The 72,089-nt window shown below is 35.5% G+C and overlaps 2 protein-coding genes and 2 long non-coding RNA genes across 4 annotated transcripts in view; 1 reads left to right on the plus strand and 3 right to left on the minus strand.

Moving 5' to 3' along the window:
• The first annotated feature begins 30,460 nt into the window (after positions 1-30,460).
• Positions 30,461-36,353, plus strand: LOC114277179 (uncharacterized). Its single transcript, XR_003634521.2, has 2 exons — positions 30,461-30,670; positions 34,637-36,353. It is a non-coding gene; the product is annotated as an uncharacterized LOC114277179 (long non-coding RNA).
• Positions 35,745-38,854, minus strand: LOC114277178 (transcription factor GTE7). The gene is made up of 3 exons (XM_028219042.2): positions 36,889-38,854; positions 36,579-36,786; positions 35,745-36,466 (listed from the first exon to the last, which is right to left on the minus strand). Exons 1-3 carry the CDS (start codon positions 38,500-38,502, stop codon positions 36,381-36,383), a joined length of 1,908 nt encoding a protein of 635 aa, XP_028074843.2. The 5' UTR covers positions 38,503-38,854; the 3' UTR covers positions 35,745-36,380.
• Positions 38,855-51,605: 12,751 nt separating this feature from the next.
• On the minus strand, positions 51,606-58,758 carry LOC114277180 (uncharacterized). Its single transcript, XR_003634522.2, has 3 exons — positions 58,558-58,758; positions 58,080-58,164; positions 51,606-51,872 (listed from the first exon to the last, which is right to left on the minus strand). It is a non-coding gene; the product is annotated as an uncharacterized LOC114277180 (long non-coding RNA).
• A 6,309-nt stretch (positions 58,759-65,067) lies between these two features.
• Positions 65,068-72,089, minus strand: part of LOC114277181 (Glycosyl hydrolase family protein) — a 9,723-nt gene continuing 2,701 nt past the window's right edge. Inside the window, exons 5-6 of the mRNA XM_028219043.2 lie at positions 71,347-71,766; positions 65,068-65,920 (exon numbers count right to left, since the gene is read on the minus strand). Coding sequence (XP_028074844.2) covers positions 65,328-65,920; positions 71,347-71,766 — 1,013 coding nt within the window. The 3' untranslated portion in view covers positions 65,068-65,327. The remainder of the gene's footprint in view (positions 65,921-71,346; positions 71,767-72,089) is intronic.

Here is a 72,089-nt window from a genome sequence, read left to right on the forward strand (position 1 = left end):
CGAACCCTAAAGCTACCGGGAAAGAGCCCATGAGGCAGGGCTGAGTGTTCGCCCTAGTACCGGGAGACATGCAGAATACCGAGACCTTTGTGTCAGGTATTCTCTTTATTTGTACTCAAAATGCTTATGTACTGATTGATTCAGGGTCTACGTATTTATATGTGTCGCATGCTTTTTCGCGAAAACTGAATAGACCATTAGAACCCATGAATTATCTGTTAGCTGTATCATCACCCATTGGGGGATCTATGACCTGTGCATATATGTACCTTACTTTTGAAATTATTGTTGGAGATGCACATTTGTTTATTGACTTACTGCCCCTGAACATTGATCATTTTGATGTAATATTGGGAATAGACTGGTTAACGAAATACCATGCTACCATAGACTGTGTAACAAAACAAGTAGTTTTCCGTCCATCGGGTTTACCCGAATTTGTGTTTAATGGGGTTGGGGTAGTACCTCCTCCGTACTTGATTTCATCTGTGAAAGCTGTTAAATTGATTAGAAAGGGGTGTAAGGGATATCTGTGTTCTGTATTGACTGTATCTACTGATGATAATGCTAACGTGAACAGTATTCCTACAGTCAGAGAATTCTCAGATGTTTTTCCAGATAATCTGCCAGGGGATTTGACTGACAGGGAGATTGAATTTACCGTTGATGTGATTTCGAGAACGCGGCCAGTATCTAAAGCTCCTTATCGAATGGCCCCAACTGAACTGAAGGAATTGAAAGTGCAACTGCAAGAACTGCTAGATAAGAAGTTCATCAGGCTTAGCACTTCACCATGGGGCACTCCTGTTTTATTTGTGAAGAAGAAAGACGGCTCACTGAGACTGTGTATTGACTACCGTGAACTGAATAAGGTAACTGTGAAAAATAAATACCCATTGCCACGTATTGATGACTTATTTGATCAGTTATAGGATGCTCAAGTATTCTCTAAGATCGACCTCAGATCAGGATACCATCAGTTGAAAGTTAAACCAGAAGACATTGACAAAACTGCTTTTCGAACGAGGTATGGACATTACGAATTTTTAGTTATGCCTTTCGGAGTTACCAATGCGCCTGCTGCATTTATGGACCTTATGAACAGAATCTTTAAACCATACCTTGATGACTTTATTGTAGTATTCATTGATGACATACTGATTTACTCCAAAAGTATAGAAGAACATGGACATCATCTGAGACTTGCCCTACAGACCCTAAGAGAACAAAAACTTTATGCTAAACTGTCTAAATGCGAATTTTGGCTCGATCATGTTATGTTTTAGGGGCATGTTGTTAGCAAAGATTGAATTTTTGTTGACCCACAGAAAATTGAAGCTGTAGTAAACTGGCCTAGACCAACAAATGTGACAGAAGTCCGAAGCTTTTTGGGACTAGCCGGGTATTATAGAAGATTTGTCAAAGATTTCTCCAAAATTGCCTTACCGTTGACTCAGTTAAATCAGAAGGGGATATCATTTGACTGGACTGACCAAAGAGAATCAGCATTCCAAGAGTTGAAAACTCGACTTGTAACTGCACCGATTCTTACCCTACCTTCAGGTACGGATGGTTTTACTGTATTTAGTGATGCTTCTCATAAGGGTTTGGGATGTGTTTTAATGCAGAATGAGAGAGTTATTGCTTATGCTTCTCGACAACTAAGACCGCACGAAAAGAACTACCCGACCCATGATCTGGAACTTGTTGCAATAGTATTTGCACTGAAAATCTGGCGTCACTATCTGTATGGGGCGACATGTGAAGTATATACCGACCACAAGAGTCTGAAATATTTCTTCACACAGAAAGAACTGAACATGAGACAGCGAAGATGGCTAGAACTGATTAAAGACTATGACCTACAGATTTTGTACCATCCGGGAAAAGCCAACACCGTTGCCGATGCACTGCGCCGGAAATCGATTGGAAACTTAGCCTGTTTGTTTACCGGGCAGAAAGAATTACTTTGTGACCTTGAAAAATCTAAAATTGAAATTGTTTTATGAGAACAAGGTGGAACAATAGCTGTTATTTCTGCTCAACCGGCACTGATTGAAGAGATTAAAAAAAAACAACAACTGGATGACTCCTTGAAGAAGATCATCGAAGAAAGGAAAACTAAACCAAGACCGGGTTTCAAATTTGAAAGTAATGTACTGAAATTTCAAGAAAGACTGTGTGTACCAAATGATTCTGAATTGAAAAGAAAAGTTCTGCAAGAGGGCCACAATTCAAAATTTTCTATCAATCCAGGGAATACGAAAATGTACCAAGACCTGAAACTGAATTTCTGGTGGCTAGGAATGAAGAAAGAAATTGTTGATTTTGTATTGAAATGTCTTCATTGCCAACAAGTCAAAGCCGAACATCAACGACCCGCAGGCTTATTGCAGCCCTTACCGATACCGGAGTGGAAATGAGAGCATATCACTATGGATTTTATTGTGGGATTGCCTCGCTCCAGTAAAGGTATGGACTCAATTTGGGTTATTGTTGATAGACTGACTAAATCTGCTCACTTCTTACCTGTTAAGACAATTTATAATGCGGACAAATTGGCTATACTCTATATTGATGAAATTGTTAGACTGCATGGTGTGCCTGTGTCCATTGTTTCTGACATGGATTCGAAGTTTACATCGAGATTTTGGCAAAGCTTACAGACTACATCGGGTACTGAATTGAGACTGAGTAGTGCTTACCATCCTCAGACAGATGGCCAGTCAGAAAGGACCATCCAGACTCTGGAAGATTTACTGAGAATGTGTGTCCTTGATTTTCAGGGAAACTGGAAAAACCATTTGCCTTTAGCTGAATTCGCCTACAATAACAGTTTTCATTCGAGCATTGGTATGGCGCCTTTTGAGGCATTGTATGGCAGAAAATGTAGATCTTCGATTTGCTGGGCGGAAGTTGGAGATGGGCCTTTGCTTGGGCCTGAGATTGTATATGAAACGACTGAGAAAGTAAAACTGATACAATAGAGACTGAAAACCGCACAGAGCAGACAGAAAAGTTATACTGATGTCAGAAGACGGGATAGAGAATATGAAGTGGGTGATCACGTATTTGTGAAAGTGATACCGATGAAAGGCCAGACTCATTTTGGAGTCAAAGGCAAGTTAGCGCCGAGATACGTCGAACCATATGAGATTATTGAGAAAATCAATCTGGTGGCGTATCAAGTTGCGCTTCCTCCTGAAATGGAGCATATGCACAACGTCTTCCACATTTCTATGTTGAGGGACTACCTCCGGGATCCTTTCCACGTGATAGAGCCTACTCGTGTAGTGCTGAGTGATAACTATACTTACGAGGAACGACCTATTCAGATTGTAAACAGACGGATCAAGAAGTTGAGAAATAAAAAGATCCCGTTAGTGAAAGTTAACTGGCAAAACCATGGTGGCGTGTATGCCACTTGGGAGAGGGAAGATGACATGGCTAAAAGATATCCTGAACTGTTTCCACTGAATCCTGTTTTCTTCTAAAATGAAGGTAACTCGAGTTTAGAGGACTAAACTCTTTTTAAGGAAGGGAGACTGTAACAACCCACGTCACTATTTATCGATTAACCACTGATTACTGCTAAACTGAGACTGATTATGATTGGTAACTGAATTGATTGAAGTACTGAACTGACTGACTGAAATTTGAAACTGAATTGATTAAGTATATCTGTTTAATTGTATATCTATCTGTTGACTGTTTGATTATCTGTTCATGCCTTTGTGTTTAAATTACGAATTGAAGGCCTTATCAGCGGCCGAATCTGAAATTAATTGATGATTTGTGATCCTCAGAATTTATATGATTTTATGGCGTATTGAGTTAAAATGTGATTTGGTGTGATTAAATTAGGTTAAGATAAGCCAAATTGCATAAGTTGACTTAATTATCATTTTGCCACCATTGAGTAGGCCACTTAGCCAACATACTTGAGCCTTGTTATACATGTAAGCAAAACATTTCATCAGCCATTTCCATTGTTATTGCCGACCAAGAGGGAGAGAGGGAGAGAAGTGAGTGTTCTTGAGAGTTGGCTTAGAGAACTTGAAGAATTGAAGGACAATTGTCTAATTAAGCTTCTAGTCTTGTGATTGAAGACTTAGGTAAGGAAATTAAACCTCTCATTGTTGTGTTTAAGTTGATTCTTGCATGGTTCGTGTCTAATTGAGGAGCCGAGTCATGTCTTAGTCTAATAATGTTGAATTGGAGCTCATTCCATGCATGCATGTTTGAATTGTTGAGTTGTAAGTTGATTTCATGGTAAAATGTTATATGCATGTTCATATTGTGTTTAAGTCCATGATTTCATCTTGTCCTTGGAAGAATTGGCTCATTAGAGCATGAAATTGAAGCTTTGCAATGGTTTAAAGCCATGCACGTTATGTTTTTCTTGAAAATTGGTTTGAAATTGAGTTGTTTGAAATACCCTTGGGCTTTGATTTTACAATTGAGCTTTTGAATCATGTTAAACTATGAGTTTTGGGATGTTTTCTGGAAAATTGGCCTAAGAGGATCGAAATTTATGTTTTAAAAGTTGAATTTGAGCTTGAGGTTCAAATCTGGGAATTCCAGATTTTGAACTCACGCTCGAGCGGAGTGACTGGCGCTCAAGCGTGAAATTTGTGCTCCTAGTAATTTGCACTATTTTGAAGTCCACTTGAGCGGAATAATTGACGCTCGAGCGGGACATATGTCTCATGCTCAAGCGGGTGTCGAGCACCCAATCAAGCGTGATTTTTACCTATCCAGCACTTTTGACTGTTTTGCAGAACGCTCGAGCGGATAAGTCTATGCCCGAGCGGAAACCTTTGCCTGCATGTCTGCTTGAGCGGAGTAACCTACGCTCGAGCGTGACCCCTGTTTTCTGAAAATTCTGAAAATATTTTCTGAATGCATCTTTGCATCCTCATCCCATCCTAGGCATTCTTAGGCCTAGTTTAAGACATCTTAATGAGGATATAGATGTAGAACACACCGAGGCAAATTAGGGATTAAGTTATTATCTTTCCCAACTGTGTAGCTTAGTGTGTGTTCAATCTGTAACTGTGTAGGGTTGGCGACTTGGGACGTGCTCTAGCTTTACTGTAGCCCAGAACTCTGTGAGTAACAACTGTGTAAAGATATGTTCAAAATGATTATCTTCTGAACAATTGAACTGTACTGCTTTCTGAACTGATACTGTTAATTGAATGAATGTATGTCTTATATTCTGAACTGTATTGTGGCATCCTTAGCAACTACTGTTTACTGTTACTGTTACAGAGATCTCTATCGGTTCCCTTGTTGGAACCACTATTGTTACTGATTGATGGCCATCATTTACTGTTCGGTCTTTTAAGACCTACTGTTTACTGTACTGTTATGCTAATGGATGTACCACATATGACTGAATGACTGATATACTGAATTAACGAACTGTTTTCATTACTGTAAGGACATTCATTCTTAACCTCTTTACACATTATGTTATTCACTAGGCTTTAGCTCACTGCTCATATATATATATATATATATGTAAGTGTACAGGCACCAGACCGTGGTTAGAAGCGTCGGGGTAAGCTTCAGTTTTGTCAAGCCAACCACTGTGCCTCACTGCGAGGTTCCGAGTTTGTCAAATTATGGCTTAGGGGTGTTTTAATTTCCCCGTCTGTCTCTGTATCTGTTTTGTATAACTATATAGACTGTTACCGTACTGTTTAATAGGGATTAGGTCCCTGAACTGAATGATTGTATATATGTACATACTGTTCTGTACTGTTCATGTATATGTGTATGAAAAGTCTTTTTGGCATACAGACTGTCACAGCTCATTGGACATTGTTTATTTACTGTTTTGGCTTCCGCCATGCCCCTGTACTCTGTTGTACTGTATTACTGTTAAGCAGGCCTTCGGTAATCTTGGATTACTGGCCGGTTATGGTGCTAAACCCATAGGGGCGGGTTTGGGTCGTGACAGTGCTAGCAAGATATATTTTAGTAGATATGTTTCAGTTAGTGTACGGGTAGCAAGATATATCAACCCTAGCAAAAACCGAGATAACAAAAAGACTTGGTCGCTCATCCGGGCTAACAACTGGTCTGCTAGGGCGACCGGGCTCCTTAGATAGATTAGAAAACCGGGGTGGTTTGGCACTCTTAATAACCGAGCTAAAATCTAGCTCCTTTTGCGCGATCGCGCTCACACTTAAACTTGCCATCCTTTTCTTGCAGAGTCCAAGGGGACCACTGTCGTTCCTGAGTCTCTCAGAACCGAGCAACAACCAATTACCAGTGCCAAACCACTCAACCGGGCTATACCAAGCCGGCCAGAAATGGGGAAATTCCGTTTCCTAGTGGATACTCCGGCTGCGCTGGCTGCGTTCAGAGAGGAGTACGGCGTCCCGGCCGATGTCCATCTGGATCTCGCAGAAGAGGAGACCACACCTTGGGGTAGGGAGGAGTGCCCCTTCACCGTGCTGTCCATTGTTGAGGGGGGCTCTGTTTCCCGCTCAACCCTCTTATAACCGAGTTCCTCCGCCGCACCGGGCTGGCTCCCACACAGGTGTCCACCAACACTTATAGAATAATCAACGGCGTTCACGAGTTGAACAATCGGCTAGGCATCAACTTAGGTCTAGCCGAGATACTGAGGCAATACACGATGGGCCATACCGGTGATGGCCTAGCTTACTATTTGAAAATAAGACCGGGCAAGGAAAAAATCATAACCGGCACCCCGGATAAAGACATGCACGACGACGATTTTTTCTGGGTATCCGGCAACTACGAAACAGCCGAGGTACCGGGCTGGTCTATAAACAAAAACTTCGGTTCTTCATGTAAGCCGCTCACCTTGCTCGGTTGGTCTAACTCTTTACTCTGCATCTAACCGGTTTTCCTGTCTCCTTTGCAGCAATCCAAGCCTTACAAGCCAACTACCAATTTCCAAACGTTGAGGCAATTCGGACCGTGCTACGGTATCGTCACCGAGATTGCAACGACTTACTTGGCTACACCCCGACTTACAGATATTCAGCTCCGCGCCGGAGTAGAGTAACTGACTTCCTCAGGGCTCCTTCGCCACCCCCAGATCCTACCCTTCCGGACGTACCACTCATTCGCCTGACCGAGGAACAAGAGATGGCAAAGCGCAGCAGGATCAAAAACCTTCTAATCGCTACCTCAGCCGAGATACCGAGCGTTGCCACCCGTTCCCCGGCTGCCGGTCAATCGAGTGCAGCCGTGGTAGCCCTTGCTTCTCCAGCTCCAGCTGCCGGGCAATCTGCCAGAGAAGCGCGCCGGGCTGGAAAAAGACCAAGGGCAGATCCCTCCGCCGAGCTCGTCGCCGAGCTGACAACCGAACATCCAGCTGAAACTCCTGCTCCCGTGCCCGCTTGGCGTCCTCAGCTGAAGCACCGGGGACAGGACATCCCGGCGACGGCTTCGATCAAGGCTGACAAAGAACATTTGCTCGCCTTCGATCTCTCCAAAGCATTTCTCCTACCGGGCGACGTGGTCGGCAGCGACCACGTCCCTGACACCCGGCTGGTGAAATCCTCAGTCAAGTCCATGGCCAGGGTAAGTCGGTGTTCTTCTGAAAATTTCACGAAGTGTTTGCCCGGTACTTTTTCTGCTCGGTCTCCTTTCTAATCTACTTTGCTTTTGTGCAGGCCATTCAAAAACAACATCTTGTCTTGGAGCGCATCCACAGGCTTCGGTAAAAGGCTAACGACACAGCCAGCCAGGTCGAGAGCCTCCAAGCCGAGCTCGGCCGGGCTAAGGCTTCCCTTGAGATGGCCAACGCTGATAATAACAGGCTGCTGGGTCAACTGAATGCAGCCGAGAAAAAACAAAGGGAGCTCCAGGCCGAGGTGGACGTCCAGAAGAAGGCCAAGAGGAAAGCTTGCCGGGCTGCCAACAACGCCGGCTTCAACGAGGCCGAGCAAAGCTACAAGAAGCAGGTCTTTGCAACCCAAGACATCTACTTTAAGGCCGGTTGGAAGTCCGCCTGCGAACACCTCGGCCAAAGTTCTGGCACCGACGTATTTGCCAACCCTCCTCCAGCTTCTCTACCGGTCTACCTTGTGCCATATGCGAACGATGTTTTCAGCGCTTTACAGGCTGAGGCCGAGGAGGGACTTGAAGATGGGGACGGGGAGACGGATTCTGAGGAAGAAGAGGCCGAGGTGCCTGAGCAGCCCGGCAACGATGAGCCCGGCGCCCAAGAAGCAAGCCAAGCTGTTGACCTTGATGCTGATGCTGCCGAGGATGCGTTCACCAATCTTTCCCCCTTAGTTTAGGTTTCTTTTTCCTTGTTTTTGTATTTTTGCTTCCAACTCTTTTGATATAACCGGGCTCTGTCCCCTCCGTTTGTAATGAATTTCTTATCAATGAAAATTCAAATTTTTGCAAGTGTATGCACGGTTGTAATCAGTTCTGTCTTCAGCAAAACATCTCGGTATAACTCATCGAACCGGAATACATAACACGGTCTAAGCACTTCAGCAGAACAAGACAAATTCATGAACCGAAATAACCACTTCGGCTGTAGCTAAGTCGAACAAATCAACGCTTCCAACCGGAGTACATCATCTCGGTTGGGAATCCAAAGTTTGGACAAGACACCAACTCTTCCAACCGGAATACATCATCTCGGTTGGGAATCCAAAGTTGGACAAGACACCAACTCTTCCAACCGGAGTACATCATCTCGGTTGGGAATCCAAAGTTGGACAAGACACCAACTCTTCCAACCGGAGTACATCATCTCGGTTGGGAATCCAAAGTTGGACAAGACACCAACTCTTCCAACCGGAGTACATCACCTCGGTTGGGAATCCAAAGTTGGACAAGACACCAACTCTTCCAACCGGAGTACATCATCTCGGTTGGGAATCCTAAGTTGGGTAAGACACCAACTCTTCCAACCAGAATACATCATCTCGGTTCGTAACATTAAAACAATAATACAAGTGCTAAAGCAAAATTACTTCTATAATTTGACAAAAAGAATTACATTCTGCTTTGCAAGCCAAAAAATTTCTTTACAAAAAGAGGAAAGTAAAAGCTTAAAAATAATACAATTTCAAGTTGGCCGCATTCCATGGCCGGGGTATGGCTCTTCCCTCTAGATCCTCCAAGTGGTAAGCCCCCTTGCCAGCCAGACCAGTGATCTTGTAGGGTCCTTCCCAATTTGCCCCTAGTTTGCCTTCTCCTGGCACCAGGGTGTTGCCCATAATCTTCCTCAAAACCCAATCTCCAACTTTGGACGGTCTGGGGTGCACTGTCTTGTTATACTTCTTGGAGAGCTCTTGTTGGTAGGCGGCCAGATGGATGAGGGCTTTCTCCCGGCGCTCTTCCGCTAGGTCGAGCTCTAAGGCAATAGCCTCGGCATTTAGCTCGGGCTCGAAACTTTCGCTTCTAAGGGTGGGCATTCCAACTTCCAAAGGTATAACCGCCTCCATGCCATAAGCCAAAGCAAATGGAGTTTCCCCGGTCGAACGTCGCGGGGTTGTTCGGTATGCCCAAAGGACGCTAGGTAATTCTTCAGCCCATTTGCCCTTAGCCTTTTCCAGCCGTTTCTTCAACCCATCTAGTATAGTCTTGTTTGATGCTTCGGCTTGACCATTGGACTGCGGGTAGGCCGGAGTGGAGTTGTAGAATTCTATCTTCAAATCTTCACAAAATCCTCTGAATAGGCGACCGTCAAACTGGGTGCCGTTGTCAGAGATCAAAATCTTGGGGACGCCAAACCGCGTGACCACGTTTTGCCAGACAAATCGCTTCACGTCTTTCTCTTTGATGGTTGCCAAGGGCTCAGCTTCAACCCACTTTGTGAAGTAATCTGTGGCCGCGATGAAGAATTTCCGGTTGCCCGGTGCTGTTGGCAGTGGTCCCACTATATCTAGCCCCCACATGGCGAAAGGCCAAGGACTGGTGAGGGGAAGAAGTTCCCTGGCAGGCTGGTGGATCTGATGGGCGAATTTCTGGCATTTTTCGCACTTGCGGACATATTTTTGCGCGTCGGCCTGCATGCACGGCCACCAGTATCCCTGTGAAATAGCTCGGTAGGCCAAGGACCTGCCCCCTATGTGGCTGCCACAAATGCCTTCATGAATTTCAAACAAGAAGGCCTCCACACTATTCGGGTGCACGCACTTGAGATAAGGACCGGTGAAGGACTTCTTATACAACGCGCCAGATGGAGAGAGCCAAAACCGCTCTGACTTCACCCGGATTTTGTGTGCTTCTTTCTTGTCTGTTGGAAGAGTCCGGTCTCTGAGGAACAAGATCAAGGGGTCCATCCATGAAGGACCTAGCTCGGCGCAGAGTACATCCGTCTGCCCGGCGTTTTCAATGCTCGGCCGCGGAAGAAAGTCAATCAACAGGGGGTTTGGAGACGTACTATCTACCATGGAAGCGAGGCCGGCGAGTTCATCAGCCCGGCTGTTTTCTTCCCGGCCAATCCGTTGGACTCTGATTGCCTCAAACTGCTTGATATGGTCCCTGACCAGAGCTTGGTACTTCGCCATCCTATCGTCCTTCGCTTCATAAATCCCTGAAACTTGGTTAACCACAAGCTGGGAATCACTGTATACCAGGAGCTCGGCAGCCTTCATATGAATTGCGCTCTTGAGCCCGGCGAGAAGCGCCTCGTACTCAGCCTCGTTGTTAGACGCCGGGAAGCCAAGTGTGATAGAATGCTCAATAGTTAGGCCATCCGGGGATATAAGAACAATACCTAGGCCGGCACCATGGCGGTTGGATGCTCCATCAACAAAAAGCTTCCACATGTCCCCCACGAAAAGCTTCCAGCAGTCAGATGGGTCCTGAGAGTGGCGAAAGGCAATGGGATCACCGCTGCTCGGCTGTGCGGTGTCAAGTTTGGTGTTGACTGGCTCAAATTCAGTGCCCCTTGGTGATTCGACACCGGACTCAGCAAGTATGTCTGTAACGCTCAAGTCTGTAGGCGAATCATCAGGTTGCGGTGTGAAGCCGGCCGCAGGTTCTGAGCTGTCTGGAACCATTCCTTCCCCCCTTGATGATTCGGCACCGGACTCAGCTAGTTGGTTCAGAATGCCCAAGTCCGTAGGTGAATCATCAAGTCCTGAGCTGTGTGGAACCATTCCTTCCCCCCTTGGTGATGCGGTACCGGACAGAGTGGATGGGTTGGTGATACACAACTCCGTCATCGCATCGCCGGGTGGTATGACCGCGCAAACTAAGGGAACTTCGATGGTGCGCGCTAACTCCGCGGCGCTACCTTCTTCAGCTGGTTGTTCCTCGGTTGTCATTGTGTGCGTCTCATCATCTACCTCGGCAATGTCGACCGGGCATACCGGATGAGTGCCAAGGGAGAACTCGACAACAAAATCGGCCAAGGTTTGGGCTTTGATTGCGGTGCGCGGCTGGAACTTCACATCGAACTGTCCCAATTCGACCTCCCATTTTAAAATTCGGCCTGAAAAGTCTGCGCGTTCAAACAAGGCCTTGAGGGGAAACTCGGTCAGTACGACGATGGTATGGGCGTGAAAGTAATGTGCCAATTTCCTCGAAGCCATCATCAGTGCCAACGCAAGCTTTTCCAGCGGCAAGTACCTTGTCTCAGCCGGCAGCAAGGTCTTACTTACGTAAAAAATTGGGAGGTGCTTGATTCCTTCAGTCCGGACTAACACTGCACTTACTGCGTGCTGGGAGACGGCAAGGTAAAGGTAGAGTTCCTCACCTGGCTCTGGCATAACCAACAGCGGCGGAGAAGACAAATAATCCTTGAGCTCGGCCAAAGCTCGGTCACACTCGTCATCCCATGAGAACTTTGACTTCAATGCTTGAAAGAAAGGGCGGCAGCGATCTGATGACCGGCTTATAAATCGATTAAGCGCGGCGGCCATCCCAGCCAGATGCTGCACATCCTTAGCCGAGCTGGGTTGTTTCAATTCTTGCACGGCTCTGATCTGAGTAGGGTCTGCTTCGATGCCTCGGTTCGTGACTAAGAATCCCAAAAATTTCCCGGATCCCACGCCAAAGGCACACTTCGAGGCGTTCAAGCGCAGCTTGTGCTTCTTCAGAATGGCGAACATCTTGGCTAAGTCAGACAAATGGTGTGCCTCATGTCGGCTCTTTACCACCATATCATCGATGTAAGCCTCCATTGTCCGGCCGAGCAAAGGAGCGAACATTTTCGTCACCATCCTCTGAAAGGTTGCCCCGGCGTTTTTCAAACCAAAGGGCATAACTCGATAGCAGAAGAGTCCCCTTGGAGTCGTGAAAGAGGTGATCTCTTGGTCAGGCCCATGCATGGCAATCTGGTGATAGCCGCGGTACGCATCCAAGAAACTGAGCCGATTGTGTCCAGCCGTCAAATCCACTAGCTGGTCAATGCGCGGCAAAGGGAAGCTGTCTTTTGGACAAGCTCGGTTGACTGTCTTGTAGTCGACACAAACTCGCCACTTTCCATTTTTCTTAGGCACCACTACCGTGTTGGAAATCCACCGAGGGTAGTGCACTTCCTGTATTGCTCGTGCCTCAAGCAAGTTCTTTACCTCCTCTGCTACTACCTCGGCGTGATGCAGTGCTGATCTCCTTGTTCGTTGGATGACTGGCTTTGCTCCAGGGAAGACATTGAGGTGATGGCAGATAAAGCTTGGGTCAAGGCCAGGCATGTCGTAGGGCGACCATGCAAAGACTTCAATATTCGCCATCAAAAACTCAATCATCTCGGTTCTCTCCATGGCCGAGAGACTTGAACCGAGCAAGAAGAATCTGTCCGGCTGCTCGGCATCAATCCGCACCTCAACCAATTCTTCAACAGCCTTGTCTTCGGCTTTGGTGCCAACATCATCCAAGACACTCCGGTCCTCCGGTCCTTCGATCATTTGAACGAATCCTTTGGCAGCCCGGCTCCCGTTGACCGCCACGAAGCATTGCTTAGACATGACCTGATCACCCCAAATCTCCTCGATTGCCCCCATAGCCGAGGGGAATCTCATCACCTGGTGGTAGGTCGATGCTACGGCTTGCATGGCGTGAAGCCATCCTCTTCCAAGGATAAGGTTGTACGTTGAAGGCACTTGTAGCACCCAAAACTCCACTTGCTTGACAACGGATCCTGCTTTGACCGGCAGGATAATCTTTCCCAATGGCCACTCCGGCTGCGAGTTAAATCCAACCAGTGGCGAAGTGGCCGGAGCCAAGTCTGTCTCGCAGAGTTTGAGCTGTTTGAACGCATCATAATACATGATCTCGACCGAGCTTCCCTGGTCGATCAAGATCCGTCTAACATCAAATTCTTTGACGCGTAGTGTTACTACAAGAGCATCATTGTGCGGCGTCTGGATACGCTCTAAATCCCTTGAGGTGAAACTAATCACGTCTTTCTCTTCTGTCTTCCCCCTTTTGATGGCAGGCTGTACTGACAAAACTTCCCTCATATGCTCTGCCTTCTTGATCATGCCTCGGAGTTCGCAAACACGCTCCGGTTCCACGATGCCGTGGATGACATTAATAACTCCTTGTGGTGGTGCATCTCGGTCATCCTGTCCCCTGGGATCGACCGGAGCCTGATTCGGTTTCACGCCGCCATCGATGTAAAGGTCCAGATGCCCGGCCGCAACCAGTTCTTCCAAGTGTAGTCGCAAAGGCAAACAATCCTCAGTCCGGTGGCCCCTCTCTCGGTGAAACGTACAACGATACCGCGGATTGTAGCCCTTTTGTCCATCGCCCAACTTAGCAGGAAACCGGACATACTCCTCGTCTCGGATTTCACTAAGTATGCGATAGATTGGAATCTTGAAGACCGTGGTTATGCCAGTCCTCGCCTTCATTCTCCTGTTTGCGTCCTCAACGTCATCTCGGGGGTAATCATCCCGGTCATTCCGACGTCCTCTACCCCGGTTTTTACGATTTGAACCTCGGTCTGATTCCTCTGCTCGGTCATTTGAGCGGCTGGACTCTTGCCCAACTGCGTGCACTTTGCCTGCTGTCTTCTTGTCTGTTCCGACCGGAGTGACCTTCACGGTGGAAGCTGACGCATCATCCTCTACTCGGATGTGCTCATTGATGCGCTGCATGAGCTGGCCCATGGAGGTCGGTTGGTGCATGGTAAGCGAGTCCCGCAGTCTATGTCCGACCGGGAGACCACGCTTATATTGCGTGATTGCAAGGTTGACCGGGCAATCCAGGATCTCGTTGAAGGTTTCCCAATACCTTGAATTGTATGCCTTCAGTGTGTCGCACGGTTCCATCTTGACACTCAGCAAGTGATCGACTTCCTTTGGTGTTTTTGTGTTGGTTTTGAAGCGCGTAACAAACGCTTCGGCCAACTGATGCCACCGTTGTATGCTCCCTTCCGGCAACCTCTCAAACCACTTTAAGCCCAGCTCACCCAAACTGGACGGGAAGATTAGGCACATAAGTCCGTCATTTCGCCTATGTCCGGCCATGACCTGTCGGAAGTGGCTCACATGCATATAAGGATCGGTTTTGCCGTCGTAGAGCGTGAACTTAGGCTGGTGGAAGCCTGCCGGAAGCGGTGTTGTTTCTATTTCTAGGGAAAAAGGGGTGGCACTCAACCTGGCCAGGTCTGTATCTTCAAATATTGGCACTGTTTGGCGGGGTGGAGGCATTCCGACCTCCTCGCTGGCATGAACCCCGTAGGAGAGCCGCTGGAAAGCTGGTATTCTCTGAGCTTCGCGCCGGCGAGCCCGCTCCCTTAACACTGCCCGTAGGTCCTCTGACTGAGCAGAATAAGAGTACCTCGACGTCGTCGCCGGACGTGAGGGTTTGTAGGTACTGTCTTGCGCGCTAGACTTTTCTGCATGCACGTCGGAATCACCAACCTGGTAACTCCTGGTGATGGAAATGGACTGAGTACGTCGCTGACTCTGATCGCCTGACCGGCGGGATGGGGTGCGCTCACTGTGGTCTCCCACTCCAGCTACACCTTTCCCTTTGACATGCCGCTTAAGATCCTCCATCTCCACCGCCATCTGCCTGATAACAGCGTCTTGGTCCTTTAACTTGCTCTCCAGTCGCCTGGCGTGTGAGTCTCTCCGCCGGTGACCGTCTGGACTCCGTGAACGCCCATGACTCCTTCCGCGCTTATCCCGCGCGTCTCCTGACTGTCCTCCAGTGGGCGTCCCCAAGTCAGCCATTGGATGGACGGCAGGAGGTCCCTCTCTCCTTCGGGTATACTCCGGGGTGGCTCCGTCGATGGCGGACAACGGGAACTCGTCGTTGTTCGCCATGGACGGCGATCAGATGAACCTGGAAGACAAGGTTTTGTCTGAAAAGTTCCCACAGACGGCGCCAATTGTACGGGGAGCAAATATTCTGGCGTGCCCGTATTCCCTTCTCTCTATTCCCTCTAAGGTGTGTGCTAACTTGACCGTCGGAGGGTTTTTCCGGCCACACACCGCCGGGTAGCTCACCGTTATTTGCTCACAGGTGATCGGATATCGACGGAGCTAGGAAGAAAGGAATACGGGCACGCCGGAATATTTGCTCCCCGTACAGTTAGTATATTTTGTATAGCTTTGGTAGGGCCTGGGGTATTCCCCTTGTATTCTTGTAAGTTTTCTTGTTTTATTTTATGACTTATTCACCACAAAAAAAAAAAAGTGTAAACACTGAACAAAAAATAGAAATTAAAGTTATTGTATACTCGTTAACGTATTATAATAAAAAGAAGAAAAAATTTACTAAATCTATATAATAAAACACATCAGTAAGTTCTCTATAATCTTAACAAATTAAATTGAAAATTAAATATCAAAGGGCAAATTACAAACACCCCCTTGAGGTTTGGTAAAAATACATATTCCCCCCTCAGGTTTGAGAAATTACAAATTGCCCCCTGAGGGTCAAATTTTCATAACAAATTAGGAGAAATTAGGAGGAAATCTGTATGAAAATAAAAACCCCAGGGGGCAATTTGTTATGAAAATATAAACCTCAGGGGTGAGATGTAATTTCTCAAACCTCAGGGGGGAATTTGTATTTTCACCAAACCTTAAGGGGGTGTTTGTAATTTGCCCAATATCAAACAATACATAACAGTCTGTACTCTACAATTCCAAACAAATCAAATATAAAAAAAAATTAAATATCAAATAATGCACATCAGCCAGTGCTCTATAATCTAAAAGAAATTAAAATTGAAATGCATACCAGTTAGTGCTACTGTTGCCAATCAAATTATAACTACATAAGAAAAACAAACATTATATTGTTATACACCAAAAGAGTGGGTTAAAATTTTATAAAAAATGAGTTAAAGCTTTCAAAAATATGTATGCTTTACAAAATATGTATCAATAACATATCTTCAAACATGTGTCTGCCCAAACTTCCTCCTCATTACTTTTCAAAAAATCTTTGTATCAACTTGTATGTATCCCTAATGAGGAACATGCACAACAATCTGGTAATTTGTAGAAACAAAAAAAATATAGATAGTACATTTGTTAGAAATATACATATCAAAATACTTTGATATTGAAATTACCTTGTTATATCCCCATGGAAGCAAGCTAGTCGTATTTTTCCTTTCAAGCTCTATAGATTTTTCAATCCAATCCTACAAAAGTCCATATTTCAAATTATTATTAAATTGAAATTTTTTAAAAAGTTATATAATCAATAGAAATAAATCTACATGGTTACCTTTTGATAAAACGTGATTTAATCTACATAAAATACTACAATAACATTTCAGGATAAACAATGTTTGTAGTAGAATCCAAACTATCTTTAGGGAGGGAAATTCTTATACGATCAAATGATGTACATCTGGACAATGCCACATATAATTGCCCATGGTTAAACAGTGGTATACACAAATCAACCCCAACAAATTTCACAGATTGTTCTTGAGATTTATTAATGATCAAGGCATATGCCAATCGGATTGGAAAATGACGTCTTGTCATTTGGAAAGGCATTTCTGAAGAAAATGGTGTCAAAGATATCCTTGGAATGAATGCCAACTTGCCAAACTTTTCTCCAATTAAAATTTGAGCTTCAATTATGCAAATGTTGCACCTAGTAACCATCAATCTTGTACCATTACATAATCTATCTTTCGGTGCAATGCTTCTCAACAATATTATAGGACAACCTACTTTCAACTCTAACTTAAAAGTTGGCGGCCCAGGAGAATCCAATGAATTTAAATATTCATTAGGATATCTATTTGTAGTGGTAGAATCAATTTCATTATCTTCAGACATTTTATCTGCTGCAAGATAAATATGTAATCTCACTGGAAAGATATTCAATGCAATAGTATTAATGTCACTGACATTATCTTTACGCACAGACAGAATTGTGAGTTTAGTTGGTTGACGTCTCTATCATATTCAATTGTGGGTAAACTGTAGAGAGTAATTCATTCAAATCTTGACATTTGTGTATTGTTGATGGAAGGTTAACGATTTCTTGAGGATTGGTCCCAATCTAAAAAAAGTAAAATCAATAAAAAGTAAGAGTGTAAACACAATTTATTAATTTAAAATAATTTATATAATAAGGAAAAATGTTAAAGTAGTGTTACTTCCATCAAGAAATTTGTAAAATTAACATTTTCATAGCCTTCATGATTCAAGCGCATATTCAAATCCGAAGTTAAGATATATATATATATGCTTTCATAGAACAAAGTGTCTTAATGATGTATTCACAATTTGCTCGCGAATTCCTTTAGGTATAACTGGTAAGATTTGTCGAAAGTCTTACCAAGAACAACAGTAATACCACCAAATGACTTTTCACTATCACAAATATCCCTTAATGTACAATCAACAGTCTCAACACAATGTCTATGTTGCATAGGAATTTCATTCCAAATTATGAGTTTTGTTTCTCTAAAATAAGTCAGCTTGTAATGATTGTTTGCTAAACCCACAAAATGAATTTTTCAATACATCTAACATAATGGAAAATGTTGAATGTGCAGTGCAACCTCCTACCAGTAACAATGATGCAATTCCAGATGAAGCCACTGTAACAATGATATAACCAAGGCAACGACATTTTAATGCAATCGTATTGTATAGAAATGTTTTCCCTGTTCCAGCACCCCCATTCAGAAAGAAAACAGTTCATTTATTTTGAAAAAATGAAAAAGTGATTGTGTCATAAGCATTCTGCTGTCCATTGTTGAGACAATCAATAGTAATTTGTGGATCTACATGTTATGCCTCACTCTGTAGTTGTTGATGTTCAAATATCAATCGATTACCAACTACTGCACTCCAATTTGTAGTAGGTTGTGACATGGGTGAGAAGTCAATTAAACTTTTTCCTGATTCATGAAGCATTTGACTTAAAAGATGGAGACCATAATCTTCAATTTGAGTCTCAGTTGGGTTAGAAATAGCAAACAATGTACGAATCTTATGTGCAAGATCATCACATATATGCGTTGAGAATTGATTCCATAATGCACATGGATTTAGTAGAGAGCACTAGGTAAGAATAATACTAAACAATCTCCTCAATTGATATCCAGTTTTTATAACTGCAGCCTCTTTCAAGCATTGTATCCATTCTTCATCATCTTCTAACAGCTCCATTGCAACACATGCTAATTTAAATGTATTATACACAACATTATCGACCGTGCATAAAGACTGAAATGACTTTGGTCCTTTGACAACGGTTAGTAACAAACGCAGATAAAATCTTTCACAGCAATTAGGGCTAGCAAAGTACATTCTACCAATTGTATATCCCATTTCTCTTGATTTCCATCTCTTTTCTGACTTGAGTCAAACAAAATGTTATGGAAATTCTTGATAAGTGAATGAACATTCATCTTCACTGGCAGCATAATATGCAATGAAGCCAGTAAGAGTTGACATTTGTTGACCAACTCTAGATTGAATCGTTTCTAATGACTCTTCTAGGTTAAAAACAACGCGATGCATTTCAGGTATCGATTACCAACTACTGCACTCCAATTTGTAGTAGGTTGTGACATGGGTGAGAAGTCAATTAAACTTTTTCCTGATTCATGAAGCATTTGACTCAAAAGATGGAGACCATAATCTTCAATTTGAGCCTCAGTTGGGTTAGAAATGGCAAATAATGTACGAATCTTATGTGCAAGATCATCACATATATGCGTTGAGAATTGATTCCATAATGCACATGGATTTAGTAGAGAGCACTAGGTAAGAATAATACTAAACAATCTCCTCAATTGATATCCAGTTTTTATAACTGCAGCCTCTTTCAAGCATTGTATCCATTCTTCATCATCTTCTAAAAGCTCCATTGCAACACATGCTAATTTAAATGTATTATACACAACATTATCGACCGTGCGTAAAGACTGAAATGACTTTGATCCTTTGACAACGGTTAGTAACAAACGCAGATAAAATCTTTCACCGCAATTAGGGCTAGCAAAGTACATTCTACCAATTGTATATCCCATTTCTCTTGATTTCCATCTCTTTTCTGACTTGAGTCAAACAAAATGTTGTGGAAATTCTTGATAAGTGAATGAACATTCATCTTCACTGGCAGCATAATATACAATGAAGCCAGTAAGAGTTGACATTTGTTGACCAACTCTAGATTGAATCGTTTCTAATGACTCTTCTAGGTTAAAAATAACGCGATGCATTTCAGGTAAATGAAGTGCCAATCGTATAACTATTGGCATCTCTACATGCAAAAGATGACCAAATATTCGTCAACAGCTTCTGAAGGTCCAATATACCTTGCATCGAGATATTGTTGAATCTCATTTATCATTCATGACACCATTGTTATACGATCATAACCCTTATAAATGTACTTATGTATATACTTGACACATCTCATTCTGACACAAACTTCCACATTTATATGACAGTTGAAAGGTTTAGAAAGATATGCATTGTATGGTACAACATCCCTGTTATCAACTTCTTGCCCCCTTACAATATGTACTTGACCATTATTGCAACGACAATATACAAGGTATCCATCTTGATCCTTAATTGTTGTTTCTGTGAAAGCTCGAGGGTATCTCTTAGTGTATCTATCATTTTCCATACATGGTGCTTACAGATTTTGAGCACCACATGGTCCATGTACCATATAACATTTGATAGTTTCAAAAAGCATAGGATCATCTTTTGGGTCTGGAAATTCTGCACAGACCAATTTGTCTACTTGAACACATGTCCGAATTTTGTCTGGACCCTTAAGAAATAAAAGTGCATGCATATGAGGGAGGCCTCGTTTTTAAAATTCAATTGTAAAAACATGTGCAACTTTATTTCCAAACACTTTATTTATTTCTATCTCCTTCATCAAACATTTTCTCTTCAACTCAAAAATAGGGACAATTAAGTCAGGACGATCAATAGGTTTTTGATATGGTAATAATGTTGAAGTAATTTCTGGCCAATTGGGATTTGCAGTCATGGTAAGAAAAATATCCGGGTGTTGGTTGTATCACGTAATAGCCACTGAATCTTGAATGATTTCAAACATGTGTCTAGGACTACTAGTAAATGAAGATGGTAAAACAAACTGTGATAACCCTGCTTCGTATTATGCTAATTGATCTTAATTACGAACGTGATTATGGGTTTGATATGATTTTGAGTGTCATTTGTATGAATATATGTGGTTTTGAATTTCTATCTGTTCACCGTAGGAATATTTGTTCAACTTACTGTTATAAACTGAAAATTGAAGGTCTTATCGGCCATAGAAACGAAAATTGACAACGACATTGTGATTGGTGTAATTTTTAGAGCCTACAGTAAAATTTAATTGAAAATTGATTCTGATCAAATTAAATAGATTAAATTGATGAAAATAATGCTCAATTAATTAGTGTTAAGGGACTTTGATTAAGAGGGGCTATATAAGGGCCATTATACACCCACACCCCTTAAGTTTTGAGCTCAAAATCAGATTTTATACTTTAGTGAGAGAGTAAGGTCGGCTCTAGAGAGAGAAAAGGGGGAGAATTGTGCAATTTTGGCTCAAGGCTTGAGAATTGGAAGTTAAACTCAAGGAACTTGAGTGTTTGAAGCTCCTAGGTGAGTAATCAACCCTTAATTCATGAGTTTGAGTTGTGATTTTGTGAATTGAAGATTAAATGGTAAGTTAGATCATGATTTGAATTGATTAAGTTGAGATTGAAGTCCATGTGTTCATGCATGAAAAGAATTGCTATGAAATTACATAATCTAGCATGTAATATGTGAATTATGAAAGATTGAGCATTAAAGCATACATGCAAGCATGGTTTTGTTGAGTTTCATGGTTATAAGCATCATTGGTGCTATTTGAAATGGAATTGGGGTCAGAGACTAACATGCATGTTGAAATTGATAGAGATGTGAATTTGGTATGAAGTTTGAATGCATGGGTTTTGATCATACAAAAGAAATTAGGGTTATTTGAGAATGAAATGATGATTTTGAACAATTTGGTGTCATACTCTTATATTTCCATGTAATGTAATGTGTTTACATGTTTTTGAACTGAAATCATGAGTTTGGAACCTTTGAACATCAAAATTGAACTTCAAGAACAGTTCTGGAAAACCCATAATTCGGCATGTCCGCTCGAGCGGGGAGCCATGTAGTGTGACCTTCAGCTCGAGCGTCCGAATTCACGCTCGAGCGTAAAAATGAGGTAACCAGTACTTTTGCAGACCATAAGGGTCCGCTCGAGCGGCGGAACCCACGCTCGAGCGGAGACCCCTGTTTCAGAAATTTTGTAAAAGTGTTCTGTGTTTCATTTTCCGTTCTCTTTCACTTCTAAGTACTCTTAGGCATGCATTGAGCATTATGAATGAATTAAAAGAACAAAAAAGAAGCCTAAGAGAGATGTATGAATTAAGAACGAATTGAATTGATTATGACCCATATGTGTTATGTAATGTGTAGGGTCGAGCTTCAAGGCAAATCCACCGGCAGAATACAGTGAATAATATCTTAATAAAGATATTTTGAAGTATGTTATTTGTCCAATTACTTTTTTTCCCATAAGTCTTATAAGTTTGTTAATTCGAATTGTGGACAAATGTTTCGTATGCCATATGGTTGGGCCTAAGGCCATCCGCTATGAATGAAAGAATAAATGGGCCAAAGGCCGTTTGACATGAATGATAGTCTAACACGAATGATAGTCTGACATGAATGATAGTCTGACATATGAATGATTGGGCCAAAGGCTGTTTGACATGAATGATAGTCTGACATATGAATGATTGGGCCAAAGGCCGTCTGACACGAATGATAGTCTGACATGAATGATAGTCTGACATATGAATGACTGGGTCAAAGGTCGTCTGACATGAATGATAGTTTGGTATGAACGATTGGGCCAAAGGCCGTCGGATATGAACGATTGGGCCGAAGGCCGTCGGATATGAACGATTGGGCCAAAGGCCGTCGGATACGAACGATTGGGCCAAAAAGGCCGTTAGACATGAATTGATGGGCTAAAGGTCGTCGGGTATGAGTTAATTGGGCCTGAGGCCGTTTGATACATCTAGAACTTTAGTCGATTAGTACATTAAATAGAAACATAAATTGGGCCCAAGGCCGTCTGATGTAACTATTTCAAAGATTGTTCATGTATCTTCCTTATTTGATATTATTCACTAGGCTTTCGCTCACACTCATTTATGTCTATGTAGGTGAGCCAAGGAACGTCCAAACCCAGCCTCAGTGAAATATGTGTGAAACAGTCAAGGTTTTAAAGAGTCAGCCCATACGTCTCACGCACGAGACTTGTTTTTGCCTTTTTGCTATTTTGTTACATTTTGTTATGTTGGCGAGAATGTTGGATTACCCTTGTATATAAGTTTTGGTTAGGATGACTAAGACTTGAATGATCCTGTGTATGTACAGAACTTTGTGTTGTTATCCCTTTAATGTGAGTTATTAACAGGTATATATATATGGACTGTTATGATGTGCCACGTAAGCACAGCTCTATGGACAAAAGTTTTAAATTGCTTCCGTTTGGCCCTTTTACTCTGTAAAGTTATGTCTTGTTTGGTTTGAGGCCGTAGGTAATCCCTTGATTACTGGCCGGTTATGTCCTTAACCCATAGGAGCGAGTTCGGGTCATGACACAAACCTTTGACTAATTTGACCCGGTCGCACATAATCTGGATCTATATCTAACAACTTTTGGTAAAGCGCAGCCTAAAGTTTTCCTTGATTAAGCTTGTAGTATGTCAATCGATTTTGCTCAGTTGCAGCCCAAGCATCTACCAAAAACTCTTGAAATAATTTCCTATCTCTCAAAATTGTTGAATACTCTGTGGGTCGTTCAAACAAACAATAACTATAAAAATCTATTTGAGTAAGTCGATCAGTTGAAGATCGATCATATTGAATGTTCCGCAATTTCAACTCAGGTTCCCATCCAAACTCACCATATGGAAATAATAGAACATAATGTAATGGCAAGTATACTGGGTGACATTCATTAATTTGCATCAACTCAATATTTTCTAAAAAATGTAAGATAATATCTCTCATTCCATTTACCTCTATTCCATCACATGGTATTACAATTGCAATCTCATTTGTAGCTGGTAGGTTATACTGACGTCGATCAGTTATTGAATTGTAATGAAGATGAGCATGTAGATTGTGTCCTGTTGAGTCTAATTGATGTAAAATGGCATGATCTTGGAAAAATTTATCTACAAATGCATTGACTTGCAACAAACTATCCTGAATAGTTTTGAGAACATTCCTTTTCAAGTTAGGATTTCTACGATTACGAATTTCTAAAACTGAATAAGGGTCATAGATATGCAGTTGAACATAACTTGCATCCTGTCCTGGTTGTGGTTGTAGTGACCTTGTTCGATATCGCTATTCCCCATGAATTGTGAACGATGTAGGGCCCCTTCCACTGAGTATTCTAGGATCCAATGTAGCACCAAGACTCGTAAAAGCATTGGCTGCATTGTACACTCGAGTATAACTTCAAAAGGATTTCGATTGATCATTATTCTCATAATACAATGTTTGAAGTGGTGGACGGGGTGTAATAAATAAAGGTAGCCTAATCTTTCCTTCCAAATAGCAAGTTCTGAATAAGGGACGCTTCATAGATGATTTTGCCAATTTTTCATCCATCCAATATAAGGCTAAATAATAGGGACATAATGCATCTATCTTGCTAAGATAATGGCGGCAAGAATCTTTGTGTGTCCGGGCGTCAATTGATGTACTCGTAGGTATATCTTCTAATTCATTATCACTACATAGATCTTGTTAAAGAAATCAGTTTATAAGAGTAAACCTACGAATATTTGTGTATAAATAAAATTATGAAAAACAAAACGGTATGAGTAAAAGTATGTATTTCAAGATTAGACACAGTAGTTTACCGATTCCTTTGTGGAGTTAAAGATGTGCTTGGCATAGAAAACGAACATGTAGAATGATGGGTAACTATTGTTCATTTTTGTGCCGAATGAGAATCTTCAGTTATTGTTTCCCACTCCAAACGAGTGCGATCGGGACAAATTGGTGTTAAAGAACGTTGTCTTAGTTGAATACATTCTTATAATCCCTCTCTCGTTGCAAGCATTGAAATTCAAAGTATGACTTTTCAATTTTTTCACGCTCTTGCCGTGCACATTAGGCCAATACAGCTTTTGATATTACATTATCATTTTGTGCCTAAAATAAAAATATTTTATCATTGATGCAAAATATGTGAATATTTTGTGCTTAAAATGAAACTATCTTCTTATTTCTTACCTTTCTCTTAATTTTGTTTTCTATTTTATTTGTTTTATACCTTTAATAGTGTTATCTTTATTTCTTTCTTTCTTCATGCATTTTGTTTTTTATTAAAAAAATAAATAAGAATTAAAAACCTATCTTATTTAGTTTCTCCTTTCTTTATATATATATTTTTTATTCCTTCATTTCTTTTTTCCTATTCTCTTCATATAAGTAGTAACTTATGGATGGTACATTATAAATACACATGTGTCCATGCAAAATAAAAATAAATAAATTTGAAAAACATATACAAATAATAGCGAGTTACAGGAAAACATATTACAATCATTCTACAAAAACAACATAAAACAACAAATATATTTTATACATTCATATCTTTTAACTATTCAAAATTTTGATTAATTTTGCATCATATTTTTTAAAAAGAATATATACCACTTGACATGCATTTGTCATTCTCTTCGTAGAAGGAGCCATCTTTTATTTTCCTTTAGACATTGGGTTGACCTTTTCTTTTTCTTTTGCCTAACAAATATAAATAAAATATTCAAAAGATTAAAAAAATCTTATATAATCTTATATAAATCAAATATATACAATGTTTGACTTGATTTTGTACTTACCGCATGAACACGGATAACATTAAGGTCGTGCTTATCACGGATAACCACACCAACATTTCTAGATGGGGTTGTAGGAGTAGGCCTACAGAAATGGATAGGGAACAAATTAAAATCTATATAATGAAGTGGTAATAGTAAGAGTATATGTTTCAAGAATTAAACACAGTTGTTTACCAATTTGGTATTAAAGAAGGTTGTCTTGGGTTAATACATTTCTTCGATCTTTCTCTTTCTCGTTCTCGTCGTAGGCATTGTCCCAATTGGTATGCAGAACATGGCTTTTAATTTTTTTCACGTTCTTGCTGTGCACGTTGGGTCAATGTAGTTTTTGATAACACATTATCATTGTGTGCCTAAAATGAGAATATTATATAAGAAGGTGCATAAAATGTGAAGATTAACTAACTTGCTTCCCTTTCATCATGTATTTTTTCTTCCTTTTAACTAACTTTTCCTCTTCACTTGGTTAAGTTGTTAATCATATAAGAACCAATGCATGTATTAATAAAATTTAAAAAGGGAGGAAAAAATAATTTGAAAACACATTAAGCACACAAAACTGCAAACTCGCTATGCATGCACTTGTTGGTTTAAAGACACTACTCATCTCTTTACAAAATGTACGTTGAAAAGGTAAATATTAGATCATTTGGTACGTAAAATGTGAATATTAGTGTGTAATATTTTCTACTTTCCTTTTCACTCTTCTTATTCTTTTTGTTATATTAAAATGCATTTTTGTCTTTTTCTTCTTTCCTTAAGAACTTCTTATAAGAAAAAAAATTTAAAAAAATTATATAATGTAGTTTTCTTTTCATCACATATTTGTTCCTTTTTTTTTTCCTTTTTTGTTTTCCTCTCTCATATTTTCAATATGCTGTGTTGTAAATGCAACATGTGTTCATACAAATAGACAAACATATTAAAAACTCAAATTAATATTCATACAAATGCATTAGCATGTTGTACAAATGCTTACTTTAACATGCTTCAGAAAAATATTTCACATTCAATAAAAAAAACTAAATAAATATTTGAAAAAGAAACTTTTAAAAAATGTACATAAAAAATAGTATATGACACTATGCAATTTCTAAAAAATAATCTATATAATAAAGAAACTTTTAAAAATTGTTGAAAAATCATACCATGGGATGTGCATTTTCTTTTCCTTTGCCATAAGGGATAGCTTTTTATGTTTCCTTGGATATTGCTTTATCTTTTTCCTTTGCCTTTGCTTATAAAAAATAATTAGAATATTGTCACAACCCGCTCCCCGTACCAAAGAGTTAAGTATCGCGATGGCTAGTAACTGAGGTTACCTCCGGTCAATTCTTAAACAAATTAATAAACGCGAGCGGAAGTAATATTTAAGTGAGAGTACCAAAATAATCATCGGAGTTTCTATTTTTATTACAAAATTTATTGACCAAAAAGGCCAATATTTACATATAAAAATATCATAAAAGTGTTGTGCATGTCTATTCCGCAACCCTACATCTAAGACTTTCCAAAAGCTATTTCTGAATTGCACTGTTTCCTGAAAATTGGTATACAGCTATAAACATATGGCAGAGTGAGAAATATTATGCCAAGAGTATAAGGGACACAAAATAACCATGTATAGTTATGTAACTAAAAGATTTAAGATAACTTAGTTTGAACAAATAATCATTTAAGTAGCAAAACTGAGATTGTGTAAATAAATAACCATAACCACGATACCAAACGGAACAGAACAGAGGTCACAGGAGTGACAGTCAGAACAAAGGTATGGATTTAAGAGGTAACTCGTACGGATTATAGAGGTGAATTCCACAATAATGTAGTACTTATCTCCACACAGTACTTTGCTCTGCACAGAATAGAGGGTCAATGGATCCATAACAATAGAGGACCACAAAGTGACCAAACAAAGGCCAATGATTATTTAAATCCCCCAAGACGTGAGAATCCCGTGGTGGTACTTACAAAACATAATTGTTTATAAGGTTATAGTCAAATATTCTTTAAAATATAAACAAATGTATCTATGAGTTTCATTTTAACAAATAGAGTTCAGAAATTAATCCACGTAACTAAAATATTAATATAATTTATAATAATTTATAAAACATAACCTGTATAAAATAAGTATGGTAAGTCAAAACATACGTAAAATATATTAGGGTAACTCAAGATATAATATAATTCACTTTAACTTTAATACCTTACTCTTTTTTTCTAGTATCAAACACCTCTTGACTTCCATTATTTTCTTCTCCTTTCTTATTTCATTTCCTTCCTTTCTCTCTGCTTTTCCTTTCTTTTTCTTTTCTTTCCCACACCACTGATCACCTCCTCTCTAGAGAGGAAGAACGTGACCCGCGTATCTTTCTGCAGATTCGATTCATAAATTATATAAATTTATATTTATTTTTAATAAATATTTAAGATAATTACTCATTGACCTAATTTTTTAATATAATTATATAAATAAATTAATTCATAATTAAATTATACTCTATCTCATATCAATAAAAAATTAATTATTTATTTTACTATCACACCCATTATTATTATATTATTATTTATTCTTACTTTTATATTTATTTATTTATTATCTTTAACTTTAATTTAGCCCAATTAATATTATAATTCTATATTTCTGTTAATTTAGTCCCAAATAAGTATCCTTAATTAATCTCATATTTGATAATCCAATACTAAATTAGATTCTATATTTATTATTATTTATTTAATAATATATTATCACATACAACCATAATACTAGTATAAAATTTAAAGGGCAACTTAAATTTTCGGGTTGTTACAAATATATTTATAAATTATTTTTAAAATGATAAGAAAATACATGTCCAATGTTCAAGTGACTTTTAGGCTTACCTCACGAATTCGAATAGTATTAAGGTCACGCTCATCGTGGATAACAACATTAACATATCTTTTTTGAAGAAATCGAACCTATACACATAAAAACTTTAGAGTAATAAATAAAATTTTATACACATAAATAAGAAAATTAGTAAATTAGTAAATGGAGGTGATATTACGGTTCGGTATAAGTCCCTATCCACCTATAAAGTATGAGAAAAAAAACAATTTATTAGAAGAAAATTATATATGATAAGTTTGAAAAAAAAAATAAACTTTACATTATAAGAGAGGTACTTAAATTTATATAAAAAAAAATTTTAAAAAATTAATTGACCAAAAATAGTGATATTATCCATATTTGTTGTACTTCAGCCTAAAAATGTTTGGTTATATAATTTTAGACACCAAGAAACAAAAAATTAGTAATAATAAAAGTTAACATGGATTTCATTGGCAATGAAATGTTATTTCAAAATCTGTTGCTGCCAAATCGGACAATAAAATTCAAAATTTTATTTAAATAAATAACTGCCATCGATAGAAAATACTTAACGGGTTACAATCAAGAGGAGAAGAAATAAATAAAAATATAAACATCTAAGAAAAGAAAAAGGTCAACCCAATGTTTAGAATAGATATATTTTAACAATCACATTAAAATGATAAATTAAAATCGAAGCACAACAATTGTCCAAATTTGAACTCTTCTTTTTTCTAACTGACTTCAATTTTATAGAGATGAAATGAAAACCAAAATCAAAACCTGTTATTATCATAATCATAAATTTATGCCAAAAAAAATAATTCAACAGATACCAATACCATTTTATAAGAAATAATGAATAATTATTTCATGAAGACAACTAAAGTAATACACACATATACATTCACCAAAATTTTTTGAAATGCAATATAGAATATTATAGTACCTTAAAAAGGTGCAAAAAAAAATAAAAATAAATGATAAATGCTCTTGCCATATTACAGATGAATGTTAAAATGCCAAGTCTTCAAATTTTTTCTTTTAATTAGGAACTCTAGATATTCAAAAAGAATTATATGAAAAATATTTATCATCTGTACATTAGAATCACACAACAAATATATTACATTTAAATGGTATAATTTTTTTTATAATAAAATGTTAAATACATTTTTTTGAGTGTGTGAGTTTAATTTTTTTGTTGCAGGAAGATCAACTAAATAAATCACCCTTACTTTCTTTTTAAATAGCTCCAAACAAACAGTTCATTCCCTCTCAGACTAATTTCAACAACACATAGCACTAATCACAAACCAAGTCCCAAATAACCCTCATCTCCCTCTCTACATTCTTTGATAAATCCATAATCAACTCACATTTTCTGAACTAACCCAACGTTTAGAATAGATTTTTTTTAATAATCACATTAAAATGATAAATTGAAATCGGAGCACAATAATTGTCCAAATTTGAATTTTTCTCTTGCTTAATTGACTTTAATTTTATAGAGATGAAATTAAAACCAAAATCAAAACCCGTTATAATCATAAATATTTTGAAATTCACCATTTATGACTTGGAAAGTCCAGACATAAATTTATGTCCGAAAAAAAAAAAAAATTCACCAGATAACAAAGCCATTTTATGAGAAATAATGAATAATTATTTCATGAAGACAACTAAAGTAATACACACACAAATACATTTACCAAAATTTCTAAAATACAACATAAAATATTATACTCCCTTAAAAAGGTGCCAAAAAAATAAATAAATAAATAAACATAAACTCTCTTGCCATATTACACATAAATGTTAAAATGTCAAGTTTCTGAAATTTTCTTTTAATTAGGAACTCTAGATATTCAAAAAAAAAATTATATGAAAAAAACAGTCCATTTCTTTTTAGAATAACACAAAATATATTACATTTGAATGGTACAATTTTTTTTTATACAATAAAATATTAAATACTTTTTTTTTATTAAGTTAAATACTTAGTGAATTTGATTTAAAGTAAAATAAATTATGTTAAATATTAGTGTTAACTTAAATCCTTGGTGTACAAACAACTAATTTAATTTAAAGCAAACCTTTTGATTAAGTTAAAACTTCTGAAAATTTAATTGACAAAAACGATCAATTACTATATCTGTAATCACTGTATCTCTACAGTGAAATTGTTTTTCTCTCTCTCTCTATATATATATTTTATATATTTATGTATACAGACAGATTCACCACCTCTCTCTCTCTCTCTCTCTCTCTACTTTATTTATTTTTTTCTGTTAATTATGTTATATCAGAAATCAATCCTCTGTAGTTAGATTTAGTTTTATAATCTCAGTATATATGTATATATATAACCAATTTGTTATTAGGTTTTGGCATTTGGGGCAAAGAAGATTAGCTAAATCCAATAGTTGTTCACAGTGAAGATTGGTATTTGATCAGAACCATAGGTATGAGTTCTCTACTTCTTGTTCTTCCTAATCATGAAAATCCTAAATGGAGATATAACATTTCTGTTTCCAGAGTTTTAATATTTTTATTTGCTTACTCTGCCATAGATCTATCATCATAACCTATATTCCATACATGTGTGTTTGTGTATGTATGGATATACAGTGTTTGGATCTGGGAATTAGGTATCCATCCTCTGAGCTAGTCTTTAACATGTCTTAATCAATTAGATGCAGCTTGTCAAGGATTGTTAATTATAGAGTGGAATGGTTTGGAAATTCATGAGTAGGGTTCCAATTATTTGAACTGTTGCTTAAAAGAAGTGAACAATATTAATATCCAGAGTAAACGACTGTGATGCATTTGGTCCCAAATCCATGTATGTGCAATAAAACCATCAGTTTTCCTTGTAAATTTGTAAATTAGAAGACTAGATTTGTAATAAGATTTATAATATAAAAAATAAAAATAAAAAATGAGTGATTTTTTTAACGTTTTATGGATCTATATTATCACAATTAATTATAGGTTTATATGTGTGCATATGCATGTTCGTATGCTTGAATTTCAAGAGAAAAATACTCTTGAAGCTTGCACGAGAATGTTTCTATGCTTGAAATTTATATTTACATATATTGTATTGTCCTCACCTTATTTGCATATGTTGGATTATTATTAGTCGTATGGATGGTCTTCATCTTTGTTAAAGGTAGTTACAAGAAAAATGCCAAAGCAGCTTCAGGACAGTAGTCAGTAAACATTTCCGCTTTGGGGAATACACCTATATTAGCCATTTTAAGATTTTGTTTCTTTTCTTAGTAAGTAAAATGTTGGATTATATGGTGGTTTCTAATGGTGGTTTGGAGTGAAATCCACAATTTAGGAGGGCTTTGGAAAATTGGGAGGTCTAGTCGATTGAGGCTTTTTTTTGGATGCTTATACGAGCCAGGGGTTTGAGTAGCAAATTCAAATGCCTTGGTTTGGTTTGCATGGAAGAATGGAGAATTCCATGTCCAGTCTTTTGATAAGAACTTGAGTGGAGTGGGGAGGCCTCTTCCCTCCTTGGAGAGGTATTTGGAGAAGTAGGATCCCTCTAGAGTCTTAGGGTTCTTTCTTTGCTTGGACAACAGCTTAGGAGACCATTTTGACTATTGATAACCTTAAGAAGAGGTGGACATTGATTATTGATTGGTGTCACATTTGCAAGATAGCAAGGTAGATTCTTAACCATCTGCTTCTACATTGTCTAGTGATGCCCTCTTCAATTTGTTAACTACTTGGAGTTACGACCACTGCCCAAAAAAGGATAGGAAAGGAAGGCATGAATGGCTGTTTCTTTAGGTGCTTTAGGTGTTTGGTGTTATCATTCATAGTTTGCAAGGATCTTCACTTATTTCTCAGTTTTTTTAATGAGAGAATCAAAACCTCATATTTCCCACCCTCTCATAATTCCCTTCTACAGACCCAGTCCATAAGGCCCCACCAATCTACCAGCTCTAGTTGCCCAAATACCCTCATATTTGAGACATGTAGACCAGAGTTTTGAGAGAGGATCCCTCCTCCTCCTCCTTCGCCGTCCACCTTTACAAGTCCATTGTCATCCCCCGTGGTTGGACAGTTGGGATTAATATCATGCACCCTCTACCATGGTAGTTATGATCAATTCAAAAAAGAAATGGTAAAGAAAATCTGTGAACATTAACAGTCCCATTACATTCAATCACTCACTGTTGTCATTATTGTTCGTGACTTCAACAAAATTGTCAATTGAGGAGCAGCACATAGATGAGTTAATTAATTCATCATGCATATGTTTTCTGAATAGGTTGGAAGTAACTACTTCAAAGTTTGAACTAAATGAACCCTAAAGCTCTTGGAATAACATTAAAGACCAAGACAACCAAAATTCTCCCTTGCAATGCTTTTGTAGTTGCGGGTTAGTTTTTAGAACTTAAACTTATTTCCTCGATATTTCTTAATAAATGAATGAGAGCTCATTCAACAACCTTCTTTTTTTCTTGGGGGACTGAACTCATATTTAGAAATTTCATTTTTTAACAAATGGTTTCCTGTTTGCTATATATTCTCTCATTGGACCGAGCTAGTCTTGGATTTTATACTTGTGAACAAGACATTATTTTAAAATTTCACATTGAAGCAAATTAGTTTTACAACAATGCATAAGATTAGAAAAGGAGGAGGTTGCCAATTTGATATGTAGAGAATAAAATGCTCTATCCTCTTGGTATGCACATAGAATAGAACATTGAAGTTTCTCAATGCAGTCAATTGTCTTTGTATCCTACCTACATTTCCCATCCACCCATCAGGTAAACCAATATTTCCCTACATTTCTTTCCGAAATGCACTTTGCTCCTAACTTTGCAAGTATGATGAAGAATTAATGACTTCTAGGTTGGACAATATTCAATGTTCTTGTTTCTTTCTCAATTATGCAATACTTGACTCTTTAGTGTTAGGATGTCTTACATCATATCTCTAAGTCACAAAAGCTTGGTCCATATAGTCTAAAGGCCTTTCAATCCAATGCCAATTGGTTTTTGATTAGATGCCTCGGTAATTTTAACATGGTATCAGAGTTGGGGTTTTGGTGGTCTTTCGTGTGTCAAGTCTTTGTCCCAGGTCTATTTCTCTCATTTATCTCATGTCTATCACCTCTACATGTGATCGGACTGCATGCGCTAGCGAGTGTTAAAAACTTGTTTCACATCATCTCTCTAAACCACCCAAGTTTGATCCATAGTCTACCTTTGAATCAGAAGTGAGTCAGTGACATATAATTATACCAACATCTATTAAGGTGAGATTCAGGGTTCAAGTCCTAGTTGTGATCCAGGGTATGTTGCTCTTGCTTATGCATTAGCAAAGGAATAAGTGACATATAAGTTATCTATGTCTGACACATGCCGTGTTGGTGCATGCCTAAACACACATAATTTTCAACTCCAATGGAGTAGACGTAGTCTATTGATGCTATAGCTTGTTTTGAATTTGACAAATATAGGTTTCGAGATGTCCGGACCATGTTACTCTTATACTTTGTAATCTTTCTTTTTTTTTGTAATTAATTAATTAGTCTTTTTCATATGAATTCTCTTTGTTTAAATCTTGATTTTGAATTGTACGACATTGATTAGTGCTATGTCACCATTTTTGTGCATATTAATCTAGACCATCTAATTTGAGATAAATGGTATTGATAATGACCTCTTAACCAATTTTTCCCTTGATTTATTCTAGAAATCCGAAGTTTGTTATGTCTTAATTCATTCTGAATTATTTCTTGTCTTCCAAAATAGTCTTTTATTGAAGTCTTAAGAAAAAAAGATGTTCCAAGATATAGTTTAATGCATGTTGCTGGTCTGTCGCAATCAAGGTCTTAAAAATGGTTGCAAGATTCTACCTATTTAATAATGATAACAAGGTGATTATTGTAATTTGAATAGGAAAAGGACAGGTTGGTATATTATATAAGTGATTTTGATTGACTTGTTCAAGTCTACTTTTTTCATCTTATCTGTGGAAAATCTGCTTATGAACATCGAAGATGCTTTTGTGTTATTTAGCTATTTAGCTACAGTGGAGATCACTCTTGTAAGGAATTTAATTAGTTGGGAATTTCTTCAGTCTATCAAAATCAATGTTGGAAATATTACCTTTGACAATGTCAGAGCCATGTTTAAGCGAGTGGTGTCAATCGATGACACTGGATAAATTTATTTATTTATTTTGAAGGCATTCTGAAGTACGCTAAAATAGTGTCTAAAATTTTTGTTTTTCATGTGGTTTGACGAGTTTGAATTACTTTTGTTTATATGGAATATATAAAATTACAATGCATCATATGAAAGGTGATTTTGTTGTAGAAATAAAAAATCTAATATAATGACATTGATGATAACTTGTTGAATGAAATTCTTAGTTACGCCATTGAATTTCTTTAGGGCATAGACGATGACAAAAGAACTCTAATACCAATGATGGATTAGTAAACCATTTCATCAAAGCTACTCTTCAGATCAAATCCTACAGGATTAAGGAATGATTCTTTCAAACTTAAAAAACTTTTGTAGGCAAGTACTTGGCATCATGTTTTGCTTTCTTTGTGCGTAGTCTTTATTGTATAGTGCTGATTAATAAGAGTAACTCCTCATTCTTGTCTTTTCCTTGAAGCTTCCTTAAATAAAGACAATGACATCATTATAATATAGGGCCCCCACAACTTTTCTTCTCGTTGGGAGAAAATGGAGTTTTTTTTAAAAAATTTCTACGCCTGGAGGTTGATGGGTTTGTTTGTTTGGTTTAGATGACCAAAAAGGGGCAAAGTACACATGGTGCTCAACTCTGATTTTTATTAGTTAAAATAGTAAATTTTATTATTTTATTTTATTTTTTAAATAATGGTTTGCTTTGGAGCATTATTTCAACACCATCAAAACAACCCCTCCCAAAAGGGGCTGTAACAGAGCAGTAAAGTGCAAGGACTTTAGGTGGTCTCGGGAAGTCCCTATCCTTATACTAGAAGCAACGAGAGTGGGTTTGACAGTTTAAATTCTAATCAATACCTAAACAAACAGGTCTTAATCAAAAGTGGGAGCTGTGAAAGGGATTTTTGAGAGTGATGATGAAGTAGTCACACCCTTGCTTTGCAGCCCTTTCTCTCTTGTGTTACATTTTGGCATTCTCTCGATTGTTTTCCATCTATGTTTATTTGATCTATGTTTATTACTCGACAGCCCAAATGGTTCTTCATCTATATCTTTGTGAATTTTAAATAATTTAAATCCATAAGACTATTTAACACCATGATGAAGTTGTTCCGTTGCAACTTCTAGTCCAATCTTTGAATCTTTCTGTTTTTTTGTTTGATGCATGATTTTTAGATCAAATCATCTGGTGTAAATTGCTGCTAGATTGCGTGGTGGCATATTGGGGCCTGAATCTTTGAATGTTGTCATCGTGCATATAGCTGCGGATAGCTTCCTTTTTTTTCTTTTTTTCCCCTTTAATTTGTTAGTAAAACTTGATCCATCACATAAAAAAAGAGTTGGGTGAGCAACAACAAAGAGTGCCAGAATTTCATTTTGTTTTCTCCAAGATTTCCTGTACATATATTCCTGATATGCTGCTGCTTCACCACTTCGAAAATCAATATGGTGGTCTTCCTCTCGGTATGATAAAACCCAAAAAAGAAAAGAACAGAAAAAAAAAGTTCCAAGCCCCCTCCCTTCAACCAAGTTTTGTTTTGGGGCCTCTCAACTACCCCTTCTCACTAAACTGCTTTACAGAACAATCTATCTTCATCTCTAAATTCCTACAATCATCTCTGGTCATCCTAAACTAACATTTCCTTTTTCTGATTCTGGTCATTGTCTTTACATATATGCTACAAAAGTTCAACCCAAATCCCAACCCCACAAGCCTCCAGGCTCCAATTACGACTTATATTTCCACCACTACTTCTTGCCCAGTTTCTAGTCCAAAGCAAAGCACACCCATCCCAAGAGAAACCTCCATTTCCCACCACCACTTCCACCCCAACTCAGGTCCAAAACATCAGGACTACACAGAACCCACAAACACTTCACACTCAAAACTTCCATTCATCTCACTTCCAAGATATAACTTCAAAACGGTGCATCATTTGGTGTTCCTCACCATCTCAACTGTTGGTATTATTAGGCCACACTAGCTAGCTTCCTTTGATTCCACAAAGGGCGACTGTACGCTATCTTCATCGGAATCACTCCCTGAAGAACTCGCCGAATCTGAACCTGCACAGACAATCCATTCAAAGATAAGAGAGCCCATATACATACTGAAAGAGAGTGGTGTTCTTTTTTTTTTAAATAGAAATTGTAGAGAGATATAATGTGGGTTCTGTACCACTAGAAGAGGAGGAATCACTACTAGAACTCGAGCTGCTAGAGCTACTTGATCTACTACTGCCATTAGCAACATCTTTCTCAATCTCCACTGGAGGGAAATTGTTGATTGGAATCTCCTCTCCAATGTCAACATCTTCCTCCCCAGCATCACCTTTCCTGCTCTTCTGACCACCTACTGCTTCCGGAGTCGGCTCCCGCACTGGAGACTGCAATTTCAACACAAAACTTCATCATTAACCAAAAAACCCAACATCGAAAAAATCAATCAACGAACTACTTACTCATTATCATTCAAATTCCGGCATTACCTTGTTGATCGGTGCTGCAATTGGTGCTGTCAAAACCACATTGTTCATAAGCCCCTGCCGCTTCATCTTGCTTTCTGCCTTCTTGTGATTACTCACAAACCTATCTAGTTCCCACAGAGTCTCATTGTCGAGGGCTTCAATGTCGAGCTCGATCTCATCCCCCTCTTGCGCCATATGAGAGTTCCTCTTCTTTATGATCTCCAACATCTGATCCATCTTCTCCAACGGCAGGTTCTGCAAGTTCAACCCCAACCTCGCTTTCTCTTCAAAGCTCATTTGCCGTTTGTTTGGATCCCTCGCCTTGGGCTTCGGAAGCTTCTGTGTCGATCTCGGCATAACCACAGGTTTTGCAGCAGCAGCAGCAGGAGGTATTGAAACAGGCGCAACCACCGCCTCCACCTCCTCAACTGCCAGTGGACTTGGCAATGTCTCTTGTACACGCATTGAATCAGATTTCTTCAACATTGCAGCCGGTTGGGGCAAGCTTCTCCTTACATTCTCCTCCATTATTACCGGTTCCTGTGCCGGAGCCCAAATCCTCTGGTTGACTTGCTCTGCTGCAACCACACGCTGGTGCTCAGCCTCGAACTTCTTATACGCCGGATTGAACATCTGATCAAACAAACCCAGTAGTGTTTCAGCCATTACATAAACATCCTGACCTTTTGGATTGTACGTCTTGGCATTGTTGAATGTCAATCTCACGTCCGAAGCAAAATCCAGCGGCCATACATACTCCTTCTTACTGAGCCTTGACTTCACAGTCCCCAGATCCATCGGTTGCTTGATGATCTGGTGGTAGTCGTGAAGCCCTAAACCAACCACATCAACAGGTGTATTGAAAACCCAACCATGCTTATGCTTCATCAATTTCCCCAAGATCAGTCCGCATCTTCTCATCATGCTCGTCACCAGCTTATCCATCTGCGAATCCGTCGCCACATGCCGCTTCTGATCTCTACCAGACACGAATGGAAACGCACGTTTCAGCCCTGAAACCTTCTTGTTCTTTCCGGTAGCAAAATCAGCCGGCGGTTGAAACTGATTTGCCTTTGGGGTTCGTTTTTCCTTCGAACCGGAAGCGGCAGCAGCAGGGGACCCTATTGCAGAATCAAGCTGAAGCGGCGGCGGCCGGGGAACCACAGATGCGGCGTCTCTGCCGCCTCCATGATATCCAGATCTGTAATCGTCCCTGCCACGGTGGTTGTCGATCCGAGCCCTAAGGCCACGGACCTGTTCCAACTCCGAGCGCAGGCGTCTCTTAAGCTCTTTGAGCTCCGCCTTCGAATACGCTGCGAGATTGAAGGTCAAATAACCCCCGTGAGACGATTCTCCATGGGCGTTGGGGTCATTAGGTTTCCAATTAAGCTCCGACGAGTCGTCGGGCGGAGCAGGCCTCAGGGGTGGTTGGTCGTTGTGCCAAGCATGAGTCTTGGTAGAAGAAGAATCATGGATCTGTCTGTTGGGGAGTCGATTAGGGCTGGTATTGATAGGGTCAGGGTTGAAGTTGTTGAAACGAGGCTTGTTGTTGGAACTGTTGGTGTATTTCCTCATATAAACCTTGCGTTCTCCCCAGTACGGTTCATTTCTACTCGCCAAAACGGCCGATGCCATGAATATACAGGGATTGAATAGAAGAATATCAGATTCCGGCGGCTAATCTCCGGTGAGGAAATGGCGGGAACCCATCACAGCCAATCGCCGGAAATCTCAACTGCCGCCGGCCGGAGAGAGTGAAGAAGAAGAAGAAGAGAGCGAAAAAAGGAGGGAAGATCGATCGATAATAATGAAGATGATGAAAAGCAAAGGAAGTTGAGAGAGGCGAGGGTTTCGATGACCCTCCTCACCATAGCGAGGAAACAAGGAGGGGGCAGGGGCTGTTCTTAAAGGCGAACCAGATCTGCCCGGTGACGTCTCGGGCTGGATAGCCTCCGTCGATGCGATTCCTGGATGAGATCTCACGGTCCATATGTCGTTTGATGCTGCCCGATGTAGTGACCTACACATCTGTCACGGACGGCTTGGATTTAGGGTTTCCGTACACGTGGCGAAGGCAGGAGGCGTAGATTCGGGTGTAGCGTTCTTTGGGTGGGGAATTTAAATTTGGGGTTTCAGTTTGGGGGGTAAATGGGAATTTTCCTTAGTTTAGGGTTCCGTACCGCTTTTTTCAGTGAGTGGGGTCAGCTTGACGTCAGCAAATTATTTCATAATTCTCACTCTCTCTCAAAATGGGTAATATATTAGTTTTGAAAAATTCTAAGGTTGGTTTGGGTGGTGGGTTGGTTTTTTAGCTTTTTTTTATTTTTTTGACTATTTTAGTTTGGATTAAAAAGCTTAGTTTGAGAAGAGTTTTTTACTTTTTTACTTTTTTTTGTGAGAGAAGAGTGTAATGATTATGAGTTGGATGTGATGTTTTGTTTGTTATGGTTAAAATAGTCTATTTCGTCTTTTGTGATTATTTTAGCCACAAATCTTCTTCCCAAACAGACCCTAATATACACCTTTTATTGATCAATATATATATATATATTTTTTAAAAAATATGTATCATATGCCTCTCTAGTTATATCAATTTTTTTAGTTATAATTAATTTTTCTTCTTTAATTATGTTAATATTTTAGTTATATCTCATATTGTATTTAATTGTAATATGTTTTACTTCTTTTTTGTTATGACTCAAAAAATTAAAATTATATTATTTTCTTTTTAGTTATAAGTACATATAGTGCACACACTATAGTGTTTTAATACGCCTCCGTTTGGGAAGTGGGTTGACTTTTTGGCTTTTTGACTTTTTTGGCTATTTTAGCCTGGGCTAAAAAGTTTGGTTTGGGAAGGGCTTTTTGGCTTTTTGACTTTTTTGGCTTTTTTTGTGAGAGAAGAATGTAATGATTATGGGTTGGATGTGATATTTTGTTTTTTGTGGCTAAAATAGCCTATTTTGTCTTTTGTGACTAAAATAGCCAAAAAAACCCCGTTTAGCTCTTGCCAAACGGAGCCTACATATGTTTTAAGAACACATGTTAATAAAAGTCTTTTTTGAAAAATGTCAAAAAAAAGTCGATTTATTAATTTATTGATTTATTTAGGTCACATTATTTCTTCACTTTTTTTTTTGCACATTTTTTCTTAATAAATAAAAGGTTAAGCCCTTGTTTGGTTTGCTTATGAGAAACAAATTTGGAGAAAAAATTTCAAAATTTTGTTTAATATAATGATTTTGGAAAAAAAAAAAGTTTCAAAATATCTCCTATCATTTTCAATTACTTTTTCTCTTACACACATCTGCTCAATTACAACAAAAGATCAAATCTTTCCAAACTCTCATACTCTAAAATTATTTTCAAAATATACAATCAAACAAACAAAAAAAAATTCTAAACTTTGTACTCAAAATCTTTTTCGAAAATTTATCTCTCAAAATGAAATCAAACCAAACCAAACACACCCTAATTTTTTTAGCACATTCCAAAACAACTGAAAATTATTTTGATAATCACATGATTACATAATTTTTACATTTAAAAAAATAAACTTCATTGGGACATATATTGACTTGTTTTGAGAAAATGATTAAAAGTTTTTTTTTTTTTTTTTTTGAAAAAATGTGAGAGCGGGTTTGTTTGGTTTGTATCTCAAGATATAATTTTTTTAAAATTTTGGTTGGTTCAAATTTTTTGAAATTTTTTTTCAAAATCACTTTCTCTCTCCTACACATCAATCAATCACTTTTTCTCTCCTCTCTCCTTCTCAATTACTTTTTCTCTCATACACATCTATTCAACTATAACAAAATATTAAATCATTCAAAACTCCAAAATTATTTTCAAAATATATAACCAAACAAATTTTTAAAAAAAATCTAAACCCTCTTTCCAAAAAAATTTTTGAAAATTTATCTCAAAATACAAACGAAATATATCTGATGTGATTCAAAATAGATTAAAAACTCGAAAATGACTTTTAACCATGGTTTCAAAATGGCCCATTGTATTTGTGTCTAAGAACGTTGGCCAAACTTAAAGAGTATTTAGGTCTTATTTGGGAATAGATTATTTTAATAATTTTTTAACTTTTTGTAAAAAAATATACAAAAAAGTGGAGAGAGATGTGATAATTTATAGTATTTTTTTAACTTTTTAACTAAAATTAAATGTTGCCAAATAAAATCGAAGAAATTGTTTGATAATGTTATTAATTTTTTATTTTCTGTTTATATCAAACAGGAAATAAGTTTTTGTTTTTAAATAAATTATAGAAATAAAAATTTGTTTGTTATTAAAAAAAAAAAAGTAAAACAAGCTAAAAACAAAACAAAATCATAAACACAGTGGATAAGTTATCATATGTCAACCAAACATTGCAAATGGAGGAAAAAATTTCGTTTGATTTAGTTTTAGAATAATAATTTGAGTGTGGAGTTGTGCTTTGGATTTTGAGTTTTTAAATCATAATTTAAAAAGAGAACATTTATTTGATTATGAGTTATGAAAATAGTTTTAGAATAATTTATATTTTTTTTTATTAATTGATATATAGAATATGAGAAAATGTGAGAGAGATGAGAAAGAAAAAGTCATTGATTGATTGATTAATAATAATAAATAAATAAATAAAAGAAAAGATAAGTTTTGAAAATAATTTTGAGTTGTATTTTAAAAATATATTTGATTAACATATTTTATTCAAATCATAATTTAAAAATAAAATTAAAAAATAAACCAAACGCTACCTAAAATTTTTTTCTTATAAATAATGAACACTATTTTTAGTTTTAGAATTGATTCTACTTTTATAATTAAACGGAAAAATGAAAGTAATATATCAAAAATAATTGTTTTAATTTTTTTCTAAAATAAAATCAAATCAAATAATACAAAAATAAAGCATTAATAACTTCTCGTAGATGACGTAATTTTTACAGTGTCATTAACTAGTGTGAAGACAACGGAAATGGGGACGCTGTTGTGCAGTCCGCGCAACAGCGTCTGCTGTGCGGCAATTTGGGTTCATTTCAGGGTTCATTTTGATAATTCGAACTGTTTATATTTTAGAATACATCAAGTGGAACATGTCTGTAAAAAAATCAAGTTAATCAGATATCGTTTACTTATTCATTCACTCACATTTGTATTCATTTTAATCAAATTAAAATATATTTGTATTTATTTTTGTAGATACAAATGTGAATGGATGAATGCGTAAACGATATCCGATTAACTTGATTTTTTGTAGACATGTTCTACTTGACGTATTTTAAAATATGAACGATTCGAATTATCAAAATAAACCGCAAAATAAGTTCAAATCGCTGCACAACAGACGCTGTTGCGCGGGCTACGCAGCAGTGTCTCCATATCCGAAGACAACATATAGACCTAGGGCTTGAAATATAATATATATATATATATAAATTGTTCTTTTCATTTGGTGAGGTGAGGATGGAGTCGCCTGGTGTGTAATGTAATTGTTTGGTACAATTTATCTAGTTATTTATAATTTTTATTTATTTATTTTTAAAAATATGTGTCATATTGTTTGATAAAGTTTTTATTATAATTTTATTAAGTTAAATTAACTCAAATAAGTTTTAAAAAAATTAATTAAAAATATTTTAAACTGTTACTTTTGACTTAGAGGATTTTTTTTTAAAAGTCTCTGGTATTAAGATTTTATAACATAAAGGACACTCAATATTTTCATGATGTCTAAGGTCCCTCAACATCTTCAACATCAATCCAGAGAAAATTCGATCAAGAGAATTTCTCTGGATACATTACAGAGAAAATTTCAAATTTCTTTGGATACATTACAGAGAAAATTCTAAATTTTTCTAGACATATCACAGAGAAAATTCCAAACAGGGCAGGGAAAATTGAAATTTCACTAGATTCAAACGCTTTTAACATATATCGCAAACAAGTCAGAATCCTTCAAACCTCAAACATCTGTAATCTCATGATGAGCTTAAAATTTACTCAAAACCAAACCATTGCACATCATGGTTGGTGAGCATTGAAATCAAGAAATATACATAAACAAACTATAGATTTCCAAACTAAAGAATTTCTCTAGTCCAAACCAGAAAAATTCAATCCATATCAGAAAATTTCTCTGGTTTAAACCAGAAAAATTTGGTGGGGATTAAAAGAGAGGGATTGAAGAGAAATAATCAAACACTTGGCGCACATAAACATGGATTGAACACTTCAATCCACAGAAAATTAAACAATCAAAGAAAAGTTCAAACCAGAAAAAATTGAACAACTAGAGAAAAGTTCAATCTAAAGAAAATTGAACCACCAAAGAAAATTTCAATTCAGAGAAAATTGAATTACTCAAACACCAAAAATAGAGACAAATAGATACCAATTCCATAAGCTTCTGAACCAGAAAACTTGTTAGGCCAAGTCCTCGGTGATATTTGAAATTTCCATATTCGGATTCAAGGAATACACATTCTTGACTTTAATTTTCGGATCTCTAGAAATGTTTGCAAATTCTCCACTGCCATTGACAAAGGTCTTGGGGAAAATCACTTACCATGAACATCAATCCAAACAATCGAACTTTGATTCCCACTCTCCAAATCAATCCGCAGCATTTAATAAAAATCAAAAAAGCAACAAACTCTTCCAGATGAGTACTATAAAAATTTGTTGAATTCATTTAGAGAAAATGATAGAAATTTCCCAAACAATTGATAGAAATTCGACTTTACAGAGAAAATTGGTCTAGAGAAATTCTTCTCTGAACCTTCCAAATTTCTCTGACTTTCCCTAGAGATTTCTGTGATGTTTTGGTACTGAGTTCAATGTGGTTTGTTAATGTGGTTGAGAGAATTTTCTCTGGATTAGAATTTCCCCTGTATTTTTGACCGAACCAAAGAAAATCCCTTTAAACCCCACATTAAATCCATTTCAACACAATCACTGCAATTCAATTCAAGCTCTTTTAATAGCAACAATGGCACACAGCAAAACTATAATACAAAACCAAAAATTCAGAAAAAAATTCACACAAATTCCACATCCAGAGAAAATTTTGATCCAGAGAAATTTTGAAAAGACTAGAGAATTTCTCTGATGTTTTGAAACTGGGTTCAATGTTGTTTGTTAATGTGGTTAAGAGAATTTTCTCTGGATCAGAATTCCCTCTGTATTTTTGACCGAACTAGAGAAAATCCCTTTAAAATCCACATTAAATCCATTTCAATACAACCACTACAATTCAATTCAAGCTCCTTCAATAGCAAAAATGGAACACAGCAAAACTGTAATACAAAACCAGAAATCTAGAGAAAATTCACACAAATTCCATATCTAGAGAAAATTTTGATCCAGAGAAATTCTGGAAAGACTAGAAAAAACTTCATAATTTCTACTATTTGATTCCAAATACTGTCATTCCAAATTTCTCTGGCTCTATTCACAGAGAATTCCTCTGACTTTGTTCACAAATTTCTCTGTGTTTGTTCACAATTTTAAATTAGAGAAAATTGTTTTAACTAAACTAGAGAAATTTTAGCACAATGATTTTAAACCAGAGAAATTGTTTTAACCAAACCAGAGAAATTTTAATCAAACCAGAGAAATTGTGTTTGTTCACAATTTTAAACTAGAGAAAATTGAGTATAACAAAAAATCAAACACCTTCTTCGTTGAATAACAAAATTTCTCTCCTTGGCATTTCATCAAACACCTTCTTTGCTGAAAACTGTGTTGACCTTGACATCTTTACCAAACTTACATACTAGCAAAGGTTTTCTTCAAACTCACATCTGTTCTGAACATTTTCTTCAAAGGGTTTTATTTATTTATTTATTTATTCTCTTATGAAAAAGCATTGTTATCAACAAAGGATCACATGACAAAAAGTTGAGTTAAATTCCCATAATCAACATGGATAGTCAAAAACAAGGTCCTATTACTTCCCTCAAACCCTACTAAGAAGAAATCTATTTTTGAAGTAAGTTGTTCATGATGTCCATTTCGCATATAATATATATCAGAAAACACAATAGTATATATAATTACCCAATAATCACAATTCAAACTATTTAAACTTCTTTATATCAATCAAATTCCTCGAATGGCTAAAAGGGTTTGTTGGATTGCTTTGCTTGGATACATCATAAACATACGCACTTATATATATATATATAGAGAGAGAGAGAGAGAGAGAGAGACGATAGACGTTGCCTTTAGTGCCAAAGGCCATGAAGAGAGCCACTGGTTGAGTCCTCCTCGTATTCTCGCTCTTCGTCTCCATAACTCACATTTCCTTCAACGATTTCGTCTCTGATATATGGGTATGGGAGTTGAAGGACCTTAGCCATTATAAAATAATATTGTGGATCTATCCCAATACTAAACATGAGAGAGAGATCTTAGATTAATTTTCTCCTTGAATTATCAAACAAATAATAATATATTTTTTGTCAAAGACTATGCAATGAAAAAAGTTCAATACAATGGTGATACTATGTCGTTAGTATTTTAAGAAGTTAGTTAAAAGTCAATTTTTTAACTTTTTATTTTTTTTAGATCACATCATATTTTTATTTTTTTGCACGATTTTTTAAATAAAAAGTCAAAAAATCAGATTTTAACTTACTTTTAAAAAATATTTCCATATATATGTGGCAAGATAGTGTTCACTCTTGACTTGTAAGTTTATTATTGATTGATGATATCGCGGCATTAGTAGTACTGTTACACCAAATTTTGATTTAGGTTAGAGTTTGCCAAGTCAACATAGCAAATGATATTTAGGCTCCGTTTGGAAAAGGTTTATAATTAAAAAGTCATTATGAATTGTTATATTATACTTTTTATTTTTTACATATTATAAATTGGTAAATTACAAACACATCCCCTGAAGTTTATTTAAATTACAAATTACCTCATGTGATTCTAGAAATTACATTATGTCCCCTAAGGTTTCTAATTTCGTAACAAATAGGTCCTTTTATTAATAAATCATCAAGTTAATTAACAGTTTTTAATAATGCTAAAATTTTATTTCAATTAATAATTCAGATAATTTTATTATTGTATAGGTGAACAGTTAGAAATTTTACTTTTTCAATTAATTCTGTTTTTGACAAGGGAGGTATTTGTAATTTTTCCCACAAGAGACAATTCGTATTTTAAGTAAATCTCAAGAAGTGTATTTGTAATTTACTCTAATTAATTTCTAAATAGAGCCTTAGAATGGATCACCCGTGTGGGTGGATGACGTAGCTGTAGTTGGTGTCTAAGCTTAAGCCTTCGTTTGGCATAGAAGGTTTTTGGATTTTTTGGTTAAAATAGTAATAAAAAAGACGAAAATATACTTTTTAGCTCAATAAGATAAAATGTCATATCTAAATAATAATCATTTAATTTTTTCTCTTACAAAAGTAAAAAAACCAAAAAAATCTATCCCAAACGAGGCTTTTTAGTCCCAAGTTAAAAAAGTCAAAAAATCAACCCACATCCTAAACGAAGCCCAAGTCTACCAAAGAATTCTGCTCAAGTGTCGGTTGGGATGAATTTTTTAATTTTTTGACTATTTTATTTTGGTTAAAAAAATTATAAAATTTTAATTTTTTTGAAGTTTGTGAGAAAAAAAAAGATAATTATAATTTAAATGTAACATTTTATCTTATTTATTTTTTAATTTATTTATTTATTTATTTTTAAGTGAGTTAAATTAACCCCACCATCTTGCCGAACTAGCTGGGTCCTCTACCCGCAACACAAGTTATAAAATGGCAATAAATTCATCCAATGGGTACAAAAAAAAATTTTCTTTTATACTTGAGTTTGCGTTTCAATTTTTTTTGAATAAACCTTCCTCACGTTTCATTTGTTTTGACATAAAATATATGTACTTATTTTTTATTATTTAGTTGAATAAAAAGTAAGTAAAATATTTTGTAAGAAAAATATTTTTGCATAATTTTTTAAAAAATGATCTATCTTTAAAAACTTCGTAAGTTGATTTTTATAAAGTTAACTTTCACTTATTATATTTTTTAACACATTTAGCCTTTTTAAATAAATATCTTAACTCATTAAAAGTCATAAATAATACTTTATTTAATTAAATTTTCCCTTTTAAACAATAAAATATTTTTATTTGAAAAGTTAACCAAATGTCAAAAAATAAAAATAAAAATAAAAATATTTTATTACTTAAAATGTTCTACGTCGAAAAAAACGAACCTTAACTTAATAAGGGCAAATTACACTTTGCTCCCCTAAAGTTTCACCCATTTCCAACTTTAGTTCTTTATGTTTGTAATTCTTCCCACTTTGGTTCTTTAAATTTATTTTTTTTCACTTTGACCCTAACACATCAACTCCATGTGTGATGTAAAAAATTCACTAAATACGCAAAAAATAAAAATAGAAAACAAAAAAATTGGAATTTTTTTTAGTCTTTAGTGAACTTTTTTTTTTCAAATTTATTCAGAAATATTACTACATTATAGATGCATCTAAATTAGATGTAGCTAGAAAAATAAAAACAAATTTAACTAAAAAAAAGAAAAAAGCTTACTGAAGACGAAAAAAATGAAAACATACTAACTCAAATACCTGTATTGTCAATTTTGAAATGAAAAATTTATTATCATTTTTTTTGTCTTTAGTGAATTTTTTTTCTTTTTTTAGTTATTTTATTTTTTATTTTTTTAGCTGTATCTAATTTAGATGCATCCATAATGTAATAATGTTTATGCATAAATGTGAAAAAAAAAGTTCACTAAAGACTAAAAAAAAAATTCAATTTTTTATGTTTTATTTTTTACTTGTTGCATCTTTAATGAATTTTTTAGATCACAAATGGAGCTGATGTGTTAGTGATGTAATAAATTCTGTTACTTTTTTGGATGAAAGTTAGTTTAGGAGTAAAGTGGGAAGGATTGCAAACATAAATGATCAAAGTGGAAATGATTACAAACATGAAGGATTAAAGTGAAAAAAATTAAACTTAAAGGGCTAAAGTGGAAATAATTGCAAACATGAAAGATCAAAGTGAGAAGGATTGTAGACATAAAGGGCCAAAGTGGGAAAAATGAAATTTAAAAGGTCAAAATAAAAAATAGGTGAAACTTTAGGGGGACAAAGTGTAATTTACCCACTTAATAATATAAATTGAAAAAAAAAAAAAAAAGCAAAACAAATAAATTTGACATTCCTTTCCTCATACGTCAAATTTGACATGGATAGCGCGATGCCAGATGTCACCTAAACAAATGGTAACTTGGGTGGAGTGCACAAGGATGTCAAATACATCAATAATATTTGGTAGCTCAAATTTTTATAATCTAAATGACTCAAAATGACGTCATTTTGATATATTCAAGCTAGGGGTGGGCACGGGTCGGTTGCGGCCACGGAACCTCCAATCCGCCATCCGTCCGCCATATTGGCGGATTGGAGAAAATCAATCCGCATCCGTCCACCAATCCGGCAGATGTGGATTGAGCAGATTGGTAGTTTGGCGGATGGATGCGAATCGGTTTGGCGGTTTAAGATTTTATAAATTTTCAACATAATTCAACTTGTGCACTTCCTTAAAAAAAAAAAAAAGTATTACAATCAATGACTTAAAAAACTATTATAATCACTGTATGTCTCATCCAAAAAAAGAAAGTTTGAAACTTTAGAATATCACAATCACTGCATGGCTCATCCACATATTACAATCACAGTATGATTCATCCACATATTACAATCACAATATGATTTATCCACATAAAATATTACAATATGTGATTCTTAAAATATAATAACAATTCAAACCACCAAAATCATGAACAGGACAGTAGTAGAGTTTGTATATCTCTGTATTGTTACATCTATTTATGTTTTTGAAAACGAAAACCAACCAGCATATATCATATTTTCTATTTATTATTTTTAGAATTAAATTTAAAAACCAAAAAATATAGATAAATAATATGTTTATTTTTTTCAATTCAAAAAATATGTTCAAGTTGAAAACTTTTTTTCAGCAGAATATTTAAACTCTTTTTCAATTGAAAACACAAACAAAATATTTAAGCAAATTAAAAACATAAAAGTCTTATAAATTGTTAGGGATGCTTGCGGTTTGGCGGTTCGGTTGCGGCTAAAGGAATCTCAAATCCGCCATCCGTCCGCCAAATTGGCAGATTGGAGAAAATCAATCCGCAACCGTCCGCTCGTCATCACGCATTCGTCCAAAATGCGGCGGATCGGTTTGGCTCGGTTGGTTTTGGCGGATCGGTATATCCGCTGCTCACCCCTAATTCAGGCCATTCGAATTACACAAATTCGAGCTACCAAGCATTTTTTCAAATATTACTACTTGCCTTGCAGTTTATTTTAGAAAGTAAGTTAAAAATTAATTTTTTTAAAAATGTAAAAAAATAGGAGATAATGTAATATAAAAATGCCAAAAACTCAATAGGCTAACTTCTAACTTACTTTTCAAAATAGGCTTAAATTTATATTTTGATTTTTTACAAAAAGATTTGTAATATAATAAAATGTGATATGATCTAAATAAAATAAAAAAATATATACTAAAATAATACATGCCAATCAACCCCTAAGAAATGACATGTTAGTTTGGTGTTGATGCAAGGCCATTTTTATTTTCAAAGATTAAGGAAATATTTAATTAGTTCAAAATTCATTGCCTTGCTCACCAAATATCATATTGTTTAGTGTCTCCCACACTATAATGCTCTCCTTTTTACCCGGAATCAAATAATGAACTAAAAATATATGAGAAATTTATTTAAACTCTTATTAATAATCTTATTAAAAGTATATATGTCTAAGCCTCCGTTTGGGAAGTGGGTTGGCTTTTTAGCTTTTTAGCTTTTTTGGCTATTTTAGCCTGGGCTAAAAAGCTTGGTTTGGGAAGGGCTTTTTGGCTTTTTGGCTTTTTTGATTTTTTTTGTGAGAGAAGAATGTAATGATTATAGGTTGGATGTGATGTTTTGTTTGTTATGGCTAAAATACCCTATTTTGTTTTTTGTGGCTAAAATAGCCAAAAAAGCCTGAAAAAGCCCTTGCCAAACACAGGCTAAATATCATTAGATGGTTAAATATTATTATTTTTTTTACAAACAATCATATTTGACTTTTTTTTTATATTTTTAGTAAGATTGTTAGTAGATATAAAATTATTCAAAATATACATGACTTTTGCCAAAGTCGTGGTTTGAATTAAAAAATAATAGTAATAATAATTTTTGACTTAAAAAATTATAAATTCAAAAAGTTTATTTATCATCGGTGAAAAAAAGAATTTGATGTCACATTAACTTTTTCTCTCATGATTTTTTTTTTTATAATTTAACTATATTTCAAACACATTAATTTTTTTAACTCATAAAAAAGCTATGAAGTCAAAAAGTCATAAAAAATGAACCCTAAACAACCCTTTATCCTTCATCATGACAAAATTATGAGATACTCTTAAAATATTATATGACATTGTTTATATATAACTATTGATAAATGAAAACAACAATACTATATGATGTGGAAGAGAGAGAAAATATAAAGAGGTGTGTGAGTCTATCTCTTCACATGAGTCTATCCCTAAAAAATGTCATTAGGGATGGACTGGTGGTGTCAAATTAGTGCTTTCAAGCATTTTTCAAATAAAAAATCATAACACATACTAATGATATTTTTTATCTATAAACTACATAACAAAGGTAATTCATCATAGTCGTACAATTTTTTGCATCATAGAAAGATAACCCCAACAAATGCACAAAAAATAAGTAAAAAATTTAAACTACTAACATCTTAATAAAGCACATGATTTCGAGCCAAATGAATTACCCCGTTAATTAGCATGGCCATAATATTTTCACATTGTTGACAAAATAAAATTTAAGTATTGACACAATTTGAATAAGATAAGGTGAGGGATGGAGATTGGCGTGACATAGCAGGATGAAGGACATAGGGCCGGACCGGAGGGAGGACCTCTGCCAGCGAAGGGTGCGGTGCGGGGACTAGGTGAAGGGATTGGGTGCGAACCCGTGAACCAACCTTTTGATTTTTTCTCTTTTAAAAAAAAAAATTAAAATGAAAAATATTAGAGATTTCAAATATTTTATTAAAATTTTTATTAAATACTGTATTTGGTAGAAATTTTGATATTCCTAACATTACTCAATTAAAATTTGTGATTTACAACCTCGATTATTAGATATTCAAAAAAGCGTTTCTTCTTCTTTCTTTTCTCTATAATTTATTTTTTCCCCTTTTAAAATCTAGCTCATTACTTATTTGTTTGGCTTTTTGGATAAGTATGATTTGTTTTAGCATTTAAAATTTCAAAATCGTTTGAAAAAGTGAAGCCTAGACAACAACCTCAATGACCGAAGGGTTGTGCCTGTCAAGAAAATATAAGCATTAATTATGACATCTTAATTGATGATAACCCCTTTAAAGAAAATTCTTCCAAAAAAAAAAAAAATCCAGAAAACATATTACACATTTACAAATTCCAAAATTAATATTCACTAATAATTGAGAACGTCTTGAAATAATTAACCCACCCAAAAAACTAAGATAAATTTGTAATTAGGGAACTCCATCCAATTGTCTCCAAAAAAAAAAAAAAAATTGGTAAAAAATAAATAAAAGAAAATAAGAGTTAATGAGATGTCTTGAGGATGTAGAAATGATAATAAAGTTAATTCAACAAAGTGGAAACACAAACACCATCTCAAATATTATATGATGTAGATAGAGAAGAAGTCTCAATGCACCAAACTTTCAATTTAAGTAATCCCAGATGAACACTTGCAAATCTTAGACACATACATATAAGTAGAAGAAAAAAAAAAAATGAAAAGAATTATTTATTTGCAGGTGATGAAGAAGGACACAGAGAAGGATATCAGCCGATGAAGATGATGGAAGGGTCACAACAGCAGCACTCATCAATGAGGCAACAGCAACACAAAGCTGCTAGACTGCAAAATCACAATCCCAAAATTACAAATCTCCACACACATCTACAAATTCCAAAAATTACAAAAATAAATTTAAAAAAACATTATTCTAGATTATATGAGACTACTAGTTTTGGGATTATCGATTATTTAGAATTAGACATCAAATTTATGTTTAAAATGTCTGTAATTTATAAGGAAAGATTAATAGAATCTTATCATATTATGTTTAATTGAAATCACTAGACATGAATTACATGATTAATAATTACTTTAAAGATATTTAATATTTTAACCCCTTAGTCTGGCCATCACCGTAAATCATCCACTTTGTATCACATTCTCGTCCCATAGTAGAATCACTAATCCCCCATTTAGGGATATACATTGGAAGAGACGATTAATCCATAAGTACCAACAACAAAAAAATCCAAAAATCTACTTTTCTATCTAACACATTAGATTTGGGATTGACCAAAGTTCAATCTGGCTCGCAAACATCAATATTATTATATAAAGAAAATAAGTTAGGTTAGGAATCTCAAATATTCTATTAAATTTCTCACATGGATATGAGACCCACACACATACGGATTTGTGTAAATCCCACCCGGCTTGGTAAAATATTTGAGGTACACAGCATTTCTCAAAGAAAATGAGATTTCTAACCTACAAACCTTGTGGGAGTTTCAATATCGCAATCTTAATTTTCTAATTTTCTTAATTTAAAAAAAAAACTTCTGCATTTATTGACTTCTCACATACCTACTGCCACACTATTTTCAACTTCTTCCATACACTATAGTGATGGGATTGTTAAATTATTTTTATAAAAAATCTAAAAAAAATATAAACTCTTATTAAAAAATAACAGGTTGTAATTGCGAAAAAAAGAAAAAAAAATTTCACTGTAAAAAATAATTTGTATATTAAAAAAAATCTAAAATAAATATAAATTTTTGTTAAAAAATAACATGTTGCAATTGCACAAAAAAAGAAAAAAAATTACACTGTGCATTTCATTAAAATCTAAAAAAATAATTTCTCTATTAAAAAAATATCTAAAACAAAATAAATTCTTATTAAAAAATAACAAGTTGCGATTGCGAAAAAAAAGAGAAAAAAAAATTACACAGTAAAAAATAATTTGTATATTAAAAAAAATCTAAAACAAATATAAATTCTTATTAAAAAATAACAGGTTGCAATTGCAGGAAAAAAAAATTACACTGTGCATTTCATTAAAAAAAAAACAAGTTGCAATTGCCAAAAAAATAAAATAAAATTATACTGTACATTTCACTAATATTGCTAAAAAAATGTGTCAAATATTTGTGTAAAAGCTTGACACATATCCACTCTCAAATTATTAAGTGAATATAGATAAAACCAAATAGCTCAACTTTAATGACTAACAAATATTAGAAGCGCGACCATTGAAACCTAATAACAATTAATTAATAGAATTCAACAATTAAAAGGTCTCAAACCACATCTCTTTGTCTTCTCAAATGTTCCTTTTTTTTGGTTCATATATTCATTCTAATATTGATAGAGAATTGGACATGTGGAAGAATGAGAGATATTAAAATTATATATTGAGTTATGTAATTATCGTAATGAAAAATAAAAATTGTCTTCCTCTTCTATGATGATTTATCTGGTTATACCTCTAATTAAAACCTCAGATGTGCTTCTACATTATCATTGAACGTTACTTTCATTTTTTAGATATTTTGTCTCACAATTGTTTGTGTTTTGTATTATGATTTTTTTTTTTATATTTGTGCTCCTAAAACTATTAGATGGACCTAATGCAAGAAGTGCAAACTATTTCAATGTTATTCTCAGGATTAGAAGTATAAAGAAACATACACAAAAAGTGTATGAATAGACAAGATTTTACCAAATTTGTTTGTGAGCCTCATTTATTGAATATCTTATAATTCATTTATTTTTTGTATTATATTTTATGTTTAGTTTTTGTAAAAAAAAAAATTCATTATGTAGTTTTCTTTCTTTTCTTTTAAAGTTTATTTTTAAAAATTTATTAATAAATAGATAAATCAATTTATATTTCAAATAATTTTATTTTTGTTTTCTATTTCTATTTCAATTACTTTCTTTTTTCTAAATATAAATTTTCATTAAAAAATAACATATTGCAATTGCAAAAAAAAAGAGAAAAAAAAATTACACTACGTATTTCATTAAAATCTAAAAAAAATAATTTCTATATTAAAAAAATATTTAAAACAAATATAAATTCTTATTAAAAAATAACATGTTGCAATTGTGAAAAAAAAAAAGAGAAAAATTATATTGTGCATTTCATTAATAATGCTCAAAAAATGTGCCAAGTATTTGTGTAAAAGCTTGACACGTGTCCACTCTCAAATTATCAAGTGAATATAGATAAAACCAAATAACTCAGCTTATATTAGAAACCCGACTATTGAAGCCTAATAACTATTAATTAATAAAATTCAACAATTGAAAGGTCTCAAACTACATCGCTTTGTCTTCTCAAATATTCATTTTTTTTTTTGTTCATGCATTCATTCTAATATTGATAAACAATTGAACGTGTGGAAGAGTGGGAGACATTAAAATTATATATTGATTTATGTAATTGCCGTAGTGAAAAATAAAAGTTGTCTTCCTCTTCTATGATGATTTATCTGGTTATACCTCAAATTAAAACGTTAGGTGTGTTTCTACATCATCATTGAACGTTACTTTCATTTTTTTAGATAATTTGTCTCACAATTGTTTGTATTTTGTGTTATGAAGTTTTTTATATTTGTGCTTCCTAAAACTATTAGATGGACCTACTGCAAGAAGTGCAAATTATTTTAATGTCATTATCAGGATTAGAAGTACAAAAAACATACACAAAAAGTATATAAATATACAAGATTTTACAAAATTTGTTTGTGAGTCTCATTTCTTGAAAATCCTATAATACATTTATTTTTTGTATTATATTTTATGTTTAGTTTATGTACTTTTTTTTTATTTAAATGTAGTTTTTCTTTGTTTTCTTTAAAAGTTTGTTTTTAAAAATTTATTAACAAATAAATAAATCATTTTCTATTTCAAATAATTTCATTTTTGTTTTTATTTTATTTTTCTTAAAATAATTTTAGTTTTGGGCAACTACTTACTTTTTTTTTCTAAATATAAATTTTTATTAAAAAATAACATATTGCAATTGCGAAAAAAAAACGAGAAAAAATTACACTGTGCATTTCGTTAAAATCTAAAAAAAATAATTTCTATATTAAAAAAAATATTTAAAACAAATATAAATTCTTATTAAAAAAATAACAGGTTGCAATTGCGAAAAAAAGAAAAAAAAATTACACTGTAAAAAATAATTTGTAAATTAAAAAAATATCTAAAATAAATATAAATTCTTATTAAAAGATAACAGGTTACAAATAGGGGTGTGCATAATACCACCGAAACCGCCGAAACCGCCAAAACCGCACCGAACCGCACCGCCAAGGCAAATTCATTATTATTTGTCAATCGAACCGCCGGTTTTTGGTATGAAAAATGGCAAACTCTAGTGACACTTTTATCAATCCGTCGGTTTCTATTTTTCTTCCAAACCGCACCGACCCGCACCGCTATTAAATCATGTTTTATAGGATTCTAAAAATTCTTTTTTACTTAAGTTTACTTGTTGTTCTATACCTTAGAATATAGTATTACATTACTGCTCGAGGGGAATTTTATGTATTGTATTTGATCATTGTAGCTTCCACGGATGCTTGTAATGAACTGATGGTATAGTCGTTGATATTATCATGTTGTTGTTACACTTGCTGCATCAGAAGAAAGCTTCACAAGATGCTTAACATTACGATATCTCTCGTATTTTTTTTACTCTTTGATTTAAGTTTTGTAATTTGAATTATATTTTTTATAAACCGCCAATCCGCCCGAACCGCCTAGGCAAATCCGCCATTATTTGCCAACCGAACCGCCGGTTTTCGATAAGGAAAATGGCAAATTCTAGTGACACTTTTATCAATCCGCCACCCACCATACGGTTTCTATTTTTCTCTCAAACCGCACCGACCCGCACCGCGCACACCCCTAGTTACAAATGAGAAAAAAATTACACAGTGCATTTCATTAAAAAATAACAGGTTGCAATTGTGAAAAAAAAATTACATTGTACATTTCATTAATAATGCTCAACAAATGTGCCAAGTATTTGTGTAAAGGCTTAACACGTGTTCAATTTTAAATTATCAAGTGAATATAGATAAAATTAAAGAACTCAATTTTAAAAGCCAACAAATATTAGAAACCCGACTATTGAAACCTAAAAACTATTAATTAATAGAATTCAACAATTGAAAGGTCTCAAATCACATATTTTTGTTTTCTCAAATGTTTCCTTTTTTTGGTTCATGCATGCATTCTAATTTTGATAGAGAATTGGATATATGAAAGAGTGAGAGACATTAAAATTATATATTGAGTTATGTAATTGTTATGATGAAAAATAAAGGTTGTCTTCATCTTCTATGGCGATTTATCTAGTTATACCTTCAATTATAATGCCAAGTGTGTTTCTACATCATCATTGAACGTTACTTTCATTTTTTTTAGATATTTTGTCTCATAATTATTTGTACTTTGTGTTATGAAATTTATTACATCTGTGCTTGTTAAAGTTATTAAATAGACCTAATACAAAAAGTGCAAATGTCATTCCTAGAATTACAAGTACAAAAAATATACACAAAAAGTATATGAATAGACAAGATTTTACAAAATTTGTTTGTAAGTCTCACTTTTTAAAAATCCTATAATTCATTTATTTTTTGTATTATATTTTATGTTTAGTTTCTATACTTTTTTTTTATATATATAGTTTTCTTTTTCTTTTTTTTCCCTTTAAAAGTTTATTTTAAAAAATTAATAAATAAATAAATAAGTCATTTTCTATTTTAAACAATTTTATTTTTGTTTTTATTTTTTCTTAAAATAGTTTTAGTTTTGGGTAATTATTTACTTTTTTTTCTATAAATTATAATTTTGTGCATTGTAAGTGTATGATATTTTCACTAATATACTCGGAGATATACTATGAAAGAAGTATCATGCAAAAATCAAGTAAGAAAAAGAAAAATAAATAAAACAATATGATGAATGTGGAGCAAAGATGAAAGATCAAGACTCCCAAAGCAAGTAAGCAAACAAACAAACAAGTAGAATAGAATGTTTAATAATAAACATTTGAAAATTTGCAACAAAATTTTATAACTTTCTTTTTTGGTACTAGCTAAATAAAATGCTTTTAAAATAATTTTTTTTTTAATTTGAAATTAAAACTATAGTAAATTTATGTAAGCATAATTGTTAACCACATTTTTTTTTACTTAATGTATAATATTTATATTGATTACCTTTTTCAGATTTATTTTTTTAAGTATTTATATAGAAGTAAAAAAAGGTCGTTAGGAATAAATTTTTTCTTAATTTAGTTATAAATTTTACCCGTACATTATTTTTAAATTTTTAATAAAAGCAAACATAAAATAATTTCTTGAAGATATGCTGTATTTGTCATATTCTTTTTCTTGTGTACACAAAAAAAATAATAATAATAATAAAAAAATTAAGGGCAAACTACCAACACACCCCTCGAGATTTGATTAAAATACGGATTCCCCCTGAAGTTTGAAAAATTACAAATTGTCTCATGAGATTTATATTTGCATAACAAATGAGGGAGCAATTTGTTATGCAAATATAAACCTCATGATGCAATTTGTTATGAAAATATAAATCTCAGGGGGCGACATGTAATTTCTCAAATCTCATGAGAGAATCTATATTTTAGTCAAACATCGAGAGAAGTGTTGGTAATTGCCCAAAAATTAAAAATCACAATTCGTATATATACAAATAATAACACAACCTGTGCATAGAAAGTGTGGAAGACTAGTAACATAAAATGAAATATGAACCTAAAACGGAGAGATCATATCCGGTTCACACAGATCACTGGAGTGAAAGTTTGGGGATGTTATGAATCTAGAGTGAGTAGTGTAGTTCAAACATCCTATTCGATCCGGCTATTCAAATTCCCAATCCAAAAATCTTCATTTTTTATTTTTTTGTCTAAATGGATATGATGCAAATGAACAACTACACCAATAATCAAGTGAGAGAGAGAGAGAGAGAGAGAGGGAGAGGAAATACCATCCCTCAAGGAAACCAGGTTGTTGTCTGGGAGGTGGAGTAGCATATTGTGGAGGTGCCATTACTGGAGGTCCTTGGTAGTAACCTTACAAGAGAGATCAACCCCAATACAAAACTCATCAAAACCCCCCCAAAAATACATAGGAATAAAAAATAAAAATAAAAACTCATTTATCTTTAAGTGAAAATCAAGCAACCCAAAAAGGAAAACAGGAAAAAGTAAAGGAAAACATGTACATTTTTGGGAAACATAAAAAAGAGAGAAAAAAACTTGAACAGAGAAAAAATGAAATTAGTTTTGAAACATAAAAAATAAAAGTGAAAAGTGAAAACCCATTTAAGTGGAAATCTTAAAAATCGTTTGAAATAAACATATGGAGACAAAGAAATGAATTGTTCTAAGAAACACGAAAATAATATATATATATATATAGACATTAAAAAAAAAAATTAGATACAGGTGGGAAGAAGGTTGTACCTTGAGCAGGGTAGGGATAAGCATACTTTGGATCACTCATCTTTGTAACCAAACACAGAATTGCAAAAGAGAAATGAGATTGAGAGTTTCAGATAAAAGAGAGTCTTTATTTGTTGTAGTATTTGTATTTACATTTACGTCTTCTTTTTCTCTCTCATAAGAGGGAGAGTTTGGTATGGAGTCTGGACTCACACCGACTTCATGCTTCACTCACACACAAACGTATTAAAGTCGGTTCCCAATTTTTATTTTTTAATTTTAATGAACATGTTATTATCTTTTGAGAAAATTAGTGTAAGGTCCCTATCTCATTTTTAGTAATGAATAAAGTCCATAATATTATTTTATGATGTCTAAAGTTTCTCAATCCTGACCTCATATATCATATAGAAATTTGACAAAATGTCAAATGAGTCGAGCATGAAAGCTTCGACTTCATCATCATCATCATCATCATCATCATCTCCAGAGAGACCAGACCATCTCTTGATTCTTCCAACGCTTCTCTCTCCTCTCCCATTTCTCTCTCTAAAATCTCAACCAAAGAAAATCACAACTCTGGTGAAGAAGATACGAAGAGATAGATACGAAATGGTTTCGATCTATTGCCTAAAACCAATTTGTTAGGAAATGCTATGTCCATTGAAGATATTTTGTCAAGCTATAACTCTGATTCGGTGGTAAGTTCCAACATCAAGACTAAGGAACTTGTTGTTGGGAACAGCAGTGTGAATGGTTCAGAAGGTGATTTCTTCCATATTAAATCTGAGACATTCACAGATTCACCAAAAGAAGCAAATGTTGGTGACCGTGAGATGCAATCTTCAACGATGCTTCTTGAGCAGGAGACTGATGTAAAAGAGAGTAGAGAAAGTAACAGCGATGAAGTCTTATCTGATGTTGCAGTCACACCTAGTCAAACTACAAGTGAAGAGGATATAGGTTGTTCTTGGCATTATAAATTGGCAAAATTAAGGCAAATTAAGCACTGAAATGGAAGAATCACATCCTAATCGCCTAGCATAAAGTCCAGAGAAAATGTCTTACAGTCCACAGAATCTATAACGTCTTTAGATTCAAAAGAAAAATTAGTTAATTCTATCACCTCATTGTTGATAAATGTATATATATATATATATATATATATATATATATATATATATATATATGTATGCATATATTGTTTGTGTTGACAGTGTTGAATACAATGTTTCCTACAAGTCAGAGAAATTTTGTGTTGACAGTGTTGAATTTCTCTGGATTGCCGGAATTTCTTTGGATTTGGCTACTTTTCTCTAGATTTGGTAATTTTCTCTGGACTACCCTTGAATTTTCTTTAGATTTGGAAATTTTCTCTGGATTACCCTTGAATTTTCTTTGGATTTGGTAATTTTCTCTAGATTTGGCAATTTTATCTAGATCAAATTTTCAAAGGATGGGCTTTTAATTTGTTATTTTCCATTGAGACAAATGAAGCTTTAGTTTTGACAAAACAATAATTTGTTCATGAACAACTTTCTAGCCATAATATTTGAGGTTTACACCATATTTGACAATGGTACTGTAGTTTCTGTAGACTGATGATTGCTTGTTGAGGTAGCATCATTGGCTTGGGTTGGTTCTATCTCAATGCGTAGGAGATGTAGTTATAAAAGTTGAAACCTGTTTTCACAATATTAAGAAGCAAAGTCCAAGAATGAAGATGGGTTGGAATTTCTATTTACATTCATGAGACCATTCGACAATTAATATTCTGATACTTGACTGAAACAAGCCTTCTATATAAAATTTTAGAATTGTATCTAATGCAAATTTACCCTGTAATATAAATACATATACATATATCAATTATGAATTTTACTTCTTGACTAATAGTTTCGTTCTCTTTTGTTTTGTTATCTTTTAATATTTTCATGGTTTGGAATAGATGGATCCATGTAACGACCATGAGTATTTGGGACAAAGACTCGTTGAGTTGAGTGAAGTTTTCTTGGTTTTGAGTAGTTCAGGATTTATATGTTTTTCATTTGTGACGGTTGTTCAATTTTCTCTGGTTTGTTGTTGTCTAAATGGCTTACAGTCTGGTTTGATCAAAAACATAGAGAAAATTATGAGCAAACCAGAGAAAATTGGTCAAAAACATAGAGAAATTCTCTGGGAAGTTCAGAGAAATTCCCAGAATTTCTCTAGAGAGAATTTCTGTGGAGAGAAAATCTCTGGGAGGTCCAGAGAAATTCTCTGAGAAGTGGAGAGAAATTAATTTCTTTGAGAAATTCTTTAGGTCGAATTTTTTCTAGATCGATATTGAGGGACTTTAGACATTATGAAAGTATTGGGTGTCTTTCATGCTATAAAATTTTAATACCAGGAACCTTAAAAAAAATCCCCTCATCTTTTCTTTATTACATAAATCAAATACACGCATTGAAAATTCTATTATCAAATATTTTATTATTAATTTTTGTATTAATGCAATTGAAGTGTTTGATTTGATTAATTTTTTGAGAGTTTTTTTGATAAATCCACTTTCTAAGAGCTTTATTCCATCCGACCCATATTCTTTTTGACTATTCCATTAGGTCCTATTTGAGATAACAAGACCAAAATACCCTTTTCATCTACTTATGTTCCATTTAGTTCACATTATTTTCTTATGTTTCAATAAGTCCTATGGGTGACATACTTACCAAAATACCCCTAATGTGAATGTTTACACTGTCAATGTGAATGTTCATATCGTCAATGTGTAGGGGCCCGGCCCATGTCGATTCTAGTGGGTGCCCGGAAAAATTTGAGTTGAGTCGGGCCGGGACGGGCCCGACCCGTTGACAATGTGAATATTCACATTGACATATTAACATTCACATTAATAGGAGTGTAAAATTGGCCTGTGTCCCGTGACGGCGCAAAACCCGCCCACGGCCATGGGCGGCCCAGGGCGGGCCCGATCCGACCCGTTGACAATGTAAATATTCACATTGACATATTAACATTCACATTGATAAGAGTAAAAAATTGGCCAGCGGCCCATGGGCGGCCAAAAGCCTGCCCGCGGTCCGGGACGGGCCCTGCCCGACCCGTTGACAATGTGAATATTCACATTGATAGGAGTGTAAAATTTACCCGAGCCTCGTGGCTGCCCGAAACCCGTGGACGGCCCGGGACGGGCCCGACCCGGCCTGTTGACAATGTGAATATTCACATTAACATGTTAACATTCACATTGATAAGAGTATAAAATTGGCCAACGGCTCAGGGCGGGCCCGACCCGGCCTGTTGACAATGTGAATATTCACATTGACATGCTAACATTCACATTGATAAGAGTATAAAATTGGCCCGTAACCCGTGGGCGGCCCGAAACCCGACTACAGCCCGAGGCGGGCTTGGCCCGACCCGTGACAATGTGAATATTCACATTGACATGTTAACATTAACATTGATAGGAGTGTAAAATTTGCCCGCTGCCCGAAACTTGCCCGCGGTCCGAGGTAGACCCGGCCCGGCTCGTTGACAATGTGAATATTCACATTGACATGTTAACATGCACATTGATAGGAATGTAGAATTGGCCCGAGGCCCGTGGGCTACCCGAAGCCCGCTTACGGCCTGGAGCAGGCTCGTTTGGGTCCGGGCCCGAGCATGTCCGAGACCCTAGGCTAGGGCCTAGGCCATCACTTTGACGCCTGGCCCGGCCCATCAGCCCGTTTAAGGGCCATTCAAGGCTCGGTCCGAGGTGCAGCCCGCCCGAGACGCAATGTCTTTTTTTGTGGAAAATAATAAAATTTTGGTAGAAAAAATTAAAAAGAATTTAAAAAAAATGGCCTGGCCAGGCCAGCCCAAGCCTGACCTAAGCTCGAGACTAGGCCCAGGCCCACCGGCCCGACCCGAGGCTCGATCCATCGGCCCGTCCAAAGCCCGAATACCCTTGTGCCAGGGCTAGGGCCTGGGCCTAATTTTTTGGCCCGTGGGCCAAGCCGGGCCGGGTCGGCCCGAATTTTTCCGGACACCCACGAGGCTCGATATGGGCCAGCCCGAGCCTCTACGCATTGATGATATGAACATTCACATTGACGATGTGAACATTCACATTATGGGTATTTTGGTAATTATATCTCCCATAGAACTTATTGAAACATAAGAAAATAATGTGGACTAAATAGAATATAAGTAGATGAAAATGGTATTTTGGTCTTCTTACCTCAAATAGGACTTAATGGAATAGTCAAAAAGAACGTAGGCTGCCCGAAGCCCACCCGCGGCTCGGGAAAGGCTTGTTTGAGCTCGGGCTTGAGCCTAGTCTGAGACCCTAGGCTAGGGCCTGGGCCATCACTTTAAAGCCCGGCCCGGCCCATCGGCCCGGTTAAGGCCCATTCAAGGCTCGGTCTGAGGCCCGGTTCACGCTGAGGCCTAATGTCTTTTTTGTGAAAAATAATAAAATTTTGGTAGAAATAATTAAAAAGAATTAAACAAAAATGGCCAGATCCACCCAAGCCCAACCCAAGCCTGAGGCTAGGCCCAGGTCCATCAGCCCGACCCACCGGCTCAGGTCCGGACCCAAACGAGCCTGCCCCGGGCCGTGGGCAGGTTTCGGGCAGCCCACGGGCCGCGGGTCAATTCTACATTCCTATCAATGTGCATGTTAACCTGTCAATGTGAATATTCACATTGTCAACGGGCCGGGCCTAGCCTACCCCGGGCCGCGGGCAAGCTTCGGGCAGCGGACAAATTTTACACTCCTATCAATGTTAATGTTAACATGTCAATGTGAATATTCACAATGTCACGGGTCGGGCTGCGGTCGGGCTTTGGGCCGTCCATGGGCTGCGAGCCAATTTTACACTTTTATCAATGTGAATGTTAACATGTCAATGTGAATATTCACATTGTCAACAGGCCGGGTCGGGCCCGCCTTGGGCCGTTGGCCAATTTTATACTTTTATCAATGTGAATGTTAACATGTCAATGTGAATATTCACATTGTCAACGGGCCGGACCGGGCTCGCCCCGGGCCGCTCATGGGCCGCCGGTGGGTTTCGCGCCGCCATGGAACGCAGGCCAATTTTACACTCCTATTAATGTGAATGTTAACATATCAATGCGAATATTCACATTGTCAATGGGCCGGGCCCACCCCGGCTTGCGAGTGGGTTTCGGGCAGCCCACGGGCCAATTTTACATTCCTACCAATGTGAATTTTAAAATATGAATATTCACATCATAAAATTGCTAACCGTTCAAAAAATATTTATAAGGGTATCAAAATTAAATATAAGGGCATAAGTGTCCAAGAAAATAGTGTAAATCAAGAAAAAGTACTTTATGGAATAAAACTATACATACATGGGACTAAATGGGTTAACAAATTCGTTCATGAACTTCTTGGGTTAAAACACTTCTAAATGGGATTTATCAATAAAAATTCCTAATTTTTTTTATAAAATATAATATAATTTTAAATACTATTATGAACCTATCTAGTTATTTATTCTTAAACAAATTGATGTTAGATTTCCATAAGGATGTGAAAAATGATAATAAAGTCTCATTTAGTGCGGTAATTTCATTTTGTCTAAGAAATCAAACTAAAAATCACTTAAACAAGAAAATGAAGGAAATTCGAAATGAGATTCTCATTTTATCTTGCATGTTCCATGCTACTATCCAAACATGCAAGAAAAAATTATATTTTCTCTTGAAGTCACATATCTTCGTTGTTTTCTACCCCTCCTATTTTATTTTTATTTTTATATTTTTCCATTCTCTCTATTTTTGGTTTGCTTTTTCCATTTTGTTAATTTTCCTTGTCCCCCCTTTTTTTTCATTAGATAAAAAAGCACTTTCTTTGGATTTTGATAGAGACCGATTGTACCCTTTTGGTTCTGGGTGCTTTTAAATATACTTTCTTAAAGAAAAAATTATGTTGAAATAGACAATGCCTACCTTTGGTAGACTACGACCTCTAATATATCTTCTTCTTTTTTTTTCGTGTATATTTAAAAAAAATATTATTTTAGTTTATAATATTTTAATTTTGATTTTTTTATTGTATCTCTAATCAATCCAAAGGACAAACACAATTGGCAAACTTTATTTTAGTAGAGAAGCATCTTGTTTGGCTTCATCAAACAATGCAAAAAGACAAGAATGGACTTGTGTATGTAAATGGAAGGAGTTTTGGTTGTAGATGTGTTCTAGTTTCCTCTCAAACTACAAGGAAGGGACCTATTTCTCAAACACGGAATTCATCTGATAGATTATTATTATTATTCGGACACATCCAATTCAGAAGAAGAGTCATGCAATATGGTTGGTTGCTTGGTTCACGGATTGCAAAACTAAAGCATAAAAAGCAACCCCTCTCTCTCTCTCTCTCTCTCTCTCTCTCTCTCTCTCTCTCTCTCTCTCTCTCTCTCTCAGAGCCTTCACTAAAACAAAAAAGACTATCATCTACGTGTAAAAAATTCAAAATGTAAAATTTATTTGATATGATGTAGACCACAATTGAAATAAATCAGATCAACCCAATCCAACAAATTTGTTTATTGATCAAATTTCTGCAAATTCGAACACAAGAATACAAGAATGCAGCAGCTGCTGCTTCATCATCGTTCTTTCTTTGCTTTCTGCATAAGCTTATGTTCTACAAACATTTGAATGTTAAATACAAAGAATGGCTGATGTTTTCTCAATAATGCACATTCCAAGGAATAGGAAAATTATGTTGAGTTACAAATTTAAAGCAGTTTGAATGAATTTCAAAAACACTTTTATTGTGTCTCAATCGAAACAATATGCTCTATATCTGATAGCATAAGCGTATGTTTGCCCAATGGCAATATTCTTCTTCCATACTCATTCGCAATGCTAAGATGTTTACAAGGATCTACTACGATGCTCGTTTCAGTAGACCTGTAAGAAATAGTATGCACGCGTTCGAACCCAATTAGTTGTTTTTCCGGAGCACCTTTAAAAAAATTTGGCACTCTAGAAAACAACATCACGACATGGCTTCCATCCATGTCGCCATTATTTGTAACAGATATGTGGAATATCAACGAATCACAATATTCCACCTCATCAATGTGAATATAATCAAGCTTGTATCCTCTTTGTTGTGTCATGTTCTTTCTGGATTCAGCCTTAGTTGATGCCAATAATATCAATTTGTTTGGTGCTGACAAGAGCTTGTAGGTGAAATTTGTATAGCTTAAGCCATGTCCAAATCCGTATACTCTATCTCCAGTGTAGAATCGATAAGTTCTTCCAGGATAACCACGAGAAGGATCAGCTCGCATGTTCATGTCGTTCATTGGTACGCTGGTGAATGATTCGGGATACCAGGTAATGGGCAGTCTTCCACCTGTTTTATTCCAGAAACTACATGTCAACACCAAGTTATATACAAATAGTTACAAAAAAATTAATTATTATATTGCTAAATGGGAAATTTGGCTATAAACCTCCCTTACCTTCCTTTCATTGTTAAAAGGACTAAGAAAAAAATTATAATTTCTCAACCCCCTCATAATTATAAAATCTTGCATAAAGGACAAAATTTATTATTTAAATATTTTATCAGACAATACACCCTCAACTAAATCTTCCCATCTTCTCCCCCCACTCTCTCCCCACTTTCTCCGTCTCTCTCCTCCCCCTCTAAACACAACTTCTCTTCATAGCCATGTCAGAGGCTACCTCAGCCGCCAGAGCATCGTCCGCCAATGTATTCCGACCACCAACCGCCATGATTCCCGGTGCCACCCCCTCCTCCGCATCCAATGTCAGTCAAGCCTTCCATTTCTCTTCTGGAAACTCTAAAATTGAAGAAACCAGAGGCTTCATGTACCTCTACCATACTCCATTCACTTTTTACCGGACTGAAATTCTAACAAAGGTTCTCCCTCTTCCTTCAATCCTCAGTTCAATTTGTGATCTGAGAGGAACTCTAATTTGAGTTTGTGATCTATGCTTAAGAGGCTTGGGTAAGATTGATTTAACTTATAACATCTCAGATTTGGATTCGACTAATAACATCTCAGATCTGGTTTGTGTCATTTCGAATTTGGTGTGATTTCACCATTACGAACTCGATTTTGAGTTTTGATTTAGAGTCGACCTTGTAGCTCAAAATTTTGCCTATGATCTGGATTAATGACTTGACCCTCACCTTTGGTTCGATGTCACTATTTGATCTTCGATATATGTTGATTAATTTTTTTGTTTTTGTTTTTGATTTAGATTTATTTTTGTTGATTTGTCGAGTTCAATCAGGTGTGTGCTCTAGTTTTTGTTTGACAGAATGAGAGTAACATTTTATTCTGATTTGTGCTCTGTTTTTGTTTAACAGAATGAAAGTAAAATTTTATTTTGGTTTGTGCTCCGTTATTGCTTGACAGAATGAGAGTAAAATTTTACTCTGGTTTGTGCTCTGTTTTTGTTTGATAAAATGAGAGTAAAATTTTACTCTGGTATGTACTCTATTTTTGTGTGATAAAATGAGAGTAAACTTTTACTTTGGTGTTATTTGTTCTGTTTTTTATTATTTTTTATACAATGATAGTAAACTTTTACTCTGTTATTGTGTACTTATGTTATTTGTTTTTGGACTCCTAGTGACAGTATAATTTTACTATCAATTCATTGCAGATTTGAATTATACAATGAAAGTAAAATTGTACTTTCAGAGTAAAATTTTACTCTGAATCAGAATAAAACTTTACTCTGGTTAAAAACATGTTGATTTGCTTAACGATATAAAATTTTACTTTGAATCATAGTAAACTTTATTCTGATTCAGAATAAAATTTTACTCTGAATCAGAGTAAAGTTTACTATGATTCAAAGTAAAATTTTACTCTGAAATTTTCTCTGATTAAAAATGTAACGACCCCGAAATGCGTATCATAAATTATCTTTATTTAATTATGGGTTAATGTGCCTTAATTTAATGATATCTATTTGAATTGAAAAATTATTTGTTGAGTTACAACTTTAAAACTGAAATTGCCGACCTGCATGGGTTCAGAAACCGAAATAGAATGCATGGATATGTTAGCGGGAATTTTTAGAGCCAATTGGGAAAGCTAATTGAAAATCTGATTTGTCTGATTCGTTAAGGTATGTTTGGGTAGTTAACTTTGCACTGCAAATTGAAGGTCATAGAGGCTTCACAAACCAGAACGGAATACATAATTATGATCAGTATAATTTTTAGATTCACTTGTGAAGTTTAATTGAAAAGTAATTTCGTCTGATTCGCTAAGTTAGGTTTGATAGGCCATATGGATACATAGACTTGTTTATATATATTTTTGAGCCTTATATGCTGTATAGACTCAACCAAACACCAAAACATCTCCTGGAAAAGAGTGAGAGGAGGAGAAAAGAGAGAGAAGGAGAGAGCTCACCTTAAAGCTTGTGGTTTGAGAAATTGGAAGGGGAAATCAAGAAGATAGCTCAAAGAAAGTTTTACATATCCTAAATCTTTCTTTAATTGGTTAGAATCAAACCTTAAAATGAAGTTTTCTACATGTATGGGAGTTAGGGTTTTGGGTTATCATCTCAACTTAACCAATTTCATGGAATTGAAGAGGTAATCATTGGATTTAGCTAATTTAAGGGTTAATTCTTGTATTTTGGGTTGTTTTGAGTCAGGGTGTGGGTCACTTCCTTTTCATCTTTGTTTTTTTGGCATGTTTTGAACTCATACATATATGTATGTATATGTTTGTATATATATACCAAGATGAAGAAGATGAAGGAATAATGGAAATTAGAATTGTAAATGTCAAGTAAAATGAGTTATGACCCATTTGAGTATAGATTTCATGTTTGTCATAATTATGTTATATTATGGAAGTGAAATTGTTGAATCAAGCCTTGAGGATGCCTTGAAAAAGGCTTGAATTTACTACAGTTTCGAACTGCCAAACAGGGTACACGACCGCACGTGCGGAAAACAGTGAAGGAAGATTGGGCTACACTGCAATAAAAGCACGTGCGGCGCACCTACCCGCACGTGCAGTGGGGACTTCCGCACACGCGGCCCAAGCTAGGAAATTCTGAAGTTTTCTGTCGCTCTTTTTGACCCTCTGAATGTGTTGTTATGTTCGTTCAAAGCCTTAGTTGCACGAAGCGGGAGCGGGAGCGGGAGCGAGGAAGTGTGAGCCGATAGAAGTTTATTAGGTTGGGAACGCCTCGGGAAGCGGTAATATATATATATATATATATATTTTAATACATATTAGAAGTTTTTTTATAAATATTTTTATTTTAATACACATTAATTATGTTATTATTTATTATATTTTTTAAATAATGTGTTATTGTTAATTTATTTTTATTTTATTTTACATATATGTGTGTGTGTTTTTTATTAACATGTATAATATATACTCATATATATATATATTATATTTATATGTGTTAATGTTTTTTTTATGTAAATATATTATAAAGGTTATATATATTAATATTTTTATATGATATATATTAAATAATAATATGTTAATGTTTTTTATTTTTTTATTTTTTAAATATATATATTTATTTAAAGATTTTATATGTTTTATCTTATATATGTATATATATATTTTACTTATATATTATTAGATATATATTGTGACATTACAGAAGGCCAGAGAGAGAGAGAGCACGAGTGAGAGAAGGCAAAGACGAAGGCAGATGAGACGATGACGATCAGAAAGGAGACGATCTGCGAGAGAGAAAGAGAGAGAGACGAACTGCGATAGAGACGAAAACACAGAGAGAGAGAGAGAGACGGCCTTCGAAGTGATGAAAGAAGAAGAAAAACGAAGCAAAGGATCGCGTCTCTCTCTTTCTTTGCCTTCAGGTTCTTCTTCACCTTCTTTCTCCTCTCTCTCTTTGTTGACCAACAAGCTAGGGTTTTTGTTCATAGCCACCAACGATCCCATCTTGGACAGGATCGTGTCTCTCTCTACAGAAACGCGATTCCTACACGTTTCTTTCTAAGAAACCTGGAATTGTGTTTCTTACAAAGATTCGTGACCTGGTAGCACGATTCCTGCAACTAAGTTCAAAGCTCCTATAGTGCACTTAATTACATGAAACCTAACGAATCAGATAATTGAGAAGAAGAAACTAAGGAAAGATGATATACTTACGAATCGTGTGCTATGTGTAGGGCACATACAGGAGGGGATTATCGTGCACCGCATCACTCTGAGAAATAATAGTGTAATGATATGTTTATTTCCGTATTTCTGATTATGAATTATCGTACTTCAATTGTGCTTGACACGTTTGAGATAACTTATACTGTGGTTTATATATTATGATTGAGAATGACATATTTTGGGGTAAGTGGTGTTATGTTTCATGTATTTTAGCTCGTGAGTGGCATGCGTTAAACAAATTATAAGTGAATGGAAATGACTGGGCAATGGTACAAGTAGGAACAATGGCATATGAAATGGGCTTAAGGCCGTTCTGTTTATCCATTCCGCTTAAGTTATGGCATGATATGAATTGTTCGGTCTTTAAAAACTTACTAACTTTGGTAAGGAATAAAGTGTTGTACGGAACTAAGTGCTACAGTGAGAGTCACCTCTAGAATCCGTACGAAACCCCTCTTGGGTCCATACATACATACATGAATTGGGTCCGAGGCCGTTTTGATATTCAATTGGGCCCGAGGCCATTTTGATATATGATTGGACCCGAGGCCGTTTTGATATATGATTGCGCTCGAGGCCGTTTTGTTATGTAGTAGGCCTAAGGCCGTATTGCAAATACATTTATGGTTAATGTTGTGAATGGTGTAAATGTAGAAGAGAATTGTGTTATACTTCTTTTGAATCTAGATTATTTACTTGATTCACTTCACTTTATTATTACTCATTGAACTTCGCTCACTCTGTATTTTACCTGTATGTAGGTGATCAATCCGGAGATTATCCTTAGCTCAGCCTCAGGAGTTCCTTTTGTGAACCTGCTAAGTCAAGCCATCCAAGATGCGCCTCCTTGTCGAGGCTTTAACCTTGCATTGTTAGAATCTTGTATTTACTTAAGTTTTATGTATATGTGGGTGATATATATATATATATATATATATATATGTATATATATGTATATTAGTATGTTTTCATTGTTTTAAGTATTTCAATTATCATGTATGCACAAGCTCAATGAACATTTCTATTTGATTTGCTTCCGCTTTAGGCCCCGATGTCATTTAAATATTTTGAAATTTTGTCTTTGAAACCTAAGTAAAGGCCGGTCATGGTCTAAACTTTTAGGGGCAGGTCTGCGTTGTGACAAAAAACATGTTGATTTGCTTAAAAAATATAGAATTTTACTTTGAATCATAGTAAACTTTACTCTGAATCAGAGTAAAGTTTAATATGATTTAAAGTAAATTTTACTCTGAAATACACTGTAAAGATGACTTAATATGAGAGCTGAAAGATATGAGGGTAATATAGTAAAAGAAACAAGTTTTAAAATATTAGGGGGTTTTGAAAATACCTATATAATTCTTGTCCTTTTGAAAGATAAATTAGACAGTGAGGCGTTTGTCACCAAATCCCCCTTGCTAAATTGAGTCATTTTCAAATTTCAGATCATGTTAGGGTTTCGAGAATGTCTATTCAGTGACATTCAAGCAAATGGTTTCAGCCATTCTATAAGAAACAAAGCGAGATGGTTCCTTTTTCATTCAGAGTCTAGGTATTGTCTTCCTAACAAAATCAAAAGTTCTCTCATTTATTTTTTTGGGTTACAAAATTAAAAGTTCTTTACACCAACCTGGATTGTAATCTCCAAAGATGACCTCTGCGAGTGCCTTTCCACCAGTCTCTCCAGGGTAACCAATCCAAAGAATACTTGCAATCTTTGAGTCCCCCTCGGCAAACGACACATCAAGTGGTCCACCGCCAGTAAGCACTAAAACCAATGGTTTTTTACTTACGGAAGCAATAGTGGTAACAAGAGCCATCTGATAACCGGGCAAGAGAAGACTGTACCGGTCATGGTCTTCGGTTTCTTGGGACAAATCCAGGCCAGCTACTACAATGACAAAGTCAGCTTCTTTGGCAATAGAAAGAGCCTCAATAAATCCAGCATTGGAATAGCAAGGTACACCATCAAGGCAACCAGCTGCATATGATGTTTTCTTTGCATATGCCTGAAATGCATCAAGAAGGCTCTTTGGGCTACATGGAACTCCTACAATTCAGAAAATCCTGAAACTACATCAGCACAGCATCAAACTAGAGTTCTCCGATTATTTGGCGGAGAAGAAGAACTTTAAAAAGAAAAAAAAATCAGAAGGCTAACAGTAATGACATATTTCAGCAAAAATTCTAACAACTCAAAAGAGAAATCAATAATGAAGCATATACTATCATATTCCGAAATCAATAACAAGAATTTTAACAATAGTTCAATATCATTTATTGCCACCAAATAATTAATTTATTATCAATTTGTGCATGAAAAGATTGGGTAATTAAATCAGCTTTCAATCATCGACAAATTAATGTGAGACC

The sequence above is a fragment of the Camellia sinensis genome, chromosome 1 (assembly GCF_055761805.1).
Source record: "Camellia sinensis isolate YWXY chromosome 1, ASM5576180v1, whole genome shotgun sequence".
NCBI classification, from domain to species: domain Eukaryota; kingdom Viridiplantae; phylum Streptophyta; class Magnoliopsida; order Ericales; family Theaceae; genus Camellia; species Camellia sinensis.

What these genes read in the sequence shown, in the direction of transcription:
- LOC114277178 (XM_028219042.2), bottom strand. Translation starts at nt 38,502, where the DNA reads ATGGCATCGGCCGTTTTGGCGAGTAGAAATGAACCGTACTGGGGAGAA. An exon ending in TTGCAGCACCGATCAACAAG is followed by an intron (nt 36,787 to 36,888) that starts GTAATGCCGGAA and finishes TTGAAATTGCAG; the next exon opens with TCTCCAGTGCGGGAGCCGAC. An exon ending in TGATTCCTCCTCTTCTAGTG is followed by an intron (nt 36,467 to 36,578) that starts GTACAGAACCCA and finishes TTGTCTGTGCAG; the next exon opens with GTTCAGATTCGGCGAGTTCT.